The sequence below is a fragment of the Xiphias gladius genome, chromosome 19 (assembly GCF_016859285.1).
Source record: "Xiphias gladius isolate SHS-SW01 ecotype Sanya breed wild chromosome 19, ASM1685928v1, whole genome shotgun sequence".
In the NCBI taxonomy this organism is placed as follows: domain Eukaryota; kingdom Metazoa; phylum Chordata; class Actinopteri; order Istiophoriformes; family Xiphiidae; genus Xiphias; species Xiphias gladius.
The window spans coordinates 1,116,969-1,171,888 of record NC_053418.1 but is presented as its reverse complement, the minus strand read 5'-3'; the positions used below and the strand labels follow the sequence as shown (position 1 = coordinate 1,171,888).

Below are 54,920 nucleotides of genomic sequence, written 5' to 3'. Positions count from 1 at the left end.
GTAGGATCAAAGCTGAGACCTGGGAACTTAGAGACGTCGCTAAAAAGCAGTCTGACGGGGCCGAGAAACACAAGCCCATGTGTTGCCAGAGCTCAGCCTTTAACCAAGTGGGTGCAGTCTTTTTATTACTGACAGACGTGATGGATAACGCTATGAAAATAAGATCCAAGTTGTAATAAACAGGAATTATCCTTTAACTGAGAGCAACGCTGTCTTTTCAGGGAACATCTGGTTTTGCTGCATAAGGCTTCAGGCTAATGTCAGACTCAGGATTTGTTATTTTCAAATGTAATTTATCAAGAAATTTCTCTCTTGTGCCATTTTGTAAGAAATGTCTCTCTTTTTCCTTCCTTCCTCTCTGTTTCCCGTCTGCATCAATGCGTGTCATGTGCCGCGAGTAGAGGCGCGATGCCCAGTTCGGAGAGGCCGAGAGACAAAGCCACTGCAGAAATGTGTGACATTGAGACATGAAGGCCTCTTCAGGCGTCACGTAGGTGAACGTGCCCGTCGAGCGGCTGCTCCCGTAATACTCGCACAGATTTTAGCAAGAACATTTACACGTTTTCTTCTTCTTCTTTTTTTTTTGTTGTTATTTTGAACCCCTCTCCCAACAGGAATTGGATCCACCAGACGCCTTGTTTGATGCGCAGGTCTGCACGACGCATTGTTGGGATTTAGCAGTTGTGCTCATCGGCTCCTCTGTGAACCTTTGTGACCTAATATTACGTGGATCTTCACAGAAGGATGGTTCGAGCCTCAGCCTGGAGAACTAACAATCAGTAAGTGATGAAATAAGGCACAAAATATGGCTTCAGATCTGGGGGCCAGTACCAGTTGGGCTACGGGGCAAGGGTCTAGGCCTCTGTTGCTTCTTAGTTCAGGGCCCTGCTCAACCTCAACTCAGCAGTGACGATGAGGGAGGAGTAAATGCTGCTCTTCCACTGTCCTCTCAACGATTTGTCCTGCTGGATGTATCCATCGTAGGATTTTTGGTCACCTGTGATCTGTAATCTGCTTGGTGAAAGGTTTAGAGGTGTGAAAATCTGCACCCCTCGTTGCCAAGAGAAGACGGACAGGGGGTGGAGGACGCGGTGAAAATCAGGACTCCGAGGTTCTGGGTCCAAATGAGGAGCACCGAAGGCAGAGGTTGGCTCTCTGTTGATCTTCTTCCTCACGCCCTGGCGCTCTGGCGTCTTCTTGTTGAGGCCGAAATGCAAATGCTGAGTTTGATCTGCATGTAAATGACACTTCCTGTCCGTCTGAAGGCCCCCGTGGAAGACAAATGGTGTTTATCAGCCAGTCTGGAATCAGTGTCGGCGGTTTGCGCAGGACGCCATCTAATTACCTTTTTTCTTAAAGGTTGTATTTATCAGTATCCATCATCGCTGTCGTTACATCAATTAATACTGTTGACGGGCTGAGGCATTGTCACCCTCAGTCCCCCCCCTCCCCCCCGGCGTCCTCACCCCCTCACCCTCCTCCATCCTTCACAGGCAGAAGAACCTCCTCTCCTCTCTTTGGCATTAAAGGCCTGTCATCCCAGCATGGCGCGGGGCCCCCGGCCCCAGCCCAGCGGTGTCAATTAAATTTGATTGACTGAGTAAAAGAAGCACACAAATAAGCCAAAACAACAGACACAAAAATCTATACATGACTCCTCCACTCCTCTACCCCCCCGCCCCGGCTGTCAAATCAAGCGCTTGTCTCGTCTGTTTTCGTGGCGTGCGCCGCGGACGTCCGCCGCCAGACAACCGTTCATGTGTGCTTGTGTGTGTGTGTGTGTGTGTGTGTGAGAGCATCAGTGCCGGCCAAACACACCGCTCGCCCTGGCCGCCCCGCCCGCCCCACTTAAACCCCCCCCCCGACCAAACACCCTCTCCATCCGAACAGAGCGAACCAATTAGCGGCTCAGGAGCCTCGTCCACACCGCAGAGCAGAGGCCCCTGGGTATCGACTCAAATTGTTGTCCAATAAATGAGGTCTAATTTATCAGTTTAACTTCGCCCTCCCACCCCCTTGGAAGAAAAAAAAAAAAAGCAGAAAAGAGGAGGAGAGAGCTCGGGGGAAAAAAAACAAATAGCTCTTGTTTTTTGTTACATGAACTGGCGAGGAGTGTTTTGGAAAATCCTGATAAATCCTGCGTTCCTCACATATCACGTCCCCGTCTCTCTTCAGTGCTGTTTTGCTAATTGTCAGCCGGCTAGCTCATGTTTCATATTCGCGGCGATGATTGAGGGGCGCTATTAGAGCAAACCCCATTAGGCTCCGTGGGGAAGCAGCCGACCCTGCGTGGGAACCATCAAAGGCCAATTTGCTACCCAAACACCATAAATCCTGCCCCGTTAAGTGACTGTTTTTGATGCCGCTGAAGCGCGCGGAAATGCATATACGCTCTGTTATGTGTTGTCCACTAAATTACCAGGGAACACAATTCACACACCACATCCGTCTCGATCAGTGGTGGTCAAAAGCAGGGCCCAGGGACCTTGGGAGGGCCTCTGACTGTGTTGGATGAGGTCTCTGCGAAAGTAAAGACAGCTTCATTGATTTTTTAAGAAACTTAAGAAGTTTGCTTTGAACTTTGGGATCAATCGAGTCTCATATCTGATTGTTTATGTCTGGTTCAGGATTTAACTTCTACCTGAAGATAATATGACCCAACACCGATATTACGTCCATCTTTTCCTGAGCCAACACATTTAGGTTTTGCTTTGTCATCTGTTTGTCGTGTCTGATGCTGCTCAGCTGGTTCCAATATAACATCTGACTTAACTAAATGAGATAAGTTTTTCATGTTACAGCAACACAGACAACTTCTGACCAAACCCAGTGGCTTCCTGGAGGAAGGAAAAATAACACGGTATGTTTATGACGTTACGATTTTGGGTAAATTGGTTTAAGTGAATGTTATCGAAAGCACACCTGGTAGACAGGCAAGCATAAGAATGAATTCATGCAAAAAATAGGGTAGCGACTTTCAGTCAGTCAGCGCTAAACTTAGTTAAAATGTTTTGGCCAGTGAGGCAGGTTGAGACTGAAACTTAGGTCCGCAAAGGGGCTAAAACATGCAGAAACACTTGCTTGGTCCTTCCATGTCAAATAACAAAGGTAAGTCGCAAAAAAAGTGTATGGGTGGTCAAGAAAAGTCAACGTGATTAAAAACCTTAGCAGCAATATGTGGGAAGTATATTGATCACAAAGATCTTGTTCAGCATCTCCAGTGGAAAACAAAACAAAACAAAACAGAATAACCTTTATCTGCCCACACTCATAAAACCTGAAAAAATATAGGACTTGACACCGTCTGGAAGTCCAGAAATAAGGTAACGGTTTATTTCGGTTTGTCTTCATCCTTCACAACAATTTAATTTACAGGACAGAAGAAGCAGCCGTCTGCCTCTGTACACGCTGGTTAGTGAAAAAACAAAAACAGAAAAACAAACTCTACACTCAGATCACACAGTCTCTTCAGCATTCACTGATATTGCGTCTCATTTCTTTTTTTTTTTCTTTTGCATTGAGTCGATGAAGCAACACCGTCCATCCAAGCAGTTCATTCAAAATACAACAAACAGGTCAAACAGGTACGATTCAGTTCGTCTCGTCCGTCGAACGCCGCCGCGTTAATGGCACCGAGCTCCTTTCCCTCCTGAAGGCGTGGTTATGACGACGACGCTTCTGATAAAATAAACTGCATTTCACAAAAAAAATAAAAATTCTCATCAACGGGATCGACCCCGCAGACAGAGGACTGATTGTTTGACAATGAGCAGAATTTTGAGACAATGCAGACGATACATTTTCCTGCCAAATGCGAGTGAAAAACGCCCAGAATATTTCAGTTACCACTTTCTTTTGCCGGTCTGTACTTTCTTAATAAATTCCATGATCTTGTAAAAACACTATGTAATTGGGTAGTTTTTATAAGGAAAACAGAGACAATGTTCTGTTATTTGAGTAAGTTTATCATTAGCTGTTGACTTTCAGAGGAATTTTCTAAAGAGGGAACTCCATTTAAACCCAAGTTAAATATTAATTCAGTATTCTTTTATCATTGGGAAATATATGCTTCATCTACGTGGACTTGTGGGCTTGCCCGTAGACAAATTCCTCATTTCGGCATGTCCAGATGACCTGCTGTGCCGCTGGATGAAAGTAAGGTTACACCAACAATTAAAAGGAATTAAAGTAACTGGAAATGTACCAACTGATCACTGTTTATATTGTATCTAAATTACATAGTTCTTCACAGGAAATTACTAGGAAAGTATGAGAAAAAAATTTTTAGACCCACAAAATAAAATGTTACCAAAATTCAGGCCAAATTTGGCCCCCGTTTACTCGTTTGCTGTTGCTACAGAGTGAAAAAAAACTCCCTACATGTTTTCCATAGCAGTTAAAGGATTCACTGGGATTTAAGTTGGTACCAGTTGGTACCAGTCCTTCACATCAGCTGGGAGTGAAGTAAAAATGGACGACGAAGCAGCAGTGAAGTTTTACCTCGACAACTGTGCCCACGTGATTTCTTTCCATTCAGCTCTCTGAATTCTTTGAATACCAGTAACTAAAGGAAAAGTCAAACGTTTCGGGAAACACACTTGTTTGAATCAAACCCACTTTCAGATGAGAGGACCGATATCAGTTTCATCTGTATGCATCCAGCGTAGACATACACTGAATGGCCAGAAGTTTACGGACAACTTGGTTTACATATTTTGGTGCTCTTGTCTGAGGCGGTTCTTCCCTGATTTGGATTTGGACTTTTCTTCCACGCTAAACATAAAACTTCTACCGAAAGAAGAAATTAAAGAAACTGTCACTTTGTGCAATTCCAAATTCAAATCATAATGACAGAAAACTATGGAGCTGCAGATGGCCCAAAGATGTGTACAGTCCCATCTGTTTTATTTCTATTACAGCTCAAGATCCACAACATGTAAATTACATCTCAGATAATATTAAAACAAGCTCACTACAGTTAATAACTGATTTTTGACAGCAGCCATGTGGGAAAACCATGTCCAGACAGCTGACTAAAATTCCTGCCAGAAATCCATCTGACCATCCAACAGTCAGACGGTTATTAAATCGGGCAAATAATCAGGTGAACCCCCTCAAACTAAACATCCAACCTACAGACGGCCTGGCGGAAATTTGGCCCTCCTCCAAAAGTAAGCTGGGGCGACCTATTCTGGGTTTAAATCTGGCCTCAGTTTTCAATTCCAACGAAGGGAAATCTTAATGTTGCAGCGTACAACGATAATTTAAACAACAGTATTCTTCCATCTTTGTGTCAACAGTTTGTGTCTGTCCCTGTTTCAACATGACAATGTTCCCGTGCACAAAGCCAACTCCACAAAGAAACAGTTTTCCCAGTTTGCTGTGGAAGATGTTGACTGGTCTGCACCGAATCCTGACCTCAAAGACTGAAACCAGAAGAGTGGAGGCTGTTACGGCAGCACATCAATGAACATGGTGGCAGAACCATATGGTCAACCATCAAAGATGGGTGGAATATTCGCGTGTCCGCACACTTTTGACCAAGTAGTGTATCTATACTGGGACACAGAAAAATGAAACTGATATCGATCTTCTCATCTGACTCCGGGGAAGGCACCAAAATGTTGGCTTGTTCCTTTAACAAATCAGAACCAGAGAACCAGCTGCAGGGAAACCCTCCTGAGCCACCATCACCTGCAGACTCAAGAACCGCAACAGCCAAAGACTGTGTCAACCTACGGTAAAGGTAAAGGTAAACTGGACAAAGGTCACCGGGAAAACCAGATGTGAGAGAACTGCACAGCAGAATCTCACGGATGCAAACTACAGGTTTATGAACCCACCACATACAGGAATGTAAAAGAAAGACACCACAGACTGATGTCAAGGCATGACAAGTTTGGATTAGAACATATTCTGCTGCGTCAGACCACTAATAATATTTGCGTTAACCTGAACATGCCTCAGGAACATGACAGACGTGATCCAGTTTCTCCCAAAGCTGAGAACCAGAGAGCCGAGGCTGTAACCTGTGTTTTCACTTCAGAGACACACGATAAAACTAAAGTTAGAAGGAGGAGAGGATTTTCTCTCTTTTTGACCAAAGAGATACGCAGACAACTTGGCCGGATTTCCGCTGTATTAGATGTGGATATTCATGCTGGATGATTCCTGGTGATTTTAGTGAACCCCTTGACCTTTCCTCTAGCACCACCCACAGGAATTACAGGATACACACTACCAGTCAAAAGACTTGGAACACCTCCATTTTTCCACTTTTTTATGGAAAAAACAGCAGCTCAAGTCCGGTGAATAACCTAAAAAAAAAAAAATGGTACAAAACGGTTGACTGGTAGTGCAAATACTGTTCGTATCATGGTTTTTCTGTTCAACCCTGGTGCATTGTGAGATGCATTGAACGCTGCAGCCTCTTGGGGCTGCTAGTGAGGCTTTAGTGTCTGTATTCACCATAAAAAGGTCCAGAAAGTTGCAGATAACAGCAGTTTTGTACTACAAGGGAGCAAGAGGGATCTCAGTTACCCAAAAAAGCCATAAAGCTGCTGATTATAACTGATAACCCCTTGTTTTGCAGCACCTCTAAACCTAAAATGAATGATATAAGATCAAATCAAACTCAAAAGCTCAGCAGCCCCAAATGTCTCACTTTTTTAAATCTGTTTTTTCTTCCTAATTTTAATATATGGTCCTACTAGGATGTGGAGACGGCCGAATAAAGTCTCTCTCTCCGACTCAGTGATGCCATTCATGGCTCCGACACACACGACAGATGTGGTGCCACCCTGCTACACCTTTTTTTTTTCTTCTTGTTTTTGCTAGATTTCAATTCAAAGAATCGCATATTGCCACACTGAAATTCAAACAAATGACAAGAGAGTCAGATTACAGCCTTAGTCTTAGTAGTTTCAAGCTTTGAGACGATTTGTCAATGGTCACAATCTCACGAAAGCGGTGTAGAAAATCTCCGCAGTGGAATGACAAGTTTCAACTTCAGTTTCAACTTTTCTCTCTTAAAGTTTATATAAATCAGCCTTTTTGTCGGCCGCTGTAGAAGGTGCATCCTTAAACCTCCCCGTCTCAAAGACACATCACACAACTAATGTCTACTTCATGCCAAAAATACTGCATAGATAATAACATTGGAAATAAAAAAAGTGTTTGGAATATAATGTAAAAAAAACAAAACAAACAAAAAAAAACCTAACAAAACAATTAAATACTACTACAGTATATATACAGTGGTTTTAAAACTATTTGTTGTGCTGGTGCACGTGAACCACGTGCATGATTATAACCACATTTTTTAAATTTTCATATCATATAACTGTGTGCATAAACATAAATACCAATAATCCATACGTTCATCTGTAGTGTAGTTCAGAGAACAGGGACAGAGTGGCAGAGAGACAGAAACCTTGAATCTCCAGATAGGGAGATTAAGTTTTGACACTTTTTTGTTTTGGTTTGGTTTAGCAGACGACTGAACTCCGGGAATGTTTTTGTAATCTGATACAAAAATCGAACTGTTAAATGCGAAAAAGCTAAAAATGCATGACAAACTGTTTGATGGAGATGTGAGGTTTCTGCAGGACACTGATTAATACACAAACAAACAAACTTAATTCAGTTTGTCAATAAAAACAAATCCCTCCGTCCTGTTAAACACAGGTTCTTCTCATTCACTTTGCAGCTGTTCCTGTCTCTGAATAACAGCATTGAATACGTTTTAACAACATAACCGACTTGCGGAGCTGAGACAGGTTCACTTTTTGTCTTTCACTCCTTAAAACTGTGTAAAAACCGTCAAGAGTGAAACGTTTGAGGCAAAGAACATGAGAAACTTTATGCTAAACATGTATAAAAACCTCAGTATGACTAAGGAGAAAAGAAGTGAGGGGGAATGCACTGAAATGAAACCCGTCACTGACTAAACAATATATTCCTGGAGTGTGAAAGGTCGTACTTGCAGTGGGAATAGTAGTTTGATGAAATAATCATAACTCAAGGTCAATTTACAAGGTTTTTCTGGAGCCGACATGGTCAATGACATCTCAGCAAACCTCATCCACTGATGAAAACCATAAAATACTGTTTAAAGCTCCAGAAAAAGGTAAGTGGGCCATGAGTTAAGATTATTTTGTCAAAAAAGACACTGACTGGGAAATTTATTTTACTGACTCATGTAGTATATAACTAGTATATTTGAGGTGGTAATGTAAACTAGGGGATCATGGCCCAAAGAGCCCAGATGTTGACTAATGGTCACTGATGGATTTGACTTTTTTTTTCCCTTTTACCCAGAATCAGACAAACCTTTTAACGTCACATTGTCTCTGTGTGCTGTCTTAAAGGATGATCAGTTAAATTTCCCTCTTGTACTATGAACAAACAAATGAAACCTCCTGCGTGACGTGGGAAAACAAACTGGCAGGGTGACAGGTCGTAAAATACTCTGCTTAAAAAAATAAAACCGTTTGTTTACAAGACCTGGTCGGCTTGTAATCAGCTGACATGACTGTGTCCAAAACAAACACAAAAAAATTCAGTCAGTTTTTCCACCGCAGTTGTTTGGACCAAATAAACAAACTGTAGCTGTAGCTGCTTTAACATTCCGCCTATCGTCAAATGGCCGAAGGGGGTTTGTTCATTTGAAATCGCACTCGTGGTTTGGTCACTTGAAGTCAAATTTTATGTTGAACATCTGAGTTTTCTGGACGCTGCTGTAGTTTACTGTCGTATGAAAAACTTGTTAACCCCTTTGAGCCCTTGGCTACATTCTCTTACTTGCAGGCGAATGGCATAGTTACTACACGGGCCTGTATCGCGAGCCACGTTCAGCTTAGTCTGGCTCTCTTGGGGCTATGTGGCTTCAGTGAGTCCAGCATTTGCCTGCCCGGATAACCTCTATCGCGAAGCTGGTTATCAACTGGGTCTGTTACCTCTGGGGTTTTTCCTGTCTGGCTACCAGCACGTTCGTGTAAAAGAGGCAGAGTTGTTAATTACAAGCAACATCGTCAGGAGACTGAAGCACTTGAAGCACTTGATATGACATGAGATGAAACCGTGATACCCACGGGTAATTTTGGTTGCATACAAAGAAGAGTTTCTTCTGTTCTGTCCGATGACGAGAAAACTATTATGAATATGTGATGCACATAAAGGAGTTCAAAGTAATGTCAGACTATTAGTGCTGCCAAAACAGAGAAGAGAGGAGAGAACGATGGGGTCTACCTGACTGAAATGTTGCACTTATAGTCATGGGAAACATTTAACAGTGTGTGGATTATTTGTCTTATAAAAGACAACTGAGAGTTTAGCTTTTATTTCTGATTAGCATCACGGAGTCTCCTTCTGTTATTCTGAGCCGCAGGGATGGTATAAAGTGTAAAAGCATCAACACTGTCGGGAATCAAAAAAATCTTTGTGCAATTACAACGCAGCTACGGTATAATCGTCATTATGCGTTTAGTGTTGGCCTACGTCATATACTGTTATCTTCATGATACGTTAACCCACTTGGAAATGCCATCATTGACGTGATCTTGTCCTCTAACCTCGGAGACGTCACTGCTCCCACTGGGAAAAGTAAGTTCTGTTTATTCCAGCAGTATGTGCCTGATGTCTCCTTTATAGGACTTGGTTTTGAATGATTTATGATGCTGAGAGGAAGGGGTACGATTTTAAACACAGAATATGTCAATGGGGTAAACCTCTATACATTTCCCATGTTCGCTGCCTCTAGCTGTTTGCTCTTGATTGCGGTCTGTTCATTATGTGTTTGTCACCTCTGCACCTCAGTAGGCACTAGCTGGTTAAACGTTACTGGTTTTGCTCTTGCCCTTGGCTCCTCCCGGGCTGCTCTTACTCTCCGACTTCCTGCCAGGTGAGTTCTGACAGGTGGGCGGTTTGACAGCAGAGCCTGACTGACCACCACCGTTGTTGTTGTTGTTGTGATTTGTGTTTCCGCTCAGCGTCTCCATGATGGAGCGGAACGTCCCAAACGGCCGCTTGCTTTCAGAGCTTCCTGTTGGAGTCCTCTCCTTCCCATGATGCCCTTTGGTTGGCTCTGCCTCCTGACTGGAGCTCTTGTGGATCTGCTCGTCAAAGGTAACCCTCAGTTTGAGGTTCTGGGACGTCTTCCTGCGAGACGAGGGAGACTTCAGGGCACTCTTGGGGCTGGTGGCGACTTTCTGGCCATTGGCGGCGTCATGGGGGTCGCTGGAGGTGTCTGGTGTTTTGCCGTCTGTGGCCTCGGGGTCACTGGAGGTGGGGGAGGGGTTGTAACCGACACTGTCGACTGACTTTGACCCATTGAGAGAAAATGCCTGCTTCTTCTCAGCCGAGGAGGAGGAGGAGGAGGATGTGGGGAGGTGTTTCCTCATCATTAAATGAAGGTGGTTTGATACCGGCTCCTCCTCTGTAATTGGCAGGTGGTACGGCCTATCGGGTCGCAAGGTGTTTGGAGGCGGTGCTCCTTGATTTTTACCTTCCTCTGGTGGATAACCATCCGAATCTGATTCACTGAGAGAGCGCTGCATGATCTGTTTGAGTCTGGCAAGTTTGAGCTCTCTTCTCTCCACCAGCCCCGTCCTACGGGCACCAGGGGCACCAGGGGCACCAGGGGCCCCAGGGCCAGAGGGGCCACCTGACAGAGGCAGCCTCTCCCTTGGACACAGCGTGTCCGACACGTCCTTCCCCAGCAGCTGCCGAAGCACAGAGTCTTGACCCACCCCTCCCTGACGAACCAACCAATGACCGTCACCCGGAGTTCCCTCCGCTGTCAACATCATCTCTGGCCACGCCTCCACTGAGGGCTGATGGGAGCTGGAGTCCAGAGAGGGAGACAGAAAGGATCCTTTACATCTTTTTAGCGTGCATGTTAATGTCTTGAAGTAATGGCTGTCTTGACAGCCATTACTACTAACACCAACACACACACACACACACACACACACACACACACACACACTGCTGCTACTTCTACCACCATTACTACATACTAATACTGCTATTACTAACAGTAGTACTTGCTTTCTACAGTAATTATTTTTACCGCTACTGGTGTAAAGTAGTAGTTACACCAGTAGCGGTAAAAATAATTGATTGATTGCTTTTGATGCAACTACTGAAACTCCTACTGCTACACTTACTACTACTACTACTGCTGTAAATAAGTACAGTTGAATGCATATCTGCTCTGAAATAGCCTTATCTACAGTTTATCTATCTAAAGTAGTGTATTAAATTACAAAAATGTATTAAAAATTGCAACATTTATAGAAAATAATACACAGTAGACCTACAGTGGGGCCCAAAAGTCTGAGACCACTTTCCATGGTCCCACACTGTAGAAAACCCTGAGAACAAGTTCAGGTGGTGTATCTGAGAAGTTTCTTTTGTGCTGCTCACCTGAAAACTGCCGTAACTGCTGAGATCGCTTGCTTTCACTACTGCTGCTGCCTCCGCCGCTGCTCTTTTCTCATTTTACACACCCCAACAACAACTGTAGGCACTGAGTTTACGTTCTCCCCGGGAGGAATCATCACTGAGTCGTCTTGTCACTTTCCAAACTCTGCTGTGCTGAGATTGGTATAATCTTGCGGGAAATGCCAAATGTTGCAGTGGAGACTGCGCTGTTTTCCAGCAGTGAAGAAACGAAGAGAAGCAGCATTTTTTCACCTCCTTTATTCGCACATCTTGGCTACTACACCATGACGTCTATTTTTTAATTGACATCATGTCTTATTCGGTGGCTTTGTATAAGTTTCTTCTCGTCAATAGACAAGATCTCATTGTGGCATAAAAATATCTAGTCCCAACATCATAAAAATATAACTCAAGACTCATAGGAGCCTCTTTTGATGAGAGAGAGGAGTGTGTGAATAGGGGGTCCGATATGTGTGTGTTACCTGGGTGATCGGGAAGGCGTCCCCTCTGCCTTGTTGGGGTCCATCAGCCTCTGCAGTTGTTTCTGTAGAGCCATCCTCTCCGTTGCCTGTCTGCACGACACAACATACACAGACCAGAGGATGAAGACTGACACTGGCGCACAACAGGCAACACCAGTCTGAACGTACGGCTCGCAAGATGTCAACGTCCACTGAAAAGACAGAAACTACCCACTGTAACACTAACATCACATGTAGACCCAACAGTGACAGTAACACCATGTCTGCAATGGATGCATTCAGACACACTACTGCCATTTACATCGGGTGTTAAAATGCGTCTCGTATCCGGATTGTATGCAGATATGATTTTGACCTGATCACATTTACGCCTGGTTTTAATGTGTGTCTCCAGTGTCGGTTGCCAAGAATTGAATTGCCAAGTTTCGCTTGTATGCTTTCGTTGGACCGAACTGAAAGCAGACACTTGGGTGCTGGTTTGAAACGTGTTTCTGCCCACGTTGTTGTTTTATGTTGCTTGACAACGCAATTGCATTTACACTTGTGTCCAATGTGGTCTCAGTGTGTCCCTGACCAGCTCCGGAGGCGGCTTTGCTGACTGGATCGCCAACCGTCCTCAATGCGTCTTTGGTGCATCTACACTTGTACCTTCACGTCGTCATGCACCATCACCCGAAACGCATCTTAATACCAGCTGTAAATGGGATATCAGACGAAATCCAACAGCGCTCTGAGCCCAATACACAATCACCGTAGTTACATGTGTTGAGGCAGGAGAAAACTGACTAAAAGCCCAAAAACATGCTTCAGACAGACATTTGAAACACGCTGCTGAAATGTCTTCAGTATAAACAGCCTGTAACTGTGATGGCTGAGCTGTTGGTTAAGCTCAACTTAAACTGTGCCTGGCAACAGAGAGGGACAAAACAAAAACTCAGGGCTCTGTTTTCACAGCTGTCCTACAACCAGCACGAGCAGCGCCCCAACTGTTTGGTATTTTCCTGAAATCCTCTTTCCCGTCTGGTTTAGTGTTTTTGTGCCCAGTGCAACATGCGCAGTGAGAGAAGGGATGCAACCAGGAGAGGGTTTTGATCAAATGAGGCTGAGCAAAAGAGTTGCGGGTATTTTGGTGGAAACTGGGTCTCAGTCATTGTGCTGTCCTGGTGCAAAGCCTCAAAGCTGATCATCTGGTGATTCTATCAACAAGGGCAAACTAAATACTTGGAGAAAATGCACTGTATGCATTTAAAAATTCAAATAAACTATTTTAATTAAACACAGTAGATGTGTTTAAATTGGCAATGACAAATAGTGGGAGTTAAATCGGCATTTTAAAAAACTTAAAATAGTCATGACATCATTAAGGTCTGTAATAATAACAACAATACCTGAAAAGGTAACTACTGAAGCTGGTGCGGTAACTGTAACTCAAACATGAGCTAATGGTCACACAGACTGTAAATACAAACGTAAAAATACTTCAACTTACTCATTGAGCTGCTTGGTGAGTTTAACAACCTGTGAGGCCAGCGACATGCAGGTTTCCACGACGACCAGGTATCGAGCGCAGGTAGTGTGCCCCTGCCGCTCGGCGCTCTGGGAAGGCCGCTCCCCCTGCTGGTTCTGGACTGTCACGTTAGAGCCGTACTCCACGAGAGTCTGGATACACACGCAGATACTTTAACATTCACTTCTCAGACTTCAGACATGTTGATGCTTGTTTCTAAGTCAGGATTCAAAACATTCAGAAACACTGTTATTTCCAGTATTGGCTCTTTATTAGTACTGTGTAACTGTGTAATGCTGCCCCCCACAGTACATATCTACTTGGCTCTGCTGAGGAAAAAGCAGCTATTTTGTCTAAAACACATCATTAACTATCAGTGTTTTCACTGTCGGGCTGGCTAGCCAACAGGAAGCAGACAAGACTGGTAACATCCGCCTCTCCTTCAGCAGGGTGTGCCACCTACCAGCAGTAAAAAGCACCCGGCCTCCACTGTAGGAAAATGAGCTTCAGAGTGTCAGACGCATTTTTAATATAAGTAATGTCATGATAAGTAGGCGCTGGGAAAACTTTAAACCATGTTCTGTATTACTGAGTTGTAGGCTAAGAATTACTGGAACCATCTTTAGCGGGGCACTACAAGTCGATTAGTACGGGACATCGACCATTGGGGGAATAATTACTTCAGGGATCTTACCACATGTGTGTTGTGATCTTGATCATTTCCACTGTACAATGTGTGATGGAAGTTCAATTAATATATACGTGTGTAAACAAAGAATAATTAGAAGTTGAGGATGGATTTCTAAAAGTTACTTTTATTCTTCACTTGTTTGAGTCCTTTTAATTATTTGTTAAAAAAGAAAAAGTAAATGAGTTCATTTTCCATCCTCTGTTCCCCCCAGGCCTTGCTCTCTTTGACAATCTGCATGACGCATGGTGCTAACACGGTATCAGCAAGTGCTGAGGGATGCAGAGGATGGCAAATGACCCAGTGAAACAGTTGACAAGACCAACCACGAAGGACTGTGAGAAATCAGAAGAAACAGTCATAATTAAGTTGATACTGGTTGTTACTTTCCGGCAGTACACACCTGTATACAGGTGAGGTGTCCGTACTGAGCTGCTACATGGACCGCAGTGTTTCCGTTCTGGTCGACTTCGTCCAGAGAGATCGCCTGTTCCTGCATGAACTGAAGTAACCACAACAAGACCTTCTCCTGAAGAGACAGACAGAAGCAGAATGAGACTTTTTACCTCACTTCACTGAAACAAGTGAACCAACCGCACTCCAAGCTTCCCCAACACACGCACACACACACACACACACACACACACACAGTACATGCCCAACCTGCAGATTCGACATCATGAAAGAACAGCATTTAACAATATTAATTCATTTGCCACAGACAGATTGAGTCCCTCTAAACTGCAGACAGCCCCACCTAGACACACCACTCTCACCAACACATCAAGGTCTTTACATAAACATAATGTGGGTGTTAGGACCTTCCCCTTGAACACTTCTGCTGGCTTCTAGTAGTCAGTATTGGAATTTCTCCTATCTCGCCTTAACCGCAACCATCATTTGGTTGCTTCAAAAGGAAATTGTAGGAATAACCGCATGTGGAGCACAGACTGAGATCTCTCAAACACTATTGGATGGACTGTCCTGAATTCTGGTTCATTCATGGTCACCAGAGGATGAAAACGACTGCTTTTGGTGATCCTCTACTGTGTCTTCTAGCACATTTTATCACTGAAAACCTTTGCGGTTTTTTACCTTGACAATTAAATTTGGCAGACGTTCGGGTCCCCGTCAAGATGTATCAGGTCAAAATTTAAATTTGACCAACGCTTTGGTTTATGAGCAGAGACCTAAGACTAATGAGATTCCCATCAGCCTCAGCTGAACTGTGTGTCTAATTAGCACATGTTGCTTTACTTTCATCAGTCTTAGCTGAACTGTTTGAGAACTCGTGAGTTAAACAGACGTCTCCTGTCCTAGTGTGTCATTTCAAAACTAGGTCAGGTATTTCTGTGATTGCCTGATTGATGCAAATGTCAGTGTGATGGGCACAAATGGTAGGAAAAGACATACTCTTTAATGGAAATGCAGTTTTATAACTACTTGATGCCCTGATGTGACATATGCTGTTTAAATCATTTGACGAAACCCGACAGTGAAACAACGGAAAAATACAACCTACAGTCACAACACATTTCAGGTGCTGTCTTTTAAGACTTGTCCACACTTTTCAGGGACTTGTGGATATTGGAGATTGTTCGTGTGCATTACGGAGTTTGAGTGTGTGTCTGTTACCTGTCCATAGCGGGCAGCATAGTGGATCAGACTGGGATGTTCTCTGGTGCAGCTCAGCTCAGCGATGGCCTCTGTTTCACTCACCATCCACCTCACACACTCCAGATGACCGTTCTGAAACGGCAACACACACACGAACAAACACACACACACACGAACACACACACTACAGTAAGGACCAGGTGGTTGGAAATCTGTCATCCCGTTAATCTGAGTGAATAAACAAGCAACTTGTTGATAAGAGTAATCAGGAATCAGCACACAGCTGCCCAGCTTGCCTCTAGATAACAAACTTCCTGACTGGCAGAGAATCAAGAGCCCGCTTTCCACTGCAGGGAAGACAAAACAGGACCTCCTCAGTACTTACGATGTTCACTTTTGATTCCAGGGACAAATTTTTTTAACAACCGGCTGCTGCCAACAGAGCTGATGTAGAAGTGTACATCATTTTATCAAAAGCCGTCATCTTAAAACAGTATGACCTCACTGACCAGCTGCCGACAGACAATCAAAGGTCTGCATGTCCTTGTCAGGTGCAGAATGGAGGAAATTAAGCAGATTTCTGACTTTTTCCACTGCACAGGAACAAAGATATAGACATCAGGCTGGGTGAATACGCAGCTCAAACAAGGCTGAAGATGAAGCTGCACAAGAAACATCCATCCACATTTTTATTAAAGACAGTAAACGAAAATAATCCCTCATGGATCATGGATTCTTTGAGCCATTTTACGCTTCCCAATTCTCTCTACCTCGTACGCACACTGGCCACTTTATTATAAGCTTTGCAAAAAGGAGGAATTCATGGCAGAGCTGTTGTAGTGGATTGCTTTGGAGCTGACAGGTGTACCTAATAATGTGGTCAGTGCGTGTATTTGAAAGGTAAAACATGCTACATCCGTGGGGTTAATGGTAACTCAGAAGTGGGATTAGAAGGGAAATCTTTTGTTTGTTTGACATTTCTTTTCTCAAACATTTCTACAAGGTTTGCGACTGTCATTGTCTCTCTTAGCCACACTGGAGTCACTTTTTTTACCCTGTTTGATTTGACAAAAAAAACAGTTGACTTAAGTAGGAACAAGTTACACAGTTGTAAAGATGCATCCAGAACTTTTCTCTGCTCATTGTGTCATTAATAATGATGGAACGTGCCACATCTGGCCTGGAAACTGACTGTCAGTCAACTGTCCAATTACTTTTGAGCATCTCAATTTTAGCTTACTGTAGCTGCACTGCTGCTTTTAGCTACTCGGTCATGCCAACAAGGGGCTAGTAGCTAGCACAGCCCTACTTATTCATCATTTCTGTTTATTGTTACTAAAAATAAACTTATTGAGTGTTATGTTGTTTTCCTACATAGAAGCCGGTAATTTTCATTTGAAAAAAAGAAGTGGTCTGCTTGATTTTTCTCATATTTACTCTTAAAAAATACTATATGTATTCTTATTTGATTACTCTATTTATTATCAGAAGAACTGACCTTTAAATGGCAGACATTTTGACTTCTTTTAGTGGGAAAAGTGCAGGTACTACTAAGCACATTAACAATGTTCCATTTAGGTACCTCAGTGAGCCTTGCCAGTGACGCCACGTGCACAACACCAGAATCCCGAACGTGCACCTGAGCACTTAAATGAAATGCAGTTGTTACTGTTTATAGTAATTACACCCGTGCCTTTCCTGCTATGAAAAACTTCAGCTGATTTGTTCTTCCCCATGTAAAGCACTTTGTAACGCTGCTTTGAAAGGTACTTCACAAACATTTATTATTAGTTATTAGTTATTATTATTATTATTATTAACCATATTCAAATATTCAAATAATAGATAACTGCAGCAGTAGTCAAAACAGTGTTTTAGAAATTCATATTCAACACCTAACAAGTTTCTACAGTGTGTTACTAAGCAATTTTATGGTAAGTCGGTGATGAGACTGGTTTAATTACTGTAATAATCATTTAAATTTCTTCATATTTGTCCTAACAGAGGTGAAAAACATTCAATGATCTGCCCCAATCACTAAACTTAATGCAAATAGTAAACATGTTACTTTGGGAAGAAACAACACGCACTATCAACACACACACACACACACACACACACACACGCAGACCTTGACCCCCAGGCCTGCAGGGGTGAGCTGCTGGTTGTTTCGTTCGTTGAGGCCGTCCTCTCCCATCAGAGAGGTGAGATGCTGCAGACAGTCAGCGTGACCCTGAGAGGCCGAGATGTGCAGCAGGTTGTTCCCATCCTCGTCTCTGATCAGCTCCAGGTTATCTTCTGCCAGGTGAGGCTGCAGCAGTAGGAGGAGGAGGAGGAGGAGGGAGGGGAAGAGGAGCAAGGAAGAGTAGGGAAGGAAGGGGAGGTGGAGGAGGAGAATAGGTAGAAGAGGAACAAGAGGAGGGATAAGGACAAGAAGTGCAGGAGGAGGGGGAGGAAGACCAGGAGAAGATGGTGCAAGGACAGTTGGAGGAGGAAGAATTGCAGGAAGAAAAAAAGGAAGAGAAGGAAGAGCAAAAAGAGGAGGGAGTTGAGGAGTAGGGAGAGAACAAAGAAGTGGAGGAAGACGGGGAAGGAGAGGTGGAGGATTAAGGAGAAAGACAAAGAGGGGGAGAAGGAGGGAGAAGAGGAGAAGGTGCCAGTTGCAGGGGGAGGTGAGGAGAACGGAGAGGAGGGTGAGGAGGAGAAGCAGGCAGATGTGGAACAGGTAAAGGAAGTGGAGAGAGAAGAGGTGAAGGAGGAGAAAAAGAAGGAAAGGGGGCAAGGAAAAGGATTTGGAGAAAGGGAGTGAGAGGGAGCAAGATGTGGTGAAAGGACGGGACCGACAGGAGGAGGAGCAAGAAGGAGTTGAGGGGTAGAGGAACAGGAGGAGAAAGCGAAGGAAAGAGCAAGAAAAAGAGGAGGAGGAAGGAGATAAACAGGAAAACGGGAGATGGAGCAGAAGGGACAGGTAAATGTGGAGGAGTAAGAAAACAGTAGAGGAAAATGCAGTAGAGGAGAAAATCAAGAGAAAGAGCATAAGAGGAAGGACAGGAGGGAGATGGAGGAGTCGGAAGAAGAGGAAGAGGAGTGGTTGGAAAGAAGGAGGTGGGTGAAAAACAAGGGAAAAGTGTGAAAACGAGGAGGAACAACAGAGGAGGAGCAGTTGAAGAGGAGGAGAAGGAAGATAAAACATCAGATGGGGACTGCAAATGTTAGATCGCCCACCTCCTGCTCCTCCACTGGTCAGAACCAGCATGTGCTCCCCTCTGATGACCCCGCACTCACCAGCAGTGAGATCTGTCCCTCTCTGACGATGTTGATGATGTTCTGATTCTTCTTAGTCTCCTCGTCCAACTCCGCTCCTGGTCCTCCGCCTCCACCAAACCCCCTCGGCCCGCCACCTCCGCCCGCCCCTCCTCCTCCAGGTGCAGGAGCCCAGGGCTTGGAGCCATCCTGCCTGCTTACGCTGCACCCTGGAATGGGGTACATCAGCCCCGGGCCCCCTGGAGGTTCCACACCGGGCCTCTGGGTCTGGGAGTCTTGGTAGACGCGCGCAGACAGCAGCTTGTCTGGGAGTCATTGTTCAAACCAATCCAGTCATATCACATCATCTCATACCTTCATACAATGTGATGGCAGTGTTTTTGTCCACCAAGAAAGGGTAAAAAAAGAGAAGAAGCAAAGGTGACAGTACTGTTTGGACATACCTGCATCGGAGAAAGAGGAGAGGGAGGACGAGCAGCTGAGGAGTCCGGAGGAGAGCAGCTCCGGCTGGTAACCTCCAGCTGGGGAGCGGTGTAGGTGGTGGAGGTCTGGATCCATCGACTTGGACTTCCTCAGGTCCGACCACTTCACCGGAGACAGAACACAATACTGCAACAAAACATTACATCATTACAACTACCGTTCAATTAAAGACACAACATTACAGTCGATTAAATAATTCATTAATAAAGTTCATATTTCTTGCCTTCAAACAATTCATTGTTGAAACAGAAGCATAAAAACTAAAACTGCAAACATGTTGACTGGATAAAGGTTAAGTAAACTGGAAAGCCTAAAAGATAACTGACACGATTTGTAATGAAAGGAAACAAAATGGCTGCCTAAAAATATAAACACACTTAAAAGTGCTTTAAAGCATTGGGCTCAAAAATTTGTGGAAAATGTCTAATTGCAATTTTTAAGACCAATATTGCAATTTATAATTACTTTCCAATTATCTTCTATAAATTAACCTCCAGTTGTTGCCAAGCAAAACATAAACTTATCGTATTTCTACATGAAAAGAATCGGACAAAATGACGGAGCTCAGCTTTTAAGTCTTAGCAAGACTTCTACAGACAATTCTACCAATTTATATCACATTTAGCAAGATATTACATCGGTGGTATACTCAGTACTCAAATACAGGTCAGTCCTTTCTGTGTAGTGTACAGAATATATCTCAGGGTTTCGCCATCTACTCGAGCAGTCGGCTAATAAAACCACTCTGTGGACGACTACTTGTGGATGACATGATTTTACCCAACATCACCGATGCTTGTATAAATTTACATAGTTTCTTTCACAGTCATACAGGTGTGCCACCGTGGCGACCCCCTCAAAACAATTTAAGAAAAATCAATCTAGTCAACAGTAGTTGACTAGTGAACTACTGTTTTGCATTGAACCTCATGACTAGTGAGAAAAAGTAGTAGTGAACTTTCAATGCCCACCGTCTCATCCCCAATTTCTCTGTGCTTTCATTTAGCTGGTATGACAATTAAATACAGTTAAATACTGCAAAACTTAAGACATATTTAAAAGCCTTTTTTCATTCATGCTTTTATTCTGAAGGCCACGTACAGTATATTCCACAAGTCTTGCAAAAAAGTTCCTTTTACAGTAACTAAACTGTGTGCTTAGTTAAGCGATCCATACATAATGATTTCCACATCATTTTTTCTACGAGGTCACCCAGAGGGGCTCTGTGGATCGTAGACAGATTCACACATCCAAAGTATTGAAGAGTTTGTTTTGAGGTTGATAAGTTTGTACCTGAGTCTGTGAACTGCCGCTGCCCAGGCCCAGAGGCTCGTTGTGGGATAAAGCGGAGTTCTTCAGCCCTCCTCCCCGGTTCCTCTCCAGGGTGCCCCCACCCAGGTTGCTCCCCGTCACAGAGCGCTTGTCGTGAGGGACGCGAGGCAGCGTGGACATCTGCTGACTGGACTTGATATAAGGCACGTCCAGGATCTCGTCCATGTCGAGATCATAATGCTCCAGCTCCCCGAACAGGCCCTGAGGGTTACTCCCTCCAACAACACCACCGCTGCCGCCCAGGCTCTTCATCTTCCCCCCTGGCCCATCAGAGGAGGTGGAGGCATGAGTCGGCTTGTCAGAGCTGGGGTCATCTTTACTGCCCTCCCCCGGCTCCCCCAGACCCGGCCCCTGACCCTGGACTTTCCCATCAGAGTCCGATTCGGTTGTCTCTGGTTGGTGTTTGAGAGGGGAGACCCTCTTCACTGGCCGGAACTTACTGTGGACCTCAGCGAGCCCCGTGGGTTTAATTCCCCCGCCACTGTGGGAGGAAACCCCGACTCCAGTTGATGGCTGGAGCTGCAGAAGGAGATGAAATGATAAGAGATCAGTAATGTTATGCGGTAAATACACCTCGCTGAAGTACTGGTGTATATAAACTAGAGGAGGACATCAATTCTGCGTTGATGAGGTCTGACATCACTTTCTAAGCAATTTCACAAACAGTTATACACTGTAAAGGCAATTCTGCTACATAGTTTTAGCTGAACAGAGAACAAAAGTTCTAACTAAGCCATACTTTTATTATATACTTAAGTTACCTGGTCTCTCCTCAGCGTGACCATCACTCCTCCTGGACAGCTCTGGGATGCTCTTCAGAGACGTCACAGAATACTGAAGGATGAGGGGGGAGCACAAAAAGGGAGAGAGTGAGAGATGCTTGTGGACAGGTGCTGAACACCTGTGCAAAGCAGTTATATTTAGATATTTGTTAATTGCAGTAGCAGTTATGTTGCTCCAAGCACAGACGGAGTGTAACACGAAGCAGATAGGCAGCTGTAGGCAACAGCTGTGTAATTAAGCACTCAGTTGCCAGTTTTTTACACTCAGCGAAAACTAATGCAGTGTCTCTCTAAAACCTCCCTTCATGAAGGTTATAGTGTTTAGTTTTTGTGCGAACTAATTCAGAGAGGTGTTGATTCTTCTTTATGACCATTTTGGAGGCTCTAGTTTGTGCTGCTCTTGAATCATTCTGTGTTATACTGAGAGGGTGTTTCTAATATTTAGTTTATCCTTGTTGATATAAATGGGTTGGAAACCGCCAGTTTCAACATAAAACTGAACATTATAAGCTTCGTGAAGGAAGGATTTGTTGCCGGACTGTTCTATTAGACTGCATTCGTTTCAGCGAAATGTACCTAATAAACTGGACAATTAGTGTAGTTATCTGTTTGTAGAATCTACATGGCATAGAGCAGGCTGCACCCTATGGTGATTGTTCTATTTAACAGCTTGGTTAAAGTTGTTGCGGGTTGTTTGTTGGATAAATGCATACAGGAGCTAAGCTGTTGTTTTTTAAGTTTTTACACATTACTGTAGGTAGTTTTTGAAAAGCGGTAGCTGTAGGTAGAGGTGAGGCTGTTGCAAGTGCACAGTTAAGCCTCCTAGATGGTTGTTCACTGATCCAAAGGAACGAGACTGGGGTGGATAGAGACATTATTAGAAGACTTTATGGTATCGAGTATTTAAAGGTAACTTCCAGCACTTTTGTTTATTGTACAGTACTGCACTTCGGATAAGCCACCGATCAAAAACACCCCACTGGACGCTGTAAAAAAACGCTGGGACTCTCAGCGTTTGAGCAAGAAAACCAGAGAGCAGAAAACGAACAGCCATTAGTTTTAGGCAATTATATCCACAGCATCTGTCAGCGAGTGACTTAGGCACACAATGATGCTGCAGTGAAAGAAGCTGCACAAAATAAAATGTAATGAGCTCAGCTAGTCAGCCTGCGCTTAATAATAATAAAGACCAACGCTAAGTGTGTTGTTTTGTTGTTGTCACAAGGCCACCACTTCGTCTGTGTACAAACACACAGAGATGACATTTGGATTTCACCACCAGCCATAGACTGCCTTAGTTTTATTCAGCAGCAGTTTAGGCAGCTGCACGTCAACATCAGTCATCACGTTACACCACACTGACCACTGAATCATCAGAGAAGTCGATCTCATCCAGGTCCAGGTATTCAGGAGCCTCCATCTTCACACCACATCATCAGCCTCACAACCAGCTGCAGGCAAAAACAAATCATGTTATGACATAACTTTCATAAACACTCCTGCATCCAGAAGATACTCAAAAACCATCTCAAACACACACTTTGATAACCACCGAATAAAAGCCTTAACATTCTGCTGTTCGTACATTCTATGTGCAGCCTCCTAAACATTTTGAGAATTAATGTTGCAGCGATATGATCAGCAGGAACAAAACACAGGAAGTAGCCGCAGGAAACTGAGAACAGTCCTGTTGAAAATTTCTGGTAGTGTTTTAGTGTTTTCTGTGTTTTTGTTCAACTTTTTCTAACTGAGACGACAAACTTTTGCACAGTGAATAAAGAGGAAACTGTGGAAATAACACAGGTCACTTCTATTGTAAGGAGGATTTTCCCTCTCACCAGCCAACAATGGCTGAATGTAAAACGTGTTGTCCGAAGAAAATCAAATCCTTTTGTGCACAGTAATACTGCGGGTTTAAAACTGTTTAGAGCTCAAAGTGTCAACTGCACAAACTGCCTGAGCTGTAGCGATCAAAGGCAACAAACAGCAGGATAATCAGGTTTAATCAGAGACCAGCGTGACTCATAGCGCACACAGAGATTTAAAAACGCAGCACGCAACATGGACCAACACGAGAACCCACCCTGGTGGCAAAACTAATCTCTGAGCAAACTGTCAAATAACACTGAGCATGAGACTGAAAATCTGTTGAGGTTCTGCTCATTATAAAACTAATTGTAAGGGCTAGAAATAATATCTTCAATGTTTATTTGCTTCATCGGTTGACTGTTTAGTCTATAAAATCTGAAAAACGACAACGAACACCTATCATGAGTCCCAAAAAAAGACATGTTTCCAAACCACTTTTGGATCCAGTTGTCGGCCCAACTGGATTCAGTTTATAAGACAATAAACTTCAAATTCTTTTGGGAATCTGGAACTTATGGCTGGTTTTCAAATCTCAATATTTTTTTGGTACTGTCTGAAATGTGTCCAAAAACTGGCATCAGATGTCTGGTCAGGCTCTTCATCTTGTTTACTTATTCTCTTGATTAAATATTGTGTCTAATTTAAACCACAATGTCACCAATTCTCGACTGTATTTTATTTAAACATAGTGTTGTGTTGAGATAACATCTAACATTTGACAACTTTGGCCTTTTTTCTTAAAACAAAAAATAAATAAATAATATGCTTATATGCTCACCAAGCACTTTATTAGGAACACCTGTACAGCTGCTTAATCATCCAAATAAATCAGCCAATCATGTGGCAGCAGTTTAATGCACAACATCCTGCTGATACAGGTCAGGAGCTTCAGTCAATGTTCACATCAAACATCAGACTGGGGACAAAATCTGATCTCAGTGACTTTGACTGTGACGTGACTGTTGGTTTGAGTGTTTGTGAAACTGCTGAACTCCTCTAGAGGAGCTGACTGAAAGGCTACGGTGACTCAGATAAACACTCTTTACAAATATGGTGAGCAGAGAAGCTTCTCAGGATGAACAACACGTCCAACCTTGAGGGGGATGGACTACAACAGCAGAAGACCACGTCAGGTTCCAGTCCTGTCAGCCAAGAACAGAAACCTGAGCCTGCAGTGGGCACAGGCTGCACCAACACTGGGCAGTTGAAGACTGGAAAAACATAGCCTGGTCTGATGGATCTGGATTTCTGCTGAGGCAGCAGATGGTCGGGTCAGAATCTGGTGTCAACAGCATGAATCCATGGACCCAACCTGCCTCGTGTCAACAGTCCAGACTGGTGGTGGTGTAATGGTGTGGGGGAGGTTTTCTTGGCTCCACTTTGGGCCTTAATACCAACCAATCATGGTCTGAATGCCACAGCCTGTCTGAGTGTTGCTGCTGACCATGTGCCTCCCCTTATGTCCACAGTTTACCATCTTCTAATGGCTACTTCCTGCAGGATAATGCACCAGGTCACAAGGCAAAAGTCGCCTCAAACTGGTTTCATTAACATGACGTTGAGTTCAGTGAACTTCAGTGGCCCCCCCCCAGTCTCCAGATCTGGATCCAGTAGAACACCTTGGATGGGATGTGGTGGAACACGAGACTGGCAGTATGAATGTGTAGCTGACAAATCTGCGATGCACTGTGATGCATGCATGTGATGGACTCATGTAGACATGAGTGAACTACATGAAGTGTCTGCTGATTAGACCACTCTTTCTTTAAATCTCTCTCTCGCAAGTTTCCCAACTCTATGGTAATGTGATACTAAATTACTCGGGAATCCCTTTACTTGACAACAATTTTTACAATTGACCAACTGTTTGAATGATTCAACAGAACAAAAATGCTGAACATTTTCTGGTTCCACCCTCCCCTGTGTGAGGTTTGGCTGTTTTACTCTGTTTTAGATTATTTTAATTTGAACTTTTTTGGGTTTTGGACTGTCGGTTGGACAAAGACATTTAAAGACCTTGGCATCTGGGCTTAAGTGGCAAATAGCAAAGCACATTTACTCAAGTACTGTACTTGAGTTGTACTGTGTTGAGGTATGTGTATTTTACTCAAGTATTTCCATTTAACTCTACTTTGTATTTGAACTCCACTACATGTCAGAGGCAAATATTGCACCTTTTACTCCACTACAAATGTAGTGGATCTGAAAGCTATTAGTTATATAAATACTTTGCAGATTCAAATTGTACACTTAAAACAAATGATCAGTTTTGAAAATATGATAAAATAATATGGATGAAACCAACCAACAATACATCAGTTTGATAAAATCATCTACAACGCTAAAATACTGTTTACATGAAATGTATCAGTAATAATAATAATAATTCAACAATAATAGTCATATAACTCTGTTCTTAGACATTTGCTACTTCAGGTACAATTTCCTGATAATAGCTATGTACTTTTTTACAACTGTACTGAAGTATAATTTTGAATGCAGGACCTTTACTTGTCATAAAATACGTACTCACATTAAGGTATTGCTATTTTTATTTAAGTTAAAGATCTAATACTTCTGGGAAATTTGGGTGGGCACAGTCACTGTGAAATTTTATAGATCAAACAGTTAACTGGAAGTTCTAACAGGATACTAAGACACCAAGACTAGGTCGAAACCTAGTATATGGCTGGACCACGTATGCCCAATGTGCGAAATTGAGGAAATAGATAAAAACTGCTGTGGAACCGCTCTAAAAAACTGCTTTCACTGGAAAGCAGCTAAAGCCTGCTCGAAAAGTCGCTAAAGACAGACTGAGGAGCACATTCAGCATCAGATTTTCATTCTGCCTTGGTGTACCACAGAGCGGCACAGGAGGTCCTTCTTGCCCACTGACATCAGACTCTACAACTCATCCCTGGTCTAACCATCACAGACAAAGGAACAAGTGTGAAATAGTGACTGTAACGCGGCCCAGTGAGATTATATGTTAAACAGCAGTCACTTCCAAGCCATTTCCAAGCTGCTGCTCTGCTCTGCTGAAATCCTGAATTTATAACTGGTGACAAAAATCACCAGACACATCGGTTAAAGACAACGGCTGTGCTGTGATTTCAGGTGTATTTACCTGTAAAACGATCAGTCAGAGAGAAAGTTAGAAGCTCGTTCGGGTCTGTGTCAGCTGCCATGCGGTCATTTGAATGAGAGGCATAGAGAGGTGTGTCTGCTGAGGGAAAGCCAGACCTCACATTTGCTGGGAAATACCGGTGACTTTCTTCTACAGAAAGTAGCTGAGGTTTGTCCAGAAAGTCACTTAATTTGTCACTAGTTGCTTTTGTGAAGAAAAGTGGCTAAAGGGGTCAGAAAAGTTGGTAAATCTAGCAACACAGGCACTTAGTTGGCAACACTGTCTGTAAACGCCCCTGATGACATATTAGAAAACTGTTCGTGCCAATTCATTTTGAAAGAGCAACGGCCAATGGTGAAACTCTAATACCTGGCCAGCTGACCAGTGGTGTAACTCAGTAAGTCGGTCAGTCAGCGACAGACATTCGCATTCATTGGGCTGGCCCCACTGTTGGTGGTCCAGCCATAACAGCTGGAAGCCTGCTGCAACTGTAACTAGTAATACATCAATTACTATTATTACCACTGTACTATCAGCTACTCACTTCTGATCCTGTTGCTCCCTACAGTAAAATGGTCTTTTCTGTTGCCACCATTTACACTGCCAAACAGTGTCAAAGGTCGGCTGGGCTGAAAAGCTAAGAGGTTTCTTTATGTTTTGAAATGAACAAGCTTTGATTTAAGGCCACAGGATGTTCGGAAAACAGCAAAAGTCTGAGCTTCCGTGTAAGAGTGGAGTTGTTTTCAGACTGTGTGGGAGTAACCACAGAACTAAACCAGTCAAAATAAAAAACCTCTGATTGTAGCTTTGAGAAACAGTCGAGCCTAACATCCTTGATAACAACAGTTTAGGCCTGTAACCTAAAATCAAAAATAAGACTGAATTTAAAAAGATAGGCGACGTCTGTTCTCTGTTTATGTGAACAGCTGACGAGTCCAAATCCTTCCAGGCAGCGAGACACAAAAACAAACAGAGAGACGGTTTTTGAAATGTTGTTTCAGAGTAAGGACAAGAAACAAGGACAGGACTTTTCAGGAGGAATTTTACAGAGATTCGATTACTCTTTCTACACAGTGTAATTAGATATACATGTTTCTTCACATTTCCCTCAGAGGTCAGGTGAAATGACGAGCCCCATCAAAAAAGAAAAAGTCCTCCTGCCAACAAGCCTGTCTGATGTTAATGTTGTGTCTTGTTTTTTAAACTGGTGTAAAAATAGAAAAGCAAGTGCTGGAGCTATTTGTTTTCTCGTAAACACTAGGAGAAGTGACTGCCCGCACCGTCTCTCAAGTCCTCAACCCATAGAGGGGTTGGTGGTTTGAGCTCTGTCCTCTCTGCTGTCAACTAAACCCAGCTGACTACAGGATGGGCCACTGCCTTTAACCAACAAAATATAACATGAAAATCAGTCACGTCCTGGGGGCCTGGGGAGTCTTTTTGTTAAACACAGTACTTCAGTAAATGTATTTTGTGTCCCACAGAGAAGAAACAGATATAGACCTTCTCGCCTGACTCTGTAAGATGTCAAACTCCACTATTACCAAAATTTTCTCCTTTGAAAAGTTAACCCTAAACACTTAAAATGATCTGTGCTAATACTAACTGCAGATCCACTCAGGATACGATATACGAATACGATAACTGAGTACCAATAACGACATGATACCTGTTTTGAGGCCTCACTGTGAGCAGAAGAAAATTTTACTTGAGAAATATGAACATTTTTCCCTAACAGAAAATATAAAAACCTTTCTTCACTGAACTAAAGAAGTTAATCTGTCAAATGTGAAATGTAGTTTAAGCACAAGCAGCTGTACAAGATTTTGATCATATAAATACTCAAAAATTTTGATTTCAATGAGGATCTGTCTGATCAAAGGATAAGTAAACACAAGTATGAACCTGACCAGACATTCAGCGCCATCTTTGGGTACTTTTACAGACAGGTTTCAATTCTCTGTACCACAAAAGTATTGAGATTTGATTTGAAGCCTTGACTACTGGGGGTGAGGCTGGTGGTCTGGGGTCTAAGATGCTGACCACTCAACCGCCGCAATGTCCCCACTATGAGTTGAACTGGGGAGTTCTCTGGCATCTTATCTCTCCTCTGCCCCCCCCCATTTTACTGTCACCTCCCTGCTGTAGGCTGTCTATAAAAAAGCAAAAAAAAAAGCCCAATAAAAGTTACTAAAGGTACAACAATCGAAGGTATTTGAGATGGGAAAGGGAATAGGGTGCACTACAATGGGCTTACACTTGGGAACTGCTGTTGGACAATCAAACCCAGAAGAAAAGAAAATCAAATACAGACGTCCTGAAAAGGATCCTAAGAATGATGATGTTTTGCATTAAAACAGCAAAGAAGATTAGTCTGGTGAAATTCCCAGTTAGAAAGTAGCTTAATCTAATTCATAATTTAACACACGTACGATCTTCGCTCTGTAATATTTATTCACAATAAGAAAAAGTTCTCAGCTCGTGGAAACACTGATGTTTCCAGTAATTTGTGCTCTCCTCCCCCAGTGAATGCAGACACTGTGCAGAAACAGTGTGGTAATCAGTAACAAACCAGCTTAGGTATCAGCAAAATAGTGGTTTTAGACATATGCAGCCGGACCAAGCATCACATTTACAGAATAATAACGGCAACGCTCCACTAGACTCGTGGCGGTGTTGTAAAAAGATCAAAAATGCTCATATCTGTATGAGCCAAAATAAAGAAACTAGTAATAAATGAGAACCTGCGGAAAAGAAAGTTTCTGTCGTGCATCCCTACACGAACCAAGCCTCTTCCCAGAGCAGAACTTGAAAATATTTACTTTCAAAACATGTTCTCTCTCCTTCTCCACTACCTTAACCATCAATAATCTCATTTGGTAAACACTCAGTTTGAGGCTGTAATTTCAGATTACATGGAAACTTGATTACAGGCATTAAGAGCTGCAGACTGGACGGTGGCCAGTTTAAATCTCATTAGTGTTTTGTGGCCGGTACAGTGGGTTCACGCTGTTATTTCACTGTCAGTGGTCATAATTTTTATCCACATTTCATAACACTGGCATTTAGGACTGATATCAGACTTGACATGTCACATTTCTTTTGCACCTTCATAAAGAAACCCAGATGGTTACAAAAGCTAGTTTTTTTTCCATTGTAAACATGGTATATTTCATGTTTCTTGTAAAACCTTCACATCTAGGTTTAGAGGGCTGGGTGATAACTCCAAATAATCAATCATTTACTGACTTTAAGCGATTTCCCACAGTGTCTTAAAGCGGAGTTTGGCATCATCAACTGAAACAAAGACCACCACCTCAAAATTACACTTCTATGAAAGAAAATATTATCCTTACAGGGAAAAACAGTCAGAGGTATTATTTCACACAGTAAACAGCACATATGTAAGGGGTTTGATTAGTCAGGATCTGGGTGAGTTTCCACCTCGGCTTAACTATGACCTCTGGGAAAACCCTGGAAATGATCATAGTTTTATCATTTTACAACACTGTGTGGTCCAAATTAACATTTCAAGGATAAATATATTTAAAAACTAATAAAATTAGTTCTTGAAGGTTTTGTTTTGCATGTTTTTAGAGCTTCTGATGTAAATTATTATAGTGGGGAAAAAAAAACTTACCTCGCTGAATATTCAGTTTGATCTCGTTACGCTTGACTGCGTACACTTTTGGCGTATCATGATATAAATCAGCAGCGTAGTGACAAAGCTGAACAGTGGTTCAGGCTGCATTATTAGTGATGGCAGCAACCACCAGCGAGTCAGTTTCAGCTTCAGGTGTATAAGAATTAAGGCTGAACTAACGATTATTTTTATTGTCATTTAATCTGTTGACTATTTGCTCGATCAACTGATTAACCGTTTGGTTAATAATATGTCAGGAAATAGCGAAAAATGTCCAACCCAATGTCCCACAGACGAAGGTGGCCTCTTCAAATGTATTGTTTCGTCAGACCAACGCACCCAAGCAAATGCCGAAAAAATATTCACTTAACGCTGACAGAAGACAGTGGCAACCAGAAATTAATCATAACTGGGAAGCTGCAGACACCAAACTTTGACATATTTTCCTAAAAACCGTTTTCAACTTTTTTTAGTTGAAAACAACTAATCGATTATCGAAATAGCTGCCAATTAATTTCCTGCCGACTGACTGATCGATTAATTGACAAACAGCATGATCACCCTAGTCTGGTGCCTCCAGGTTAGCGTCTGAGGATCTTACTTTGCTGAATATCTGCTCATAATTTACCTTTTATTGGCAAAAATGAGGGGGGGGCGTTCAATTTTGAGCGAAAGCACTGACTGAAAAATACCCACAGGCTGAAGAAATTAAAAGAAAAATAACGTTTGACAACAACGTAGATGCGATTCTTGCTTTGTTTTCTATCATTTAAAGGGTTATCTGGTACTAGAATGGTTACTAGATAAGAGACGGTACCAAACAGACCTCCGGTAGCTAATAAAGCCGCTTTCTTTCTGTACTTACAGGTGAAAACAGTGACTGTGGAGTGAGTTTACGCGGTTTGTCCCGATTTAATCCGCTGATACCTGCTCACGTAGCAGCAGGAGGCTAATTAGCTCGGCTAGCTGCGGAGAAGCTAACGTGGAAGCTAGGTGACTAACGCTAGCCAGGCGGGCACGCAGGCAGCTGGAAAATTAGGTCAGAACAGAAAGCTCAGGTAAAAAAAAAAAAAAAAAAAAAAAAGAACAATAAAAAAAAAACACAACACGACCCCCGACCCGGAATAAGGAGCGGTCCCTTCTTGGTTCAAGGGCAGTTTTTTTAGGATACGGTACCTTCTCGAAGTCAGGCGGCCGAGGAGAAGTGGCTGGTCTGAGGGGATGATACAGCTAGCGGAGCCGCTAGCAGGAGTCCTTCGATCCAGCTGTTTTCTTTTTTTTTCCCCCTTCTGACGCCTCGCTGTCTTGAGAAGCACAAAGACTTTGACATATGGGCAGCACAGAGAGGAGCGGCGGGGCGAGGCCTCACTCGGCGCGCATTTCCGAGTACCGCGTCAGTCCGGAGAACTACACTTTCACCTCCAGCAGTCAGAGCTAATCCGCTTTACCAGTAGGGACTGTGCTGCCGGAGCGTCCCGCTTTCTCCGAAACAGGGAATAAAAGCGCAAAGCAAAAGAAACTAAACGAGCGACCACGGTAAAAAAAAAAAAAAAGAAAGGAAATCACTCAGAAGGTCTTTGGCAGGTCGTTTCTGGCAGGAGGAGAAAATAAAACAAATGAAAATGTAGGAACTCGAGGCTGACATCGCCGGTAAAAAGGCAAAGCGCCGATTCTTTAAAGTCAAAGCTGAGATGCCACATGATCGATAATAAACGAATAAAGAAAGAGTGATGAAGAAAGAGAGAATCGTGACATGGACTCGCGTGTGTACCTGTTTACAACAGGAAAAAAAAGATGATTAAAAATTGGGAATGATACAATTAAAATAAAAAATTAGGAGGTAAAGTCAAAACTACTGAACTGAATTTGCTAAATATGGGTTTGATCTCGTGGTTCTTAATAATGAATCTATTCATTTGATTGAAACGATGAGACTTAAAAAGTCGTTATTCTGACTTAGCATCTCGTCATTTTGATTTAACACGAGTATGTTGTTTTTTTGACGTTTGTCTCTTCCATAAACAAGTTGGAAACACAGGGACTCTGTCTCCTTCTCACCTGGCCAGGGGCGAGACCTGGCGGGGACTGGAAACGAGCTCCTGCGCCTCCGACCCAGATGCCGACGTTGTCTGTGAGTTCCGTGTCTTTTCTCGGGGGTTGTTTCTGCCAGAGGCCGCTGTGGGGACAGGTGCCTTCCCGTTGCCAGTGCCAGTTGTGGGGAGTAAAATGTAAAACGATCAGACGCAGTTATCTGCTCTAGTTCTACGGCAGCGTGTCGACACTGGTGCATCGGCATCTGCGTCGTGTTGTTGATGTTTTTTTCCCCCTTTTATTTTGAAGAAACGAGAGACCTTCGGGACCGCCCGAGTCCTGCTCCTCACGTCCGAGGATCCACGGAATCCGGTCTCTCGATGGGCCCAATGTGATCGTGTAGGCTGCCGCGCTCTGTTTACACGAGGCAGCGGCTGGAGGGCAGAGCCGCGGCGTCTGAACGCGTCGCGCCCGCTGCCTCCGACTACGAGCGCTTCCTTTTTTTTTCTCTCTCTCTCTCTCTCCTTTTTCTCTCCGCTGATTCATCCTCGCAATAGACGATCTCTGCAGAGGAAGTGGAGCCGGTGGGTAGGTCCGTTATCCTTAGAATAAAAACTACAATAAAAGTCCTGTTGGGAGGAGGAGGATGGGTTTTTATTCTGAAATGAATGATCATAATATTTCATTTCACTTGAAACTGCTCTGAAACACTACGAAGTGTTGAAAATGATGGAAATATCTAAGAAAATAAACCACCGTTGATTTGAAGTTCTAGTTTTATTTCTTCAAATGCAGTGGTGGGATGTAACTAAGTAGATTTACTCAAGTACTTCACTTAACTACAATTTCCAGGTACTTTTACTTCACTTGAGCATTTTTTGTTTTGTGCTGCTTCATACTTCCACTCCACCACAGTTCAGAGGCAAAATATTGTACTTTTTCTCTTGTTTTAACTTCACTACGTTTATTTCATTCGTTTAGTTTGTAGTAACTTTGATGACTCAGATAAACGATAGAAAACGTTCACTACAGGTTAAGATCAGACTTCGTTGATCCTCGGGAGTGTGTGTAAAGTAATTCAAATGAGTCCCGCCTTCCACACCTGCAACGTCAAAGTGATGTGCACGGTACTGCGACAACGGTTCGGCCCAGTTCATTGGATATACACTATTCTGAAAGGAGCCATTTCCGCATAATGAGTACTTGAATGCATTTTGATGCTAATACTCTTGTACTTGACTGAGTACAGTTTTGAACGCCACAGAGCATTTCTACTCTGTGGCACAGCTGCTTGGATTCTGCTACTACTTCCCCAGCCCTGGTTTAAACGACTTAATATCAGCCCAACCTGTTTGCTGTTATACCTCCTCGTGAAGCACTTTGGGGACAACTCCCGGGACAGAAAAACTACGGTTGCTTTATCGGGCGTTATCACCGCGTATTCTAATTACAGCAAGCTGAGTGGCGACATCGGCGCCGGCCTTAGCATTATTACTGTCGTTGCTGGTGGTAGTATTCAGCTTCCCACAGCGCCTGGCGGGCATCTTTATTTTTACGGAAGAAAATTGCGTTCCCCATCCCCTGCGCATATCGACGGCGTTTTCTCCCTTTGACTGGAATAACATCCGAGCTCCTTCAGTGTCGTTCAGTCGCATGACGTTGAGTTTGTCAGGGAGAAGGGCACCGAGGCCGCGGGGCCAGACGGGGTCAAGGCTGTTACACGTGCTCGGTGTTTTTTCCGTAACAACGGCCTCGGCGCAGCGAACAGCGTCTGCCGACGTTCGCCGTACACGCAACGCGATCGAGACATAACGCGCTACATACACATAACACACGTTTAACTCATCAGAAATGCAGCGTTTTCGATGCCTTGCCCGGACGTGAACCCCAGCTTCTTAGAAAGTCTACGACTGCTTTGACGACAATATTTTCTTGGGAGAAGTGAATGTTATCAAGAGGAAGATGCTCAAATAGGCTACATCACAAATATCACACGGACCCCAGGTACTTTTTCTCCGTGGAAGATGTCTCGAGGCTTCGCCTAACGGAGAACCGAGCCGGCCTGAAACATGCGCGAGGGATGATCTGAACACAGCGCGCGCTTGCTTGTGAAAACGCCCGAGCTTTTGATCCTGTCCCATGGCCTTCTTCGGCTAATTGAACGCGTACATTTGCGATCTCGGCCACGGTGTAACAGCAGAGGAAAGGGAAGAGGCCCTTATATGAAACAACAAGGCAGTGTGTTAAAGTCATAGAAACACAATAAACATAAGACATTAAAGTTATAACAACGTAATGTACTTTTGAACAATTTATGGTACTTGTACTTAACCTGGGTATTTCCTTTTTCCGATGCTTTATACTTTGACTCACTACATTTTGGAGGGAATTATTCTCCTTTCAACGCCGCTACACTAGAGCCAGAAATGCTAATCACTCTCCAGATAAGATTTTACACGCAAAACAAATATGATGAGCCCATAAAATGCATCGTTCCAGGATTAAACCTGCGGTTTCCAACCTTTTTTTTTTGTTTAACTTTTGACCCCTCACAAAAAAAGAAGAAGCCGGGACCTCTTTTCACATTTCAGATGTCCATGAGTCGTTAGCACTTTCTCCAAAGACACATTCCTCCTCTAAACTTCTCACATGGTTTCATTTAAATAACCGAGATTAGAGAAAAGCCCGAACACTGAAAACAGATTTGTGTATCAGAACTGTGTTTTTCCTCTCCCATTAATCATCTCATGACCCCTCAGACTTATCTTGGGGCCCTTTGGAGGGGCCCGACTCCTGGGTTGGACTACACTAGCCGGCTGTACTTGAAGTAGATAAAACCAGCTCCAGCTCCAACAGTAAAATTCTGCTCATACATTGATGCATCAGTATTAATAACCTGTTAATGTAATAATAATAATAATACTTTTAATTTCGATACTATAAAGTACATTCAGACAGGCAGACAGATAGACAGACAGACAGACAGACAGACAGGCAGACAGACAGACAGACAAACAGGCAGACAGACAGACAGACAGACAGATAGACAGACAAACAGGCAGACAGACAGACAGATAGACAGACAGACAGACAGAAGGAAATTGCAGTGGTAAACATAAGTATAGTACTTGAGTATTTAGTTACTTTCCAGCACTGATTACTATTACCTACCCTGGATATTCAGATTTATGATCCATGGTGTCCGATTATCTCATGGACTCACTGACAAACTGTCCGTCTTTCCCCTTGGAGAGAATTTCATTCATTTCCGGGCACAAGTTCAGCCATGAAAACCAGCAGCTTGTTCAGATTCAGCTGAACCCCTGGGGGGTTTGTCACCAACACAGACCCTGAGAGGAGATCTCCAGGCACCACCCAGGACAGAGACACCTGAGGAGGTAGGCACCCTGAATCCGGAAGGTCCAGTCCAGACAGAAGACCATCTGCGGTGACCGAGGCAACGCACTGCGGCAGCCTGGGAGGAGGCGGCGTCGGAGGCTAAGCGACGGCCAACTGCGGCCCGGCGAGGACCTCCATCCAGAACCTCCAGCAGGAGGCTCAACGATGTGACACGGAGGAAGAGGAAGACGAGTTGGAGGGAGGACAGACAGACCGGGACCTGTCTCTCAGTTACCAAGACCACAACATGGGACCAGGATTCTGCAGTATCTGTCCCCCCAACAGTGAGTAGAGGGAGGGATTGAAGACCAGAGGATGGGTCTAAAGGTTAAACAGCCGAGGGTGGTGGGCTGTCAATGCTAATCTATACATTTATATACATTTGATTGCAACTAAAGCCAAATGTCGCGTCTTCAAATAGTTCTTTTTGTCCAAAACTTGGAGATTATCCATTTTTAATCAAACGTTCAATCAAACTTTATTCCTAAAGCAAGGGTGTGCGCGATTAGTCGACTAATTAAACGTTGCTACCCCTAGCTTATGATTGAAATACTGGTCGGTTTAACGAATTATTCGTATTTTATTAATGTACCGCGCCGGTCAACTGCTGCGTCCAGGGTGTTATGCCACGCCCGGCCACTAGCTGGAGCTGCAGCCCCGGCAGACGGCAGCGCCCCCTGTCCCGCGCTAATCCCCGGATGTTTGGAAAACCAGCGAGGCGGAGAGCGGGACGGATGACGACTCGTAAACCCGCCGCGGTTTGACGGCATTCTGACCCAGAAAACGAAAACAAGGTTGTATGTCGGGTGTGTTAGAATAAACGGGCGTGTGACCACATTCAGCACAGGTAGGGTGGACGTTAACCTGCGGGGGGAGACGGCGGCCGGCGCTAGCGCTGCTAACGTTAGCCGCACAGGGCAGACCGGCCTGACGTCGTTTACCCGCCCGGTTCTGAAACGACAACGCGGCGCAACGCGGCAGCGACTGAACGAGACGTACCTCCTCTCGACGCTGATCGCGTTCCCGACTTTTAAACTACGCGACCAGTCTACACGCAAGTTTTCCGACACATCGACAGGGGAGTTAGTTGACAGGACCGAGGCGTCACGGTGCTCCGCAGACCGAGATGCTGTATCAACAAAACAGCTGGAAACTAGTGCACATGAGGAATAAATGTGGTGAAAGAGTAATGACAAAATACATTTAAAATAATAATAATTTAAAACATAAAAATATATAAAAGACATTAAATTCATCAGATTATTTTAAACATGAGCACGATAAAAAAAAAAAACGATTAAATAAAATAACGGACATTTGGACTCATCATGGCAGGAAAAGCACAGATGTAACTAATAAAAACAAATGTTGGATCCAGCAGTTATTACAGTACAGCAATTAACAATCAACATTGGTGGAAAGTAACTAAGTACATTTACTCAAGTACAGTAGTTTTAATACGATTTTGGGGGATCTTTACTTGAATATCTCCATCTCATGTTAGTTTATGCTTCTACTCTGCTGCATAATATTGTTAATGATTAGACCAGTGGTCCCAAGCCGTGTTTTCTCGTGACCTCTCACCAAACGAAATGAGCGCGCAGCCGTGTGTCCTCGTCATGTTTGAGACGTCCAAGAGACACATTTCCCATCTAAACGTCTCTCGTGGCTCCATTTCAATAACTGCCTGAGGCTCAAAGACACCTGATTATCCCAAAATTTGATCTGTGCATCGGAACCTTGTTTTTTTCCTCCCTCCATTTAAAACCTCCCACGACCCCCTCGGGTTTATCCGGTGACCCTTTGGTGGGACCCGACCCCTAGGTTGAGAACAACTGGACTAAACTAGCTGTTTATAAAGCAGTTCAAACCAGCTCCACCCGGAGCAGCCACAACAGTAAAACGGCACTTATACATTTGAGCATTAGTATCAAGGATCTCACAGAAATAATATATATCAGCTTCAGTTACACAGACACCAGCATTTTTCCGCAGAGCGAGTGCTTTTACTTTGATAAAGAACATTTGTCTGATTCAGTACTTTTACCTAAGAAGAACTTTGAATGCAGGACTTTTACTTGTGAGAGTCTTTTTACAGTGTTTTACTGGTACTTTCCTTGAGTAAAGATCAAGTCCGCTATGAAAAAGGTCTCTTCAGCCTTCGCTTTACTCTGCATTCTTCCCCTGGTCACTGAAACGAGCTCGAGGAATCAGAGCTGGACACTGTGCTGACGTGTGTCTGGATTTTTTTTATTTTCGGTCTTTCTGGTCCAGCACAGGCCTGTAATGTTAAGTGGCAGCAGGACAAACACTGTTTTTAGTTTAAAGGTCCGTTTCCATCAGCCTTTTGTCACATCTCCTCTTTTTCATTTGCTATTTTTTTGTAAAAACTTCTGAAATGTAATTTTTTTTTTTTTAATATTTTGTGTTTCAGACATTTTGGTTTTCATGCACAAACTGAAGGTGTGGATGGAAACATACTGTAGCCTGCAATGAATCAAGACGTCGCACACGACACCACTGTTCACATTCAAGCAAACTTTATTAATGTGCTATGAAGCAGTAATGCAGGTTGATAACATGAGACGTGAGCTCGCCTATACACAGCTCTGCAGGTATATGTGGTTACAGGTTATCAAGTACAAGCACAAGCACACACACTTTGCACTCTGTATACACACTCCATGCAGCGTTCACCCACAGAAACACACACACACACACACACACACTAGTTTGTAAGTCTGACAGTTTTCACCAGCAGCTCATTCTGTGTCCCTCTGGTGTATTTTTGGTTTAATTCGGTTTGAGGACACAAAATTGCACAAAGTGAAAACATCTGACACCAAAAATCAGATCTGCTCTTCAGCACCAATGATGAACATGATGCCGGATTAGCAGAATTAAACCTCACAGGAAGTTTCACACACAAACTGCTGAGAGTCAGTTTTCACTGAAAATGCCCCGAAACCGTCACTGAAATTTCTAAAATTCAAAACTTTAAATTAACATCAGCTAAATCACATTTTTGTATAGAAGAGGTCTGTGGAAAGTACAGAGAAGACATGCAGGTGAGTTTCTACTTCACAAAATGATGAGCGAGCGTGAAGGAGTGGTTTCGTCAGCTGTTCTCTGAAGATGCGTCTAAAGTATTAGAATCATAAAAGGAAACAAAAAACCGCTCCCCTGCCCCCTCTGACCTTTGACCCCGTGTGAAATCATTTCTCATCACAACGGTAAAACCTCTTGTCCAAAAATGAGCTTGTCTCAGAGAGTCTTACGTTAGATATCGAAACTAAATCTGCACAGTAAACATAAAACAACAGACCAGTAACTGCAGCTATCAGATAAATGTAGGTGTGTATGTAAATACAGTGAAGAGCCAGAGCTGCACTGAAGCCCAGAAGTGGAAAGAATGGACCGAGTGTTTTTCCACCTCTAGTGCATGAACGCCTCCCACTTTGGATCCATTTTTCAAGTGGCCATCCGCCATAGTGGTTTTAGAAATGTCTCGGAGAGTAAGCTGACCCCATTGATCAGACCACGCTCCCTGCTCCAGGCGGTTGAATGACAGCTTCGATAACGAGGTTATAATTGAGTTATTAGCATCACATGTACACAGACTAACTGTAATATTTACTCCCGCGTAGCTCCACCCGTCTCCTCCGTCTACGTCCACCTTCAGGCTCGTGTCGGAGAATTCATCTCAGTGGCTGCGAGAAGCAGAGACAACACCATCGGTCACTGATAGAAAGCATTGACGACCGGTGGAAAACATTGGGTCCCAGACGCGCTGAATTCTTTACACTTGAATTAAAAATTGTTTGAAAATAATATATATAAAATGTCTAAACTGAAATTTTATGAGTTGAGCTGATCTGCGCAAGTACAAATGAGAACTAGGGAATCTTCCCATTGTCTCTGAAGCTGAGTTTAAAATCAGACAGACCCTGAACGAGGGTTCGACCCCTGTTACCGTGTCGGTCTGAACGGGACGGTTTGTGAGGAGGAGACTGTTTCTTACTCCGTCGTGGTGCATCCGGAGACGTGGGCAGCGGTGCCGGTGTAGTGGACGTCACAACGAACCACGTTGTTGTTAAAGTTGGACTCTGGAACCTGCTGCTTGGGGTTTACGGACACCTGTCACACAAAAACCAGTGATTCATGTATTAGACTGACTGTAGATTCGGCGCGAGGTTCATCCTGTGTCACGTCCGCCGACCGTCCTGCGACCTGCTGAGCAGCTGTTACCAACGTCGAACGCCTGACACTGGACAGTGTATATTCAGCATAGCATTGTCTAGTTCTGGTTCTAGCTTTAGTTGCTCTTCTATTCGTAGTGGTCTCTATTTATATCTCTATTTAATTTATTTAGTTAGTGTATTTAGCCTTTAGCTGTGTTTGGTTCTTGTTTTTGTTTTTTAATAATAATTTACAATAATGATTCTGACCATTTAAAAAAGTCTCAGTCCTTCTCCTAAAACAGCTGCTCACTGTGGTTTTTTTAACAAACAAACGGGAGGAAACGGTGCATTCGTTGGGGACTATTTTCAGCGGAGGATGAATCCACATTTTGGTGCTGCAGTGAGTATTTCTGGCGAGTAATAAGGAAAATACAGAACCGGACTTCTACTTTAAGAACGGCCCACGTGTCTGGAAGTGAATGTGAGAACAGAATGTATCTCTGGAAACACGCGGCCAGTCATTTTGTGTTTCTGCCGGACTCTGAGTAGGAACCAGACCTTGAGGATGTATTTTCCAGGTGAGACGTCGGTGATGTCGATCCACTGACAGTCGATGTCGGCGTTGTAGGTGTCATAACAACCCGGACTCAGACCCTGTGCACACACACACACACACACACACAAGCACCACGTTTCATCTGACTGTTTCACTGTCTGTCTGTCATTGATCATCGATTGTTTTCTGTTACTGGTCCCAGCTGCACTTCTCTGTCTTTCCCAGAGTCCGGTGAAAGGACCGATATCAGTTTCACTTCTGTGAGTTCAGGACAGAGTTACATCCATTCCTACGCTCGGCTCATCATCTGTACCAGACCACTTTATCTGAAATGATTAAATAGTTAATAATAAAAATGCCAAATAGTTTTATATGGTAATAAATCCTATGTACAAATAGCCCATGATATATGAATATTTATGATCATAAATCTTATATTAATATTGAAGTTATGATCATTTTAGATTATTATTACGTAATTATATGTCGTATGTAAACGTATTTAAACGTGTGTTTGGTTCCTTTCTGTTCCCTCCTTCTTTCCTTCCTCACTTTCCTCTATCCTATTTCCTTCCGTCCTTTCCTTGCTCCCTTGTTCGTGAGCTCGTGGGGAAATTATCGCGCCCTATTTCAAGTGCACTTACGTACTTTACAGTCCGAAATGGATTTTTTTAGTTTTCATTACTGTCTGGAAATGAATCTGCCTCAAACGATACACACCTGAGTGTGCGAGGTGCAGGCGAAGCGGCGGTAATATCCCGGGTCGCAGGAAGTGTCCTCCAGGCAGAAGCTGGCCTTGTGGCCCTCGGCGACCTGTCTCTGAGTCTGGACGTCCAGCAGCTCGTACAGGCTGAACTCGTCCATGCTGTGGAAGTGACTGGGCGGCAGCAAAACCACAAATAAGGACGGAGAGCGGTGACTTCGGTTCCTAAAACCCACGTGCGCGTCAACATGCTAAGGTTAGCGTCTCCCGGCTACCTACTTGTGACAGCTGTGCCACTCCCAGGCGTATCGGGGTTTGCTGGGCAGGAAGTCGGCCGTTCCCTGGTTCTTCACCCTCTGGGGAAACCGCAACAGCACCCTGGTGTCATAATCCTGAGCATGAGCAGAGGAACTGGAGGGGAGGACACGAGGCGGGGGAGAGGTAGTAGTTTAGTCTTCAGTCAGACGGCGTTTATGATTAATATTCTGGGACCTATTAAAAACCACCAGCAAAGCAGAGCAACAAAGTGGGGAACAAACTTAGCCAGCGAAAGCTCCCGAACTTGCCGTAGTCTAAATGCACGCAGCGCGATTTGCGATGCAAATGCGCGGAACGCCATGTTTTCCGCAGCATTTATCAACCGATGTCGCTTCGTCCTTTTGCAGCGCTCACATGAGATAGACTCGCCTTTCCATGCCTGTTGTTGTCAAGGTAATTAAGTGCACTTTTAAAAGAAGGTAGCGCCGCTTTCTGCTTCTAATTTGACAAATATATTAAAGTGACTTGAATACAAGTTCACACACGCCGATGTGATACTCAGGGTTGGTGTCGGTGCCGGTGAGTGGATCAGGTCTCAACCATGACGTGACAGAACCAGTACTGAACCCAGTTTCTTCATCGGCGTCATCTGAAAAATTCCAGGTTCCTGCCCGACAGTGTCGTTCGCTGAGTCGATGCTGTAGTGAATATCCGGCCTGGTTCACCGACATATAATAACGACCTCAGCGAACGCCGCGTGGTGAGTTCTACTGATTTTAAACTGGGGACAGAGAACAGCGGTATTGGACCGGCGCTCCGTATCGGCACGCGTCAGTATCGGGAGCAGGAAAAGGACTGGACGTCAGCCCACAGCGGCCATATGTTGATATACCGGGAATCTGTAGTGAACCGGATGTTGCCTGTAGATAAAGATGCTATTCACGCGTCTTCTCACACGTTGACTGTGAGTCACGGGCTTTGCTATTTTAAAGCGGGACAGAGACCGTGATATGCGACTGCGGGGTTTGTTTGTTTCTTTCTTTCTTCCACCGGGTCTAAGTTAAAGCTGCTCGCGTCTCAGCTACGACTGGAAAAAAAAGATCATTTGCCGCTTCGCACCGGCAGCTTCTCTGCTAAGTCACGCAACACCGGAGAGAGGCTGCAGCTGGCTGACGGAGTTCGGGGCGGACCAATACATCGCTTTTGGAAGTGGCCCTGCTCACGTGAATCGGCCGTCGGGTGAAAGGAGAACTCTCTCCCCTAAGACGGAAATGCGTCGGGGCTAAAACCTGCAGCCGGCAGCGTGTTATCTTACGAGGCCAGGCAGTTCTCCTCAGCAGCACAGCGCAGGCTGTACATGGGCATTCTCTGGACGTAGGTGGCGATCTGGATGTAGTAGGGGTCGGGAACCAGGTCGGGGAGACCTGCGGTGAGGACACAGTAGATTCAAATGAAGGCAGTGGTAGAACCGGGTGATGCATCAGCCCCTGGAGGAAGAGTCCTCTCTACTCTCTATCCTCACATCGCCGGTTTAAATGTAAGAAGCAGGTTAGAAAAGGAAACGGTCACCAACTCAAAAACAAACCAGCATGAAGATGATGCGCTCTGCTCTTTTTGTCTTTTTTCTAAGATGATGAAACAGACTTCTGCCCCCTGCTGGTCCGGAGACTTACTTCCTCCCCAGAGGATGTGGCCCTTCAGCTGATGGTCCGTTCTGGCGTTTGTGGCGAGTACGAGTGAGGAGGTGAACCCAGGACCACATTAGAAATTAGCTTTGGTTCTCGGTCCACTGAGGCTGACCTGTTGTGTCAGGGCCCTCGTCCCGGTCCAGCCATGGCCAGACTACCCCCCCAGGGGGCCCCGGGGCAGAAATTTGTTGGTGGGCCCCCACTGACCCCCCACTGACACCCGGAAACCCACCAGTACTCTGGAGCCAGAATGATCATCAATGATTAATCAATCGATCAACAAATTGACAGAACTTTAGAGAGCGGATTAATCCTTTAATTAATTGTTATATGGAAGAATTCACACTAAAATTAACTGGTTCCAGCTTCTCAAATGAGAATATTTGCCAGTTTTCCCAGTTTCCTTAACATTTTTGGGTCTTTGACTATTAGACAAAAACAAAATGTTTTTCTGTCTGTGTTAATAACTTGACACACACACACACACACACAATGGAAGCAATTAGCAGAACCACACATCCAAGAGCAGAAGGATCAGGCAGGTTGTTTTCCTACCGTGCTGGTGGTAGCTGGTGCCGTATCCGTGCCGGGGCCGACTCCTGGGTCTGGGTCTGTAGTACGAGTTGTAGTAGTTGTAGTAGGGATAATAGTTGGAAGCCTTGTAGGGGTTGTACGGATCGTCTCCGACCATCATGTCCTCCCGTCTCACCGGGGCAGAGTCACCTTCGCCGGCGGGCGGCGGCGGCGGCAACGGCCGCTGCTGCTGACGCGTCACCGCGCGTAATTGCGCGGTGCCGCTGGCTGCGGGGACCCGCGGGGAGCCGCGGGGCGCGGCGGGGACCGTGTCGTTCCCGCCGCTGACGACCACCACGGGGCCGCCGCGGCTAGGTGACCCGCTTTGCCTCCTGCTCGACGGCCGGTACTGAGAGCCGCGGCTCAGGATGCTGAAGACCTGCCCGTTATGTTGCCATGTCAACCCCCGCCGGAGCGCGTCCTCACCGCCGGCTGCCTCCTGAGCGCGAGCTTCACCCAGAAAACCACAGAGGAAACATAAATGTGCAAAAGACAGCAACAAGGCCTCGGGGGAGAGTTCCTTCATGTTTAGAATCAATCAGGCTTCTAATAACTGACACGAAAAGAATCTGTTTTCTTCCTCCCACACACACACACACACACACACACACACACACACACACAGCGGCTGATCTGAAGAATCTCTCTCATGTGTCAGAGCTGAGATGCTGCTGCTGCTGCTGCTGCTGCTGCTGGTGCTGCTGGTACTGGTGCTGGTGCTGCTGGTGCTGGTGGTGCTGGTGCTGAGAGGCAGAGGGGCGGAGGAGGAGGAGGAGGAGGAGGAGTTACAAGTTTTTAAACCGCAGGATGGTTTTGGATTGTGACCTTTGACCCTCAGCTGATGTGACCCTTCCCGTCTCGGTGAGGGTCGGCGACCCAACAACCGGATGACGTTCACCTCGGGGACTTTTGTTTTAAAAACTGCAGTGTAATCGAAGCTTGTTTGTCGTCTCAGAGTAAATTTCGTGATAGAGCCTTTGAAACAAGAGAGAAAATACAGCACATGAAGGTCGGTCACCAAGTTTTCAGCCTCGACCTCGGAGAAAAGGAAAAGCAGGACCTTTGCATCGGGTATCAACTGAAAAAAAACGAGCGGACCAGTGGTTTCATGTGTTGTCCTGAGAACACTGAGGCTTTTATTTTGTATTTTTCAGGCCTCACACAATTCTAGTTGATGTTGAAGCCGAAGCCGACCTGCAGCAGCAGCCGCTGAGGAACGCCGGGTCGGTTGGAGCTGACACAACGAGGCGGGTGTTTGTGAGGTCTGAGCCTCGGCGGCCGGAGGGCCTGTGAGGGGGCGTTTCCCGCTTTCAGAAGGCTGACGTCTGGCGAGGCGACGTTCAGATTGTCCGCGGATGCACCAACACGGAGGAGGTTCAAACCTTCTATGAAACAAACGAATGTTGACTACCAGGGTTTTTCTATCTGCCCTTTCAAGTCTCTGCAGAATGATTTTCTGGCAAAAGAGCTGAAACCGAGCGCTGCCCGGAAGGGAGGGAATCGTAGTTGTAATATCTCGTCAGGCCGTGCGGGGAAAGACTGCGGCTAAAAATCCCGTTTCTGACCCGTCGCCTTCTCTCGACAGGACGAGGTGTGATTAGAGCGATGCCTTGGCCTCGTAACTGTCCTGCCTCGGTCCAGTTATCTCCGCGGTCAGAGCCGCGTTCTGATTCTACACTGACACCTGAGGACTCTCAACCGTGAGTCCAGACTATATCCGAGGGTCCACAATGGATGAGAAAGAGCCTCTCAGGGCGCCGAGAGGTTTGACCTGATCAGTGTGTTCCAGCTCTCTCAGGTTGTTCACTACACACAGACTACTTCACCGCTACCACTAAAGGATACTTCACTTTCCAAGTGGTCGTTCCATGATCACTTCTTATTTGCCGCAATGGCCAGAAACTAGAGACGGAGCTCGTGTTTTTCATCGGTGTTTGTCGGGTTTATGGCACTAAGGGAATCAAAGTTGTGGGTCGGTAAACCTCCGCGGCTACTGTACGTGTACACGCAGCCTCGTTCAGAGGTGCTATACAATCCGTTCAAGATGCTTTCCCCTTGGTTTTATGGGAGGAACCCCCCCCCCAACCCAAACCAACCCCCCCGCCGAGCTCTCGGGATGTTTTAAAAAAAAGCTGAATGTGAAGCACTTACCAACTGAGAAGTTTCCTCCTCTCAGAAGACTGTAAAAGAAAAAAATCACAAACAACCTGCCACCCACATGCTGCACGTCACACACACACACACACACACAGCCCCGATTCTTTCCCTTTAAGCCCATCCACAGAAGTGACTACACACAGGTTACACTCCCCTAAGTCTCTTCAGGTGAGTCGCGGTGTCCACGCCAGATGACGCGGGTCAGACGGCTCCATCGGCGGACCTCCGCGACCTCGAAGACAAGCTTTTAGAGTTATTCTTTATCCTCCCCCCTCGGGCAACGAAGCAGCATTATCTCCAGGATGGAGACAAGTGCGCCGTTACCGTCCACCATGGTGGGAAACTCCACGCAGCTCGCCGAGACCTAAAACTCACACAAAACACAGTCAGGACGATACTACGTAACAGGGCACCAGCAAAATCAACGGGGTTTCATAAAAAAAATTGAAAATGTATGAAAAGCCCACATTAAATAAAACTGTATGTTCCGTTCTGCTACGGAACTGATCTGTAAATCCTGATCCGCAGACCTCTTTTGAGAAAAGGTCAGAGCCCAAAAACAAGACTTTTGTGTTTCATATTCTTTGGTCTCATCGCTGCGTCCGTACGTTTTCATTAATCTGTGGTGATGCTGGTGGTTCCCTGTCTACGTAGACAGAGACCTTCTTTGCATATGTTCAATGAAATCTTTACATTTGTTATCCCCGAGGAGGTTCTGCTTTCGCCCGTGTCTGTTTGTCCGTTGGTTTCCCAGCAGGGTCACGCTGGACCGCTTTGCGCCGAACTTGGCGGTGGGATGGGACGTGGGCCAGGGAAGAGCCCGTTACATTCTGGGGCAGATCCAGATCATGTACTGTGAGTTTGACTTTTTTCCTCCCAAGTCCGGTCTATGTTGTTTGACATTGGCCTTGGCAGGGGGGCACTGAATGCCATTCTAGTTTAAAACTGTAGCATCACTGTTCTGTTTTTAGGCGGATGGTCACACTGGTCACAGAGAATTTAGAGAGAAAAGGAATGTTTCTAATGTATGACTGCAAAAAGGACAGAAAATTATTATACTTTAGGACATAAAACCTAAAATTACAGAACACCAAAATATAAGATACCGTAGGGCGGATCTTGCAGGTCAAATTTAAGAGTTTAAAATGCTGATTGCTCTCGGAAGAAAGATTTGGAACTAAAAAGTGTTCAGGCTGCAGACCTGGGGTGAGCGTTATTAAGAAATACTGAGCTGTATTTAATAACGGATTGGAGAGTCACCCAACGCCAGGTTTAAAAGCGGCGTTTCTCTGCCCTCTCCGGTTGAAGGCTTCTGGTCTGACAGCCTCTGACAGGTTGTGGTGGGCTGCGGTCACTAGTCTGCTTTATCGCACCTGTAGCCGCACCGGACACTGATGCCACAGTCTACCGAGTACGCTGTGGCATCACTGCAGCGAGGTGAGAGGTTAAGACCAGATTTTCAGATTTTCCTGAGCAAAATCGTCATGAATCGGGAGGCTGCTAACAAAGACAGGACTAAGACACGCCCGGAGCTCAAGGCCCCGCCCGCGGGGACTGAAATCCAGTCGTCATCAGAAGTTGGACCAAACTGAGAAACGCAGAAAACCTGCTGCCTGTGGGACCGGCCGCGAACTCTGAGCCCGTTGTCTGCAGTTTGTTGCTCTTGTCGTCGCGTTGTTTAACGGACAGAATTCAGGATACGCTGGTGTGTAGTTTGTTTCAGCTGGAGCACCCGCTAACTGTCAGCTGCGTCATCCGCTGTGGGGACTGCAATTTCATCTGCTCATCCACCGGCCTTTGTATCAAGCTCAGGGAGGGAAAAGTCTCTGAAGATCTATGGAGCCTGGTGGATGTCAGGGTGAAGATTTTTGACACACTGTGTTATACACAGACCCTGTATTAGTAATTTGATCAATATTTCAAATAATTTCCACCAACCACTACTTTGTTTGCTAAATATCTTTATTTTTATCTCTCCGTTTAGTAATGTGTCCCCTCAAACTACCAAGAATTCCCCTGAAATGACTCGATTCTCTCAAATTAACATCGTAAACATCTTAATTTCAGTCGTTTCAAACTCTGGACAGAGTCGGTGTGGCTGAGTCTTTTCATCGCTGAGTTTACTCATTCTTAATTCGTGTTTCTCGTGATACCCCTTAAGACCACGGAGAGCCCGAAGCGAAACCAGAACTTCCAGGTTCCTCCGTCCTTCCAGCCTCGTTCAAAATGCCACTGACGCGTTGTGACTACGCTAACAAGTAAAAATCCAGCCTTGAAGGGAGCGTCTCTCAGCAGCATGTCGGGCCGCTCGCTCCTTAAGGTTAGATAAGATCGATGATAGACCTAGATGTTTGCGAGTTGAACGTCACGAGTTGAACGTCACGAGTTGAACGTCACGGGTGAGTCCAGTGGGGGGGGGGGTCGCGGTTAGCTCAGAGGTTTCTGTAATAACAGCAGGACAGAGAGGACTGAACGCTGTAGACGCTTCTAGATATTACAGCTAGCAAGAAACAATGACTTTAAAAGAGAGGGTTAGTCAGTTTTATGGACAAAAACAAATTAGGATTATTTAAGTACCCTCTGCTGCCACGCTCGTAGTTTCTTCATGGGAGTTGTAGTTTTTTTTTTGCCCCCTGTATTTACAGATTAAATCGTCGTTTAACTTTGTTAAAATCACCAAGGTTTCGGTTCCTTTCGGCAGCTGCTGCGGTGGATGCCGGTTTGTGTTGGAACACGCAAAGAAAACTCCAGCAACAGCTTCATTTTTTTCAGAAAGACCGATGAAAGAAACGTACTGGGTGGATTCCACTCGCCTCTGTAAGCTCGGACGCAACGGTGAACATGGAATAAAGCGGACATGAGTAGAGATGGAGATATGCTGTCAAATCCTTTAAGTTGAATTTAGGTTAAATGTACATTTGCAGTATTGCAGGTTTCCTCCAGTAGCTGTAGGTAGCCATGCAGATAGCAGCTAGCTCGCGGCACCAACACGTGTGCGCACTTTAACCGATTCCTTCACCGTCGAAGGAAAAAATGATCAAGCCGAACAAGAGCTGCTTTTTTATGGCCTTTGTGTAAAGATCAAAGGCAGGCTGACTTTATCGCAGCGCTCTGCACTTCCCTTTCAGGAATACAAGGCAGCAGCGGCTGCAGTTTCCAATGAGAAGCAGGTGTCGGCCTGATCTGAGCAGTTTAAACAGCTTCATAATGAGGGCTGGCTGCCTGGAGGGGCCTCCTGCACACAGGACACATAAAGAGCCATGGAAACGCCAGACACAATAGCCCTGCCTTCATCCCCACCAACATCATCATCACCTTTAGGGACAGGGGGAGAGAGTGTGTGCGTGCGTGGAAAGAGGGGATTTGTATCACAGATTATACAGTAAAATCACGTTTGTATGAGTTTGACGGAGGCGATGTGAGTGAATGTACGTAAGTGTTGAGTAAGCGTGAGTTCGTCGCAGGAACCCTCCACGGGCTGGTCAATAAAAAGGTGTTGAAGACTTGATCCAGTGACGCTGATGAACGTCACACCTGCATTCAGCAAATTAGACACGTGAGGCACGTAACTGAGCTTAAATCCAACCATGTGTGAATATAAACACCAGGCCTGGTTAAACGAAGGTGGATTTTTTTTTTCTTTTGATGGACCAAGGTAGTTTTGCCCTGTTTCCAGTGTTCATGCTAAGCTAGGCTAAACATGTCCTGGACCTCCCTTTGTACTGAGATCTGATCGGACTGACGCGGAGGAGGTCAGGTATTTCTTGTCGCTAGCTGGTTGCAGGGCGGCACGGTGCCGCAGCGGTCTGCACTGTCGCCTCGCGGCAAGAAGGCCCTGGGTTTGAACCCCGGTTCGGTTCGGCCGCGGCCTTTCTGTGAAGAGTTTGCGCGTTCTCCCCGTGCCTGTGTGGGCTTTCTGCAGGTGCTCCGGCTTCCTCCCACCGTCCAAAGACAAGCAGGTTAGGTCGATTGGTGGCTCTGAATTTGCCCGTAGGTTCGAGAATGTGAGCGTGACTGGTCGTGTGTCTCTATATGGCGCCCCTGCGATGGACTGGCGACCCGCCCAGGGTGTACCCCGCCTCCCGCCCAATGTCAGCTTGGATGGGCTCCAGGATAAGCAGTTACAGCTAACGGATGGATGGTTGCATCCACATTAGCTACCCCTTTGTATTTTGATAGGAGGAACTAATGTGCCTCTACTTGTTGAGACATGCCTTCGGTTGTTTAGATGCTAGTAGCTGGTGAGTGGCTGCTGCTGTGTTGGTAGTGTTTTCCATGTAGCTGTTTGCTAAGCGGTTGGCTACAGTGTTAGCAGTGGTTGCTAATGCCTTTCCAGGTGGTTGGATGTTTGCAGATGATTGTTAAAAATTTTTGTCCTCCACTGTCCATTGAAAGTCATTTAAAAACAGGAGCAACTGATGAAACAAAATTGTCTGTGTATTATTTTTGTTATTCGCCACTTTTCTTGAATTGAAAACTGTATTTGGATAAAAAAGATCTCGAGCAGTCCAGACCTGTCAGGACTCACAGCGAAAGCAGATTTTTAAAAATACACCTCAATATCTTAGTCCCGCAGACGAAGAAGCTTCTTATCCTGCTGCTGCTCCCCATTACAGGCCTCCACCCAACCAGAAAGATCAAAAAAATGGCCCACAATATGGGGCATTTCAGGGGAAACATAACGAGCGGCTCCATCCGTCCATCAGTCAGTCGGGACGACGCTCCTCCTCCCTGCCGATCTGCCCGTCGAGCTGCTGTAGTAGAAGCTAATAGAAGCCAGGCTCAATAAAAACACTATATAAACCACAACGTAACCTGAGTCCACATCAACCAGCTGAACCCTGACCTCAGACCCCGAGGTCCAACAGCTAGACGACAGATCCACACACCTTCCATTAAACATCAGAGGGAGGCTGCTCTCATTTCTGCGCCGTTTCACTGTACTTCCCAGCGATAGCCTGTCAATCAAACAGGTGGAGGCGGGGCTTTGAGTTGTGTGTGGTGCTCTTTTCTGTGCACTTAGGGTTCATTAAAAAGCTCGGGGAAGAACTTTCTGTCCAGACTCATTTTCGTTTTTAAATTCGATGTTCGATGTCCTTACCTCGCCCGTCCGATGCGTCGCAGTGTGATCAGATGGTGCTGTGGTGACGGAGACAGCTCTCCCAGCGCCGCACCAGCTTAATGCTAGATGGTTTCGACCTCCTGTTCAGCAGAGCATTAAAACAGCGTGTATGTTTCCATCACAACCAGAACTCAAAGCCGCCTGTAAACCTCCCGCGGCTGTTGCTCAGTCACCTGGTACCCGACAAGCTTAGTTCAGCTAAAGTGGAGCTAAACAGGGCGTCTGAGCCGCCCGACGCAGGTGTGTCAGGGAACCTCAACCAGCATGCACTGGGGCGACGGGGTTATCACCGTCACGATTTTATCCGTCTGTGCTGTGACGGTCCCACCGCTGTTCAACCCAAGGGAATGATGAGGTTCTCACCATCGACGGTGACCTGATGACTCGGTGCAACAGCGAAGGCGTATTCAGGTCTCGTTGAGTCAGAAACTGTCCCCGACGCCAACTTCATTCCTTATCCAGACGGGATGAAGCGACTTTCGCTTGTGATAGTTCACCATCACAACCATTGAGTAGCACTGTTCTGAATACTTCAGTCCAATGGTCACTGTTTTGTAGCACATTCGCCCGTCTAACATGCAGCATTGACTCACACTGAAACTGCGGTGGGATTTGCACTCCACTCGACTGTTTCTGTGACTTCTACATTCCTGGCAAACTGACCACACGTCCTCCTCACAGGCACTGGACTTGTGAAAGTGCATTAATTAACAACTGGTTGTTATGTTTGTCAAATAATCACTAGCCCTGTGTCTGCCATTGAAAAGGAGCTGAGGGACGAGTGACACCTCAAGCAGTAATCACATTATTTAAAAAAAGATCTGAAATTTTAAAACTTTATGACCTTAGACCACAGGTAAACCAGGTCTGCGGCAGGTTTAAGTTAAACCCTCAGATACAGTGACGTCTGCTCCAGCAGCAGCTGGTTCAGACTAAACCTCAGGTGGGGTTTAAGCTGCAGCCTCGGGTTCGACTGGAGGGTTTAAGCGATCCTGTGGCTGTGACCCAGACAACACAGGTTTAAACTCGTCTGAAACCTTAAACTGCAGCTAAGCTAATGATGGAGCAACAGGCCCCCCCCCCCAAATATTGTAAACCAGGGTTTTGACTCACCGTTTGTTTCCGCTTTATGTTTGACGTAGGAGGAGGAGCTGGTCCTCCAGGGTCGCCCAGTACAGATCTTCTTTCAGTGGCGTTTGACACATTTTTAGATCGGTTGCCTCAGAAAGTCTGAACCAGGGAACTCATGAACTTTCAGTCAAACACACAAACACCCACGAGAACAAAGAGCGTCAGCAAGCATCAATTAACACACCTGAGGAGACAGAAGACAAACCTTTTCCAGGATGCAAAACATTTCAGGATATTACCAAGCTTTATGGGAAAATGTAATTACATTTGATGTATTAAAAAAAGATTCTTTTCATTGTTAGTTAAGGAACAACCAGAAACATAATCTTGTCAATGTTGAAATATGACAATGAACAGGGCGGTTTTGAGGTAGAGAAACTTAATCCACTTCTTATCTATTCGAGCCCCGAAGTTAATCAATACACGCTGATGTTGTGTCTCTGTAATCATTACGTGACTAATTAAATGGCTTGTTTAGAAAAAGTATAGTGATATAGAAAAGGTGATCATCAAAACAAACAAGCAGTAAATGATGAATTGTTAATTGCATGTGTTTGAGCCCTGTTTACCATTTTCTTCTCTCCATGCTTTTTTTAAAGTGGGTGTTCTTTGGTATTATTAACTGCCGCAGTGGCAACATTTCTCAACGGACCATTGAATGTTTAATCTGCACAACCTAATTAAGCTAATTCAGCTATAATGTGACCCATTTCCTCCTATTGTTTAAATTCCTCAGCAATTTGCATTTTCCGGAGTCTTAAGTTACCAAGAGAAAATTCTTTTCTGGCAAAACGAGAATCGAAAACGAGTCTTAAATGGCACAAACTGCATTTACCATCAGCCGAGTATAATAGCGGTTTTATTGAATGAATGGAGCCAGGTGTCGCAGCCCGTATCATTTACCAATGAACCGAGAAGTGCAAAGGTCTCAAGAATTCCTCCGTTTATCTTCACGTATTATTTAGTCACAGATTGAAGATTGTGGTGCTGCTTTTGGTTGATTCGGAGCTGGATCACATGTGACCCGCGTGGCTCCACAGTGAGAGCCAAGTGGGTTTTCGGAGTTCCAAGTCTACATGGTAAAAATGTAATGTGAGGTCTAAGAGTTGGCATCGCTGACAAAACACAAGCCGGATCAGTCTGTTACCTGTCCAATAACATATTCTCCAGCTAATCCGTCCTCTTCTCTCCAATACATAAGCGGAGGCGTTCCGCGGGGCTGTATTCTCATTTCCGTTGCTTTCCTCAGATATATTCTCTCTTTCAGTCATATCATGCAGGAGTACGTCCCACTCATACGCAGAGTCTCAGGTCTTTATTTAATCATACTGCATAGTTTTATATTATCAGCTCTGGCAGCTGCCGAAGGACTGCAAGGGCCGTTTGCATGAAACAACGGAGTAAAAAATAACTCCAAAGATCGGAACAGTCTCTGCAAGAATGCTCCCCGAAGCTGGCTCGCCAAGGTGGTGCGAGATTATTTAAAAAAGACAAACTTTAAAAATAACATTAAACATTAAAAATGAGGTGACAGTAGCATTAACAATTTGTTTCATATTTATGTTTTGGAACACTTAAGACTGAAGGAAATAAGCAATAAACATGAAAACGGATCACAATATTGGAAAACCCTGTTAAATGTGTAGGTATGCCACAACTCAGACTGGTGTCATGACAACTCGAGGATGCCGGTTGTCACAGTAACACAAGACGATTCCCAGAACACAGGTTTTCCAGGTGCAGAACAAAGTCCTACGTGTGTGTGTGTATGAAAACCACCCTTTGAGACGTACCACATAGTGCTCTCTACCTAGGTTTACCTCAGACCGGGGCAGTTGCTGATCTTCCTGACCTAAACATGGCCCGAAGGTTTGGCATGAAAACCTCTCTCGAGCTTCATTTCTCAGTAAAGTATTTCACAACTGCAGCTGTTTCTACATGGATCCTACTTTTCATCTCTTTCTATCAGACTAATGTCAGAAGACAAGACATGTTGATTATCTGAGGGCTCTGGGAACCCGCACAGGCCCAGAGGATGAAGATGTCCTGTGAAGCAGCAGATGAGGTTTTGGTCAAAATGATTAATTTTAATAAAAGACATGTAAATGACTAATTCACAATAGATTAAAGCCCCGTCATCAGGTCATTGTAGTCACTCGTGCACACTCAGTATTTTTGTCATCAATGGAATTCAACAAAAAGCCGGGAAAGCTTCGGCCCAAAAATAACCAGACTTCAACCAGTTCCTCAGAATGTGTTTGTGGACGTGACAGATCTCATGCAGAAGAGAAGAAAATAATCCTCACTGCGACCAAATGTCCTCACACATTCAGGGGGACAGCAGCGAGCCGAGCAGCACCAACAATTACAGCCAGGTTGGGTTTGGCTGGTCCCAATATAGCATCACACCACTGGGAAACAACAAAACAAAACACTTTGATGAGAGCTGTTGTCACCTCGCTCAGTGTTGTGTAAAGCTGAACACGTCTGGAGAATCTTCGTTTGCTGCCCAAAAACTCATTGTGTTGCTTATTTTTTGACTCAACATCCAACCAGCCAAAAGTCATTTATTCTTCATACCTGAAGCTGCAGAGGGCTTTGGCAACACTGCACGGTTTTTTTTTCTTCTTCTTCTACCAAAATGAAACCTGAACTGTTTATGCCTGACTTGCCTTTTGGCCCTGGACTACTGTGAGAACTACCCTTAAGAAACCTGTGGTCACTGAGCCCACGTCTGCAAACAAACCTCTGCTTTGGGTTTCTTTGTCTGTCAAATTTAACTTTGCTACCGCCAAGGCCAATGACAGCGAGTGTGGATCTCACAAAGGTGAAGAGCAGCTCTGTCCCGAAAAGGTTCTGTACATCTATCCGTCATTGTCCAATTG

At 44.7% G+C, this 54,920-nt stretch overlaps 2 protein-coding genes across 2 annotated transcripts; both read right to left on the bottom strand.

Annotated features, from left to right (window-relative positions):
* Window positions 1–3,316: 3,316 nt before the first annotated feature.
* On the bottom strand, window positions 3,317–31,530 carry LOC120805147 (synuclein, alpha interacting protein). Its single transcript, XM_040155068.1, is given in 13 exon segments — window positions 3,317–10,842; window positions 11,928–12,017; window positions 13,417–13,586; window positions 14,526–14,651; window positions 15,758–15,871; window positions 17,871–18,050; window positions 19,025–19,308; window positions 19,447–19,612; window positions 20,780–21,317; window positions 21,319–21,337; window positions 21,580–21,652; window positions 22,964–23,051; window positions 31,413–31,530. Coding segments are annotated over 12 exon segments (2,829 nt in total). The 5' UTR covers window positions 23,021–23,051; window positions 31,413–31,530; the 3' UTR covers window positions 3,317–9,830.
* A 7,355-nt stretch (window positions 31,531–38,885) lies between these two features.
* LOC120805439 (protein-lysine 6-oxidase) lies at window positions 38,886–44,151 on the bottom strand. The gene is made up of 7 exons (XM_040155667.1): window positions 43,608–44,151; window positions 42,680–42,788; window positions 41,386–41,517; window positions 41,124–41,280; window positions 40,406–40,501; window positions 39,688–39,803; window positions 38,886–39,376 (listed from the first exon to the last, which is right to left on the bottom strand). Exons 1-7 carry the CDS (start codon window positions 44,149–44,151, stop codon window positions 39,370–39,372), a joined length of 1,161 nt encoding a protein of 386 aa, XP_040011601.1. The 3' UTR covers window positions 38,886–39,369.
* Between the last annotated feature and the right edge of the window lie 10,769 nt (window positions 44,152–54,920).

Coding starts and splice junctions, on each gene's coding strand:
- LOC120805439 (XM_040155667.1), bottom strand. CDS start 44,151: ATGAAGGAACTCTCCCCCGAGGCCTTGTTGCTGTCTTTTGCACATTTA. Junction 42,789..43,607: donor CACCAGCTACCACCAGCACG/GTAGGAAAACAA, acceptor TCCTCACCGCAG/GTCTCCCCGACCTGGTTCCC. Junction 41,281..41,385: donor GAGTGGCACAGCTGTCACAA/GTAGGTAGCCGG, acceptor GCTGCCGCCCAG/TCACTTCCACAGCATGGACG.